Here is a 72089-nt window from a genome sequence, read left to right as displayed (position 1 = left end):
CAAAATAAAAAACCAAAACCAAATGCCTGTGTGTCATGAGCTAGTGTGGGTTGTGCAGCTGGAGGATTCAGGAACATACTGCTCTGGATGGCTGTTTCTGGCAGCAGACAGAAGCTGGACTGTTTACCTTTGCTGACTTTGGGCGAGATGTTAGCAGACAGAATGGCCCATCAATCAGAGGCGCTCTGGGCTCTAAAGCAGAGAAATGAGGCAGAGGAGATGGTGCCAGCAGCCATTTCCACTGCTGCATGATGGGGAAGCTTCTTCTGCCCTCCCAAAAGCCATTTGTGAACACAAAGTGGACCGTCCCCTGAAAAAGTTTCTAAGCAAAAGTGTGGGGCGAGATGTCTCTGCTTTCTCTCTATACAGTGCTTCTGGTTTTACATTGGACTGGAGTAGAGCAGCAGTGGAAAGCTGTTTTGCTGGATCTCCATTTCCACTGCGGCTCCTTCTTTTATATTTCATTTGGACACCATCATGCTTTCATTTTTAAACTTTAAATAGCATTTTTATATGTCATTTTTTATTCATCTACGCTGTTATTGTAAGTTTACACAAGATGTCACAAATACTATGCTTGCAATTTTGTATTTATTGTAACTTTATCTAATTTTATATTTAATATGAATATTTAATAGAGACATTTAGCAATTATGGGTTTGTTTTTATTTGTTTTATTTTTTTTATTTTGTTTTTATTTATTTAGTTGATTTTCTTTTTTGTCATTTTGTTCTTTTTTTTTATTTAAATTTTTTGTTACATATTTGATTTTTAAAATGTTTTTTGTATAATTTAAATACACATTAAAGCTTTAGTTTTATTTTAATATGAATTTACATTAATTGGAAATTTCCATTTCCATTTCCATTTAATTGGAAATATTTTCTTGCCAGGTAAATAATTAAATATATTATATAATTAATCTTTATGTAATTTTAATGAATAAAAAATATTTTAATGTATGATTTTTTATTTTTAATGTTTGACAATAGGCAAAGCAGTGACGCAGTAGGGAGTGCTGTCGCCTCACAGCAAGAAGGTCGCTGGTTCGAGCCTCGGCTGGGTCAGTTGGCATTTCTTTGTGGAGTTTGCATGTTCTCCCTGCCTTAACATGGGTTTCCTCCGGGTGCTCTGGTTTCCCCCACAGTCCAAAGACATACGGTACAGGTGAATTGGGAGGGCTAAATTGTCCATAGTGTATGTGTGTGAGTGTGTGTGGATGTTTCCCAGAGATGGGTTGTGGCTGGAAGGGCATCTGCTGTGTAAAACATGTGCTGGATAAGTTGGCGGTTCATTCTGCTGTGGCCACCTCGGATTAATAAAGGGACTAAGCCGAAAACAAAATGAATGAATGAATGAATGTTTGGCAATATATTAAGCTTTCAAAATACATCTTGGATTCCAAATTTTGCAGTCTTGCTAAATGCATTTTTTTGTATGAATTTTTTTTTAGATAAACAGTTAAAGTCAAATGTATTAGCACTCCGGTGAAATTTAAATTCTTTTAAAAATATTTCTTAAGTGTTGCTTAAAAGGAGAGAAATTTTTTCAATATGTTTTTAAACATAATAGTTTTACTGACTAATTTCTAATTACTCATTTATTTTGTCTTCATTAATTAGGGTAACAAGACACAACGAGTGCGTTTAACTTTGCACTGTTTTTGCATGGCTAATGTGACAGGATACACGTTAATATCCACTGCTGTATGGATATCTGTTATGTTAATGTACAAAATAAACCTGATTCAACATCCACAAACCGGGATTGAAGTGTCTTCTTTTATAATTGTACTGACATGTGGCTGGGGTGATAAAGATTGTAAAATTGCTGTAATTCATTACAAACATGCACTGTTTTTAAAAAACTTGTAAAACACTCTTGATCACATTTGATGATGATTGATAATCACAGCGAGCTCAACAGTCCTGTCTTGTTGATATAAATATACGCATTACTACGGAGACATGTTAAAACCCGGCTGTCAATCAAATTGGTGGGCGGGGAAACCGCGCTCCTAAGTCACGTTGCGGTCGGCCTCAAAATGGGAGGGATTTGGATCCAATTTTAGACTTATTGTGTTTATATCACCACAGTATAACTGTGGACATACTATACCTACAGACAGTTCTGTTCAAACAGCTTCAAAAAGATGAATTTTGGATCATTAAAATTGTTTTAAAAAAATGTGAAAATTTAAAGGCAAATTAAAATAATTAAGACTTTCTCTAGAAGAAAAAAATATATATAGTAACTGCAATAAACATTTCCTTGGTCTGTTAAACATCATTTGTGAAATATATATAAAAAAAAAAAACGTCAACTGTATATATATTTCTACTTCAAGTCTAACATAACTTGAACTTTTTTGTTGCCACAAATAAAAATATTTAAAGTAACAAACATTATTGTAGTTTTATGGTGTCAGATTTGGCTAAATGTAGTTGTGTGTTTTATGTGTATTATGCAGCGCAGCTACTGTATGGTGGTGTTTGTGTGTTGTCTGTTTGCAGTCTGATTATTTAAAATGGTGTTTATATCTGTGTTCTTTTATGGCGTTTGACCGTCGTCTGCTTGTGAAAACGCTGGCTGTCTGCGGCTTTAATTACAGCTGTGTGCTGTGCAGCTGCTCCGAGAGCTCAGCTTTTATTCAGCATTCGGCCAGCTGAGATCAGACTGCTCTGCTCAGTCAACAGCCATGTGTTATGTACAAGTGTGGCCTCTAAAGCTCCTTCCTCATCAGTACAGGCCCTGCTGATGGAGAATTAAGCATCTTTAAAGTCAGCCATGTTGATGAAAAAAAAGACTTATATAAGCATGAATGTTGATGCATCATCATTATAGTGGTGCTTATTAACTTTATTACAACTTTATTAATTAATAATACTACATATTGATGATCATGTACTGTAGATCATGTGGATCATAGATAATACTACATGGACATGGTCTTTTGTACTGGGGTTCTGGCTGATGTTCCCATTAGTCTGGTCAGACTTGCACCAGAACATTTTAATAATATCTAAAACTAAGAACCTGTTTTTTTGGCCATCACAGGAACTTGAAATTATTTTAGTTCTGCAACAACTGTTGAGGGAACAAAATTAGTTCCTACTGCTATTGTAGTTACAACTGCAGTTCCTATTCCTAATTCAAGGTCAATAGATCTTATTGTGTTGCATCAGACACTGCAATTACATTTTTATTTATTTATTTATTTATTTATTTATTTATTTATTTATTTATTTATTTATTTATTTATTTATTTATTTATCAGTTTAATTCAATAATTGCTTAATTGGCATAACAAACGCTACAAATGTATTGCCAAAGCAATTATAAAGTTTAAATATATATTTAAAAAACATAGTAAACACAGTAAATAGTAGTAGTATACTAAAAATATTATTATTATTATTATTATTATTATTATTATTATTATTATTATTAATAATAATAATAATAATAACAATAATAATAATAATAATAATAATAATAATAATAATAATAATAATAATAATAAATAAATTAAAAAACAAATAAAATAAATCAGAATAAACTGTACATTTAACAATCAACATTTATGGATGAAAAAGTAATAATAATAATGAGTATATTTACAATGATCCATTTATAATAAAATGTCTCTCTCTCTCTCTCTCTCTATCTCTGGTCTCTGTGGGTTATGGAAGGATATTACGTCCAGTTTCAACAGTTATTGGTTTTGATTTTGTTTACTCTTATCAATATTACCCGTGGTGAGCAATTATTTTAATGTGATGATTTCATTGTAGAGGCATATATGTTTCTGAAGATGTGGACGATTCATTTTCCTTTGTTTGAGGAACGCATTGCATGATAAAGCAGTACAGATTGCTGAACTGCCTCGCTCCCTTGTCAAGATGAATATGACGGCAATGAGACAGAGAAAACATTGTTTGTTGTGCCACCGAATACAAATGCCCACTGACAGAATGATGCATGGTGAAATTTTTAATAAATGTCTCTTTGGGTTTTTCATGTGAGCTGGAAAACTGCCTTCTATAAAGATTGTAATGCCTCAGAACTTTTGATGTTTAAAGTGACCTTTCCCTGATTAATCACACATTTTTAAAGGCATCTCTTTGGGGGCATCGAAGGGTTCACTTTTTAGGTATTAAATCTTACAGAAACAAAGGTTATTTCCTGCAAAGATTGTAGTTTGTTCGTTATCGTGGCCTTCATGATCCCAAAAAAGGACATGTTTAGCTATTGGCTTGACAAAGCCAGCAAGCTAAAAGTGTATTAATCTTACTTATCTTTGATTTTAGCATACAGTAAGTCCACTCAAAAACTATACGTCCATCCAGTTAGCTATCAGGCAAGCAGCCTCCAGAATGATATGCTAGTAAAAATGCTAATTCATGCTAACAACAGCAACAGGCTAAGCATAGAGGCATGGTGAAAGTAGCATTCAAGATGATTCTAAGTGCCCAAATGAGTCTGGGTTATTAGTTTCAGAGGTTGTTATAGCAGAGAATGACTCACAATAATCAGAATCAAGTATTCAACTGTGTAATAATTTAGGATAGCAAAAATGCTAAACATACTACAAAACATAAGTCCACCCAGTTCAAAAACATCTTACCTTCATCCATTTAGCTTTCATTAGCCAAGCCTACAGAACGACATGCTAGTAAACAAGCTAATTTATTCTAACAACAGGCATAGAAGCATGTTGTTAGAAACAAGTGTTAATGGTAAACATGTTAAATGTGCTAAGTAAGGCATAGTGTACATCTAGGCAGTTACTCTTGCAGAATAAAACCAGATAAGCTGTTTTATAAAACTGAAGGGTTTTATTCTTTGTAAACAACTGCCTAGATCTACATCTACATACAGAACTAAACATTTCGACACAAAACATTGATTTGAGCAATAATTGTGCAATTGAGTAATAATTTCTTAACTATTTGATTAAACATAAAGCTATCATAAAGCTAAGGGTAAAGAACAGCAGCATCAAAGATCAGCATATAAATATGGATATCAGTACATTCACAAACATTTAAGGTGATTCTAAATGAGCCTGTGTTATTAGTTTCAGAGGTTGTTATAGCAGAGAACAACTCTGAATAATCAGAATCAAGTATTCAAAAGAATCATGTAATAATTTAGGATAGCAAAATGCTTAACATCCTTAAAGCATAAGACCACCCAGTTCAAAAACGTCTTACCTTCATCCATTTAGCTATCATTAGCTAAGCCTACAGAACGACATGTTAGTAAGCAAGCTAATTCATGCTAACAATAGGCATAGAAGCATGTTGTTAGAAACAAGTATTAATGGTAAACATGTTAAACGTGCTAAGGCATAGTGTACATCTAGGCAGTTAATCTTGCAGAATAAATCTCTACAGGCTTTCTTTTTAATAAGACTGAAGGGCTTTAATCTATGAAAACAACTGCCTAGATCTACATCTACACGCAAAACTAAACAGTTTGAACATTGATTTGAGCTGTAATCGTTTCTTGACTATTTAATTAAGCGTAAAGTTGACAGAGTCAAGCACAGCAGCATCAAAGAACAGCATATAAATATGGATATCAGTGTATTTGCTAACATTCAAGATGATTCTAAGTACCCAGATGAGCCTGTGTTATTAGTTTCAGAGGTTGTTACCCTCAGAATAATGAGAATCAAGTATTCAAGAGAACTGTGTATTAATTTAAGATAGCAAAATAATAAACAACATAAAAACATGCCTTTTTTAACTTCAATCTTCAAGTTATTTTAAATTCTCAGGCCTGAATTTGTAAAGCCAGCATCAGTTTGTCATCAGTCTGTCTTCAAAGTTTTCTCATTGGTGGTTTATCTTATTTTTTTCTCATAGGTCTACACTAGATATGGGAAATGCTACACTTTCAACGGGAACAAGACAACCTCCAGGAAGACAAAGCAAGGTGGGATGGGAAACGGGCTGGAGATCATGTTGGATATCCAGCAGGATGAATATCTGCCTATCTGGAAGGAGACGAGTGAGTTATAGTGTCACACAGAAATGATTTCTGCTCTGAAAGTTGCAGAGTCATCCCATATTTTCTGCTTCTCAGAAATGTGTCTGCACAATCTGTTAAGATAAACGTGTTTAAATTCAAGCTTTATTTGTGATGTTGTTTTTCCCATTTGTATTGATAGAAGGATATCTGAGGCTTATCTTTGCATTCTCGCTCTCATTCGGCCTGTTCTGCTCTCTTACCCCCGCTCAGTATCGCTCTTTTGTTTTTTGTAGATGAAACATCTTTAGAGGCAGGAATCCGTGTTCAGATCCACAGTCAGGATGAGCCGCCCTACATCCATCAGCTGGGCTTTGGAGTCTCTCCTGGTTTCCAGACCTTTGTATCCTGTCAAGAGCAAAGGGTATAACCCTTCCCTTAATTTCTCAAGCTTCTCAGATGAAACACCACCTACTGTATGATGAAATCAGGCTATACTGTAGCCTACCTGTTGTTCATCTCCATATTTGTTAAATGCTTAATGGTCTAAAACTCTGTCAGTATTTATGCACCATCATATTGTTCCAAACCATATGCTGTTTATTCCTGAAAACAAAAGCAGATTTTTTTAATTGTCACACAGCTCTTGCCAAAAAAACAACATTCCAGAAAGCATGCTGTTTCTTGTTAGATTGAAGTGAAGAAATAAACACAAATAGAGGCAATTAGTGGAGGAGGATTTATTTGCAAGTGTGAAACACACATTTAGAGTTGAGAAAGTGAATGGCAGTTGAAGGGCCAACATGCTTGAGAAAGTTGAAACACAAATGATGCATGAGCTACCAGGGTTGGATTCAAACCCAAAGTGTATGTCAGTTTTTAAAAACGTTGTGCTCATTTAAAATAGAGATATTGATATCTTTGAAATAGGGCTGGGTGATTCATTGACAAACACTATTGAGCAAAGCTATGATTGTCATTCACGTCTTCTTAAGGAAACATGGTCTGATTTTCCTTCGAGGGTGCTCTCACGGAAACCCTGTCCAAATACACTCAAAGAACCCAGAAAATACCCTGAGGAAAGAAGCAGTTGCTGAATAAACATGTGATTTAATTGCCTTCATTGATTCAGCATGACTAATAAACACACCTCTGTGGAATAGTCTCTGAGAAAGGTTTATTTCAAACACTCGACTGGAGTTTTGAGGTGAGGTTGAAGCAAAAATTCATTCATTCATTCATTTTCTCTTTGGCTTAGTCCCTTTATTAATCAGAGGTCGCCACAGCAGAATGAACCGCCAACTTATCCAGCATATGTTTTACGCAGCAGATGCCCTACACACATAAACTATAGCTAATTTAGCTTACCCAATTCACCTATAGCGCATGTCTTTGGACTGTGGGGGAAATCGAAGCACCCAGAGGAAACACGAGGAGAACATGCAAACTCCACACAGAAAAGACAACTAAACCAGCTGGGGCTCGAACCAGTGACCTTCTTGCTGTGAGGCGATTGTGCTACCCACTGAGCCACCTTGTCACTCAATAAATCTAATGAAGTGTGAAACCAATTCTTGCCATATATATTCGTTTTCTATTCTAGATTTCATATATGTCAAAATAGAGAAAATGACAACTGTGATTGGATAAATATGATTGGATAGCTGGACTAACTAACACACCAGTCTCAATCACCATAATCATCTATAATTCTAAAAGTATCTGAGTGAAAGTCCATCATCAAAATCATTTTCTTTAATTACCATTATTGTGTTCCAAACCTCAGGCATCTACTTCAAAACTCAAGATAACACAGCAGTGTTTGTTTTTGCATGACTACTGCCCCTCTCAGGTAGAATGCATTTATTGTTGAGGGAATTGTAGGATCTTTCAATTGTATCATTGATTTTTATGATGAGCACATGAAATAGCTGCTCTTCAACTTAAATGATAGGGGTGAAAGATCATGTCACCTGATGACCTAGTTTTGAGTTTAATGAACATTTCTGAGATCAAAAATTAAATTCAAGTTTAACCCTCTACCGCATGCTTTATGATACATCTATATAAAAAAATTGACTGTTTTTCTTTACTTTAAATGGCTTAACTGGAAGTGCAGTAAAAAAAAAAATAATGGAAAAATATATATTTTTAAGGTACTTTATGATATGTTTCCATATGGCAACAACGTCCAACAGTGGATCTAATTAAGAAATTTAAAATTTAAAAAGTTTCCTTATAATTAATAATTTTGCTGTTTGAAATGATTTAATTGGTGTTGCAGTATTATAAGCTTTAACACAGAACTTTTAAATGACACCTTATACATACAACTCATGTTCAACAGTTTTCATTTATTCCATTTCTTTCTGCTGAATATTATTTAAAACAAACACAATATTGCATTATCATGTATACAACATACAGTAAATATAACTATTTTCTCCAGTAAATACTATAACAAATAAATAACAAGTCTAGTATATCCAGATGCATCAGAATAATGTAGCTACTAGCTAACAATGCTTATGTATATTATACTATATACTTTACTACGCCTGTCTTATCTGCCTCAGAGCTAACTTGCCTAAACTGTCTCTATCAAATGTCCAGTCTGCATCATTCTCATGCTCACTAAAACCCATCTCATCCTCACTTTCACCTGCAGGAAGAGCTAGTTCTGTTCTTTTCTTGTTTCACTTACCATAGAACATGGTGGAGCTCGCTAATACACTGTTCTCTGTATTCATATCTATTCAAAAGTAGTATCGCCATTAAAACTAGATTTCATCCATAATGCAATTTCCATTTACATACAAGTAATCAACATTATATTACTAGCATCCATGTTGTTATTGTTACAATTTAAAAGTTCACAGCTGACCTTGCTAGCTAGCGAACCCATTGCAATATTACATGTTCCACTATTGTACAGTGTTGTCATTTGGTAACACACACATTTGATCGATTTACAAAAAAAATAATTTGATGGGAAAAAAAATTGAGTTGTGAATATGTCATCATAACTTACTGGAGGTGATGTTTCAGATTTTTTTGTGGATCTGACATAATTTGATTTACATTTGCATTCAGCAACTACTCACAATAAATGCCAGTTTTTCAGAAATCGTGCCACAGAAAAACACTGCAGGTCATGTGACTTAACCAAAGCACATCATTGGCTACACTACAGTAAGGTCTTCTCTTTCCAACAACAAAAAAATAATGTTGGTCTTGAAGAAACAGTGGTAGGGAAAATGAACATAAATATCATGTTGCCATATGGCAACACCATGCGGTAGAGGGTTAAATATTTTACAATAACATGAAGGCCATGCATTGAGAAAACAGAAAAGGTAAAGTTCATGTACACAACAAATTTGAAACATGGAAAAATCATGAAACAAACCTGTCTAGAAGCAGCTAGAACTCTGTCAAACTGCTTACACGATGAATCTAATGCTTAAAATGAATGCTGAATGCACTATTTATTTCAGAGGCTCACCACTCATTAAGCTTGCCTTCTACAAATCAAGCCATGTACAAATAAGATCTTGTTCTTTTGTCAATCACTTCATAGTTTATGGGAATTCTACTTGAGAATTCAGCTTATTTGCATACCTGTTTTGCATTTATCTTGTCTGTCTCTCTTGTTCTTACAATCTGTCTCCCTCTCGCTTTCTCTCTCTTTCATGGCTCTTCCTTTCCGTGTGTAGTTGACCTACCTGCCCCAGCCTTGGGGGAACTGCCGCTCCACCAGTGAGCAGATGATCCCAGGTTACGATACCTACAGTATCAGCGCCTGCCGTCTGCGCTGCGAGACTCTGGAGGTTCTGCGTGAGTGCAAATGCAGGATGGTGCACATGCCGGGTAACGCTACACCGCTGCTTTCATTTCCCACTCAACCTAATCAGCGTGCTAATGTATTCTGCTAATTGCTAAAATACTAAATGAATAAACTCTTCTCATCTAATTTGCTCCAAGCAGTGGAGCCGAAAGCTTAATGCAAGTCTCCAAATTAACTTACTGTCTAGTCACACAATACAACGACTTTGGTAGTTCATTTGATGATTGGAGAAAAAAAATATCTAGATTTTAGCAATGATAATAAAAGACTTGCTGATTTTTTTTGTTCTGTTGAATGCAGTGGAGATAAAAATAGAGATCAAGTTATGAAGACATAAGAAATAATGTAATCATCATATAAAATTGGCAATTTTAGTAGAACTGTGTAAAATAACCAAGACCAAGACAAAAGCCCATTATTTTATGATCAAACTTAGAAAACAGAAATGGTTGTATTACAACAAACGACAACTCTTCCTCAATATCTTCCACAGTTTGGTGACTGTAGTGGGTTTTTTCAGCCAATTCGACTGTTATCACTCAATTGAATGGGCGTGTTCAGTGCACTGTTAGACCTTACCAGGTTTTTTTACAGTAGAGTACTGTTGCCAGCTACTCACTGTAATGGTTTGGTTACAGTGAGTAACTGGCAACAGTGTTGCTAGTTAATTACTGTAACCGAACCATTACAGTGAGTAGCTGGCAACAGTGTTGTTAGTTAATTACTGTAATAGAGCAGTAGTGGTAACTAACTGGAAACTGCTTACAGTTAATTACTGTACTGTAGTGTTACTCCCAGCATTATACTGCATACACATTAATGGTATGCCATTTATAGTTATTGTAGTGTTACTAAAATTAATCAGTTTTCTTAAGTGTTATATAAATGTGTTATATAAATTCTTCAGACAAATGTATCTTATTGTTTAGGCAGCAAACAAATATACAACAGAAAATGTACAACAAAAAAGTGAGAAGGTTTGCGAATCTGTGATGATTCCTGTGCACGTTAGCTACCTAACTGAGGAGATTGGAATTTAATGGTTCTAATTTAATGGTTCCAATGTGTATAAAATCAGCTTATTTGCCAAAAAGACACATTACACCGTTAGCATCTGTACATTATGGAAATAGGCAATATCCAATGCATAAATATACTTAAATGAAAGTAATGTAAGAAGTTATATGAGGAGAGGCTAACTAGCTAACAATGACAACAACAATATAACTTAATACACAGACTTACAAACCCTCAAAAACATTTGAACACATTTTACTTACTCACTGTAGATTCTTATTTAAGGCTTAAAACATCAGACTCTGCATCTGAATTGCTAAACAGAGAATGGAGCACTCAGAAGTAAACAAATCAAACACCTGGTTCCCTTAAGGTGCCAACATAAAACTTTTTTCACAATTTTGTGTTTAGAATAAGATAGACAGCCTGTGTATGTGTGTGTCAATGTCTAAATAATTGTTTTCTGCATTAGGATATTCATTTAGCACAATAAAAGCATTGGAGTAGTTGAGACAGTAGTAGTTGAACGGTAATTTACCATTTATTATCACAGTTACAATCTGTAATGGCTACACAAAGTTAATTACTGTGATTTATTATTTGCACTTCAAAATTTCATACAAATCCTGCTCGTTTTACAGTTAAATACGATTCCATTTTTATTACTGTAAAACACTGGCTATTTTACAGTTATTTACTGCATAATCTAGAGTAAGGGTTAACAGTGTGGTTATCAGCTGATAAATAAGGGCAATTAGGGCCTTCTGTGTCTACTGATAGGCTCAGAAGGCTGTTATCATCCATCCACATGGACAGCGTCCAGAAGTTAACGAGAACTATTTATATTATTTATGAAATTTCCCATGAATTGTTTTTGATTAACCCCTACCCCAACTCTAAATCCAACCAACACAGTAATGTAAAAACAGTTCTGGATCCGAAGTCTTCTCTATTAGTATAGCTGATTAACCATGTGGATGTAGGTGCAGAGTATGTAGGTGCAGAAGGCCCCTATTGGCCCATATCTATCAGCTGATAACCACTGATAGCCCATTCAATCGAGAGATTACATTCGAAACGGGTGATTTCTTAGCCATAAATGTATGAACTTGTTATTTATGGATCTTCCAGAGATTTTCAGTAGGGTTTACATCAGGACTCTGGGCTGGTCATTTCATCATTTATTTATGTTTAGTTTCAAGGAACTGCTTTATCCGATTTGCTTTTATATTTACGTATCTTCTAGAAAAATTCAATCGGGTTTACATCTGTGCTTGGCTGGCCATTTCATTATTTATTTTTTCAGTTTCAAGTACCTTTTTATCCATTATTTTGTGTATCAAGGGGCAAAATTGTAGTCTGATTGAACAATTAACCAAGAAATGTGTTTAAATCATTGATTTTAGAATGGCCGGCTTCTCTATTGCTTCACTAAGGCTGAAAAGGGTCGTTCAGTTGACCTTCTGTCTGGACCTTTTAGTCACTTTAGAATTTTGCAAAGTCAGTGAAAACTAAAAGTTAGACTCCAAGTTAAATAAGGGAAGTCAGATAGCTACTGAGTTTGCACCAGGTGCAAGATTAAGAGAGGAATCTGAAAGTGTTCTCTAATTTTTCTGTGTTCTTTTTCAAATATCTCATTTAAGTTTCAAATGCTTTAGAAGAGGGGTTCAAGAAACTTATAGCATTTTAAAGACATAGCATCTTGTCCACGGTTACACTTTGCATTTTGTAAATGGCAGATGAAACTTTTAGCAGCATGAAGAACAAACGTATTAAAATTGTAAAGCAAAAAGCACTCCAATATCAATGAAATGAGCTGTCACCACATAAGCGAGGTCACAGAGTTTACGCTCCTGTTACAATAATGAAAGCTGGCTGATCTCCGCTGTGATCCTCATACTAACATTGTATGATTTAATTTTTTTTTTAAAGGCAGCAGCTTTGTACAGTCCCTGAGTAAAACTCAATATTTATTCATTCATTCATTTTCATTCATTTTCATCCGGGGTCGTCACAGTGGAATGAACCGCCAACTTATCCAGCACATGTATTACGCAGCGGATGCCCAACACAATATTTAAAGAAAACTTAATGAATCAATTTATGCAATAGCTACTATAGGTCTAATGAATGATTAAATATTTAAAAATATGGCCTATATTTAATGGTGCTCAATGCATCTGCTCAGAGTTTAATAATCTTTCAAGTAGATTATAAGTGCATTTTTTCAAGGTTAATCCACATTTTTTACATTTATTTAAATGATCATGTTCAGTAATATATATATATATATTAAATGAAACACGAATACACCAGACTTGGTAATAAACAGCATTTTAAATTCAGTAAAACTGTAGAAATTATCTTAAACTAAGCAATATTGTGCAAATGATTTCATGTGGTTTAAATGTGGCCTTGCTCAAATGTACTGTGAGTACCCCTGCTATAAAACATACCGTATATAACTCAGAATTAGGCCCACACTGAATCTGCATGCACAGAAATCCGCAGATTTTTAGCCCATCATTAAGTCTACATTTACTTGTGTAAATGTGTGTAAATTGATATTTACTCAGTTTTAAAATTAATTTCACTATTATTATTGTGATGTAATAATAGTAATATCAAAACGTTCAAATAATTTTTTTAAACTACAGTTTGTAAAGTACTATTTTCTGTCTTTTAGTAGATGTATTATATGAGAGACTTGCTTTGTTTACCAAGTAAGGGGATCTAATTGGATTTGCATTGTAAACATTAAATAAAAGTTAAAAATGTATAATTTTTTATTTTATATATTAAGTTTTTACTAAATTCTCTGCAGAAATAGCAGAAAATTTCTGCAGATTCTGTGTGGCCCTACTCATGATATATGCTTTAAATAAACACAAGATAAGTTTAAATATGCTAGGCAGTGACCTTGAAATTAAAGATGTACTGTAGGTTGTTCTCTAATTTTGATCTCCACTGCTTAAGCAAATACACTTGTTTGCTCTTTTGAAAACCAGTGATGTATGGACCGGAGGACTTTCTTCTGTCCCTGAGAAACCTCTTTTCTAATTAACTCCACCACACCTGAGTTGTTATCAGTGTGGCAATTCAGAGAGCGTTTGACTGTTGGTGGCCTGGCTCTAATGGAAGCTCTGCTTTTCAACTTTAATGTACTCAAATCAATCTCCTATAATGCAAATTGAAAACAGAGACTGTTCCAAAAGCATTAACTCAAAGGCCATTTTCTTTTAGCTGCCATACATATTTACTCCGACCGATGGATGCATGGCAAGTTGGACCTCCTGCGGTATTGTGTGTCGATGGAGATTGGGTTTTAAAGACTTTATAAATATGCCTTTGGCAAGGGATTTGAATCAGTGTATTTTGGGTGCAATTAGGTGTAGACTGATGGTCATGAGGGAGGCGTGGTGAAAACCAACCCATCTTCCTCAGTCACACGCTGTCTTCCATCATTTTAGGATGAATAACAAAGCAGAGGCACGCTGTCTCTTTCTTAACTGCTCGTGCTTTTTCTTCCTTGGCTGGCGGTGAAATAACTGCGATCATTTTGCTTGTGATTGATCAGAGTCATTATGTATTTTGTTTCTCAGGAGATGCCAATATCTGTACTCCCAGCGATATCAAATGTGTGGACAAAGCACTTGGTAAGCAAGCATTTCTCTTTTTTTTGCTAGCGCCCTGGAGTGTAATATCTCTGGAGGTAGTGTGCACAATAATTAAATCCCAGATAAACAGACGTGGTGCGCGTGGTCCGTGGTGGGATACACAGGATTTACTCAGTCAGTCCATGAAGGAGAATGTTCTCCAGTGCTTTAATGTCCTTTACAGGGCCGTGTTAAATTGGAGATCCCTGCAGTGCGTTAGCCTCTGATACCCCCGTGGCTTTATCGCACGCTGTAGGTGTCTTGTTCCACTGATTTTATGACACTCGTAAATGGAGCGGCTCATGAAAAGTTGATGATGAGAGATGTATCGGTACAATTATGATAGTCCTTATCTAATAAGCCAGAAATTTAATTATCTCCGCAGTCAAAAGGAAACCCGACCCCATTTAACGGTTAGTTGAACTAAATCCTGATACATTTGTTCTCTCATTCACTGGATTGACCTATTCAGATATTCTGCTTGAAATCTCTACTTTGATTTGAATACGTTTTTGTTTGGTTTTCTCATCCAGAAATGTATTTATTAATTTATTTTATGTATTTATTATTTGATTTATTAACCCCTTCGGACCCTGTGTCCATTACAATGGACAGCACATGTCAGCCCATTCTTTGTGGTTCCTGAGCATTTCATCTAATTTATATCCTCCAGTTCATGAGAGTGGACGATTGTCATCCAATCATATGGCGGTGAGGCTCAGCATGTTGTAATTTGAAAATAATCTGTGCAGATAAGTGAAAGTAAATAATGAGGAGGCTCAAAAAGCTCTTTTAAACTGTTTTCTTGCAAGTGAAATGCTCAGTTTTTCAACTTACAAGTCCGTCATGTAATTAGCAAATGCGCTGTGGCGCGACGCAACTGACTCTTAAAGGAAATGGGAGATGAGACTCTGATTGGTTTATTCTCAAAACACACCTATAACTCATTAAGAAAATAAGCTCAACCCTTTTAGACCATGCACCACGGCGCAAAGCGCATTTTTCAGTCCTTATATTAGCAAAAGTGGACTCTGACATGCACTTAATGCTTTTGCGCCCTGCGCTTTGCACTTTGCGCATGGATCGTCAAAATAGAGCCCATTATCTTTGTGATTTTGAAAATAAACTTCAAGATTATACCAGCAATCATCTGTGTTTTTTTTTTTTTTTGGTATTTTATGTTGGTTTAATGTTGAGGAAGTAGAACTGTTCTGACCTGATGTCCATTGAATGGACAAAAATATGCTTAAAGGGTGTTTTTTTGTATTAATTTGTAATTTGTATTAATTTAATTTTTATCTAAAACTTGGAACATAACTAGATTTAAACTATTGCGATAAAGGTGAAAAATATAGTTTTATTGTTTTTAATGCAAATAACAACTCTCACTGCAAAAATGTTGGGTTCCACACAATTCTTCATACTGTCCCAACACAAATCGATTAGGTTACCTTGTTTTTTTTTTACAAATGTAAGTGGATTGAACATAAAACAGTTAAGTTGTCCCCAAAAAAACTCTACAATTGTGTTGATTTAGCTCATTTTAAATATGTAGTTTGAACATTAAATTTTGAGTTACGTAAATAGTTGTACTATGTGAAATATCACACTAGACTGTAAAAAAAATCTGTTCTTTAAAAAAAAAGTAAAATAACAACTGTTAAATTACAAACATTTACCATAAAATAACGACTGTTAAATTACAGACATTTACCGTAAAATAACGACTGTTAAATTACAGACATTTACCATAAAATAACCAATGTTAAATTACAGACATTTACCATAAAATAACCAATGTTAAATTACAGACATTTACCGTAAAATAACGACTGTTAAATTACAGACATTTACCATAAAATAACCAATGTTAAATTACAGACAATTACTGTAAAAAAATTATGTTAAATTACAGACATTTACCGTAAAATATTGGTTGTTAAATTACAGACATTTACCGTAAAATAACCAATATTAAATTACAGACAATTACTGTAAAAAAATTATGTTAAACTACAGACATTTACCGTAAAAAATCTGATGTTAAATTAGACATTTACTGTAAAATAATGGTTGTTAAATTACAGACATTTACCGTAAAATAACGACTGTTAAATTACAGACATTTACCGTAAAATAACTAATGTTAAATTACAGACGATTACAGTAAAAAAAATTATGTTAAATTACAGACATTTACTGTAAAATATTGGTTGTTAAATTACAGACAATTACCATAAAATAACCAATATTAAATTACAGACAATTACTGTAAAAAAATTATGTTAAATTACAGACATTTACCGTAAAATAACCAATGTTAAATTACAGACAATTACTGTAAAAAAATTATGTTAAATAACAGACATTTACCATAAAATATTGGTTGTTAAATTACAGACATTTACCGTAAAATAATCAATGTTAAATTACACACATTTACTGTAAAATAATCGCTGATAAATTAGACATTTACCGTTCAATATTGGTGGTCAAATTAGACATTTACCGTAAAATAACCGATGTCAAATTACAGACATTTACTGTAAAATAACGACTGTTAAATTACAGACATTTACCGTAAAATAACCAATGTTAATTTACAGACATTTACCGTAAAATAACCAATGTTAAATTACAGACAATTACTGTAAAAAAATTATGTTAAATTACAGACATTTACTGTAAAATAACCAATGTTAAATTACAGACATTTACCGTAAAATAACCAATGTTAAATTACAAACATTTACCGTAAAATATTGGTTGTTAAATTACAGACATTTACAGTAAAATAACCAATATTAAATTACAGACAATTACTGTAAAAAAATTATGTTAAATTACAGACATTTACCGTAAAATAACCAATGTTAAATTACAGACATTTACCGTAAAATAACCAATGTTAAATTACAGACATTTACCATAAAATATTGGTTGTTAAATTACAGACATTTACCGTAAAATAATCAATGTTAAATTACACACATTTACTGTAAAATAATCGCTGATAAATTAGACATTTACCGTACAATATTGGTTGTTAAATTAGACATTTACCGTAAAATAACCGATGTCAAATTACAGACATTTACTGTAAAATAACGACTGTTAAATTACAGACATTTACCGTAAAATAACCAATGTTAATTTACAGACATTTACCGTAAAATAACCAATGTTAAATTACAGACAATTACTGTAAAAAAATTATGTTAAATTACAGACATTTACTGTAAAATATTGGTTGTTAAATTACAGACATTTACAGTAAAATAACCAATATTAAATTACAGACAATTACTGTAAAAAAATTATGTTAAATTACAGACATTTACCGTAAAATAACCAATGTTAAATTACAGACATTTACCGTAAAATAACCAATGTTAAATTACAAACATTTACCGTAAAATATTGGTTGTTAAATTACAGACATTTACAGTAAAATAACCAATATTAAATTACAGACAATTGCTGTAAAAAAATTATGTTAAATTACAGACATTTACCGTAAAATAACCAATGTTAAATTACAGACATTTACCATAAAATAACCAATGTTAAATTACAGACATTTACCATAAAATATTGGTTGTTAAATTACAGACATTTACCGTAAAATAATCAATGTTAAATTACACACATTTACTGTAAAATAATCGCTGATAAATTAGACATTTACCATACAATATTGGTTGTTAAATTAGACATTTACCGTAAAATAACCGATGTCAAATTACAGACATTTACTGTAAAATAACGACTGTTAAATTACAGACATTTACCGTAAAATAACCAATGTTAATTTACAGACATTTACCGTAAAATAACCAATGTTAAATTACAGACAATTACTGTAAAAAAATTATGTTAAATTACAGACATTTACCGTAAAATATTGGTTGTTAAATTACAGACATTTACAGTAAAATAACCAATATTAAATTACAGACAATTACTGTAAAAAAATTATGTTAAATTACAGACATTTACCGTAAAATAACCAATGTTAAATTAAAGACATTTACCGTAAAATAACCAATGTTAAATTACAGACATTTACCGTAAAATATTGGTTGTTAAATTACAGACATTTACCGTAAAATAATCAATGTTAAATTACACACATTTACTGTAAAATAATCGCTGATAAATTTGACATTTACCGTACAATATTGGTTGTTAAATTAGACATTTACCGTAAAATAACCGATGTCAAATTACAGACATTTACTGTAAAATAACGACTGTTAAATTACAGACATTTACCGTAAAATAACCAATGTTAATTTACAGACATTTACCATAAAAAATAACCAATGTTAATTTACAGACATTTACCATAAAATAATGGTGGTTAAATTTCAGACATTTATTGTAAAATAACAGTCGTTAAATTACAGACATTTACCATAAAATAACAAATGTTAAATTACAGACATTTACCATAAAATAACAAATGTTAAATTACAGACATTTACCATAAAATAACAAATGTTAAATTACAGACATTTACCATAAAATAACAAATGTTAAATTACAGACATTTACCATAAAATAACAGACGTTAAATTGCAGAAATTTCCTTAAATTTCAATTTCTGGCAAATTTCTGTAATTTACCATCTGTTATTGTACAGTAAATGTCTGTAATTTAACGGCTGTTATTTTACGTTTTTTTTTCGGAACCATAGCTGCTGGAAAAAGACTTAAAAGCTAGCCTGTAGCTTAGCTGGGGATTTATTTATTTATTTATTTATTTATTTATTTTCTAAGACAGCTTGACTGTAGTTCAGGTACTATTAATTATAGAAAATTGTACGTTTTTAAGAAGCTTCCCCAGCTCTGTAACATCCGCGCATAATAATATAAATCAAATAGGCGGTCAAAGCATGCTACTAAATTTTATTCTAAAAGGAAAGCACTGATTACCAAAATTTTTTAAGCATGACATTCACAATGCTTCCTCTCAAGGAGGTCGAGTGTGTGTGAGTGTGCGATGTTCTGGATGCCCTTCAGAAACCCAATTAAATCTGAACAACATGCTGAGTGTGTTTCAAGCATCTCATGGATGATTATTTAGCGCTGGTGTTATCTCTCCACATTAGTTTGATGAATGAAGCAAGTGTGTGTTTGTGTGTGTTTGTGTGTGTGTGTGTGTGCGTGTGTGCGTGCGTGCGTGCGTGCGTGCGTGCGTGCGTGTGTGTGTGTGTGTGTGTGTGTGTGTGTGCAGGTGTGGAATGGAGCAGCTGCTCACTCTCTCTCTCTCACACACACACACGCACACACCTGTCTCCTGCTCCAAACTGACATGTGTGTGTTATTTGCAGCACTGTTGCAGAAAAGTTCAGGTGACACATGTTTCTGTGAGACTCCCTGTAACCTGACACGATATGGTAAAGAGCTGTCCATGGTTAAAATCCCCAGCAAGGGCTCGGCTCGCTACCTATCTAGAAAATACGACAAGTCCGAAGATTACATCAGGTGTGGTTACCGATCTGCTTTTGAAAGTTTTAATGTAAATTGGACCACAAAAACTGTCTTACTGTATGTTGCACAGGCATATTTTTGAAAATACCCCAAAAACACATTGCATGGGTCATAATTATTTATTTTTTATTTGTGCCAAAACTCTGAGCTTTATTTGGACAACTTCATAGGCCATTTTCTCAGCATTTTGATTTATTTTTTACTCTCAGAGTGACGATTTTCAAATAGTTATTTCGATTAAATATCTCAACCAAATATCACCAAAACCATACACCAACTGGAAGCTTAATTGTTCTGCTTTCGGTGTATAAACCTCTATTTCAACAACAACAACAAAATTGACACTGTGTCAAACAACAAAGTTTTGTGGTCCAGGGTGGTCCTCATTTATTACTGTACTGATTCTGAGAGCATGATAAATATATGTCATTTACACTTAAATGAAATCTAATTGTCCTTTTGTTTCAGAGACAACTTCCTTGTTTTGGACATTTTCTTTGAAGCACTTAACTATGAAACAATAGAACAGAAAAAAGCATATGATGTGGCAGGATTATTAGGTGAGTCTCTTTATTGTTCACTTTAGAAACTGCAAAGCTGAAATTAAATTAACTGTATTTACTTTTTAAAGGATTAATTCATCATAAAATGAAAACTCTATTATTAATTATTCACATGGTAAGACTTTTGTTTATATTTAGATCTCAAATTAAGTTGTTTTGAATCAAAACAATCATAAAGAGATAACAAAAAAGATCAAGGGGGATTGTAATCTTTGTAAAAATGAACTGATTTAATTTGAGCTGCTTTCACACTAGCACATTGGTTCACACATGGGTTCGTTTGACGTCAAAGTACAGTACGTTTAGCTAGTGTGAAGACTGTCTTCTGAGCTCGGGTGCACACTCATGAACTGTACCCGAGACTGCCTAAAAGAGGTGGTCTGGGGTGCAGTTCGTACGAACTCTGGTACGCCAACTGCACCACAAACGTTAGTTTTTATAATTCATATAGTTCATTCATGTGTGTTTGTCTGTATATCACCTACCTTGGTGACAAGCAGGACTGACCCAGTGCAAGCAGTGATAATGTCTGCTTGTCTCCACAAAAAACGACTTCTGCAGACACCATGTGATGTTCTGAACGTTTTTTAATGTTTTATTGTTTTTTTTTGTACAAAAGATTCAGTAAAAGCAGAATGACCGTGATATGTGGACGTCTCCATTTTGGCTCTCTGCTTTTGTGTCCGTCACCTAGCAACAGCTGTACACAAAGGGGTTCAGAAGGAAAAAAAGACAGTGTGAACACAAACCAGCCAAGGGGGGGGACAATCGAACTTGGGTTCAGACTAGGCATTCGAACCAAGTGTGAAAGCACCCTTAAAGTTCGTACACACTGGGACGATTTTCGTTACATGTTTTTTTCACATTCAAGCTCAAGCAATTTTCAGTGGCATAGAGAAAAAGAGTATGCAAAATCACTCCTTGATGTTAGATGACGCTTAAGCTTCTAACACCCGCTTGGAACAAAAGAAGAAGAGAGAAAGTTGACACATTTTTTATTTTTTTAATTAACCATAAGTTCAAGTACAAACCATTATGGCATATTCAGTAATCTAATACATATAGTTGGATGGCCTGCTCTACGTTCTTATTGCCTTTGGGCATCTTCTTCAATGTGCGGTCGCATTGACAGTTTTGTGCTTGAGTGCCTCCAAGTGGTGTGTACTGTAACTCCAGAAGCTCCGTGCACGTGAACAAAAGTGCCAATCCGATTGGTGAATAAAAATGAGCATCTTTAAAAATGACACTTTTAGGCCTGGCGTTTTGCGCATTGGTGTGCAAAATCACATTTGCGCCCTTTATATAGTCACGAGGCATTAAACATCTATGAAAAATGCGAGCAAAAAGCGGTGTGAACGGGCCTTTAGGCTTTTGTTAAAGGCATTCAGATTTGATCAGAGAAACTCTTAGGGTGTATTCACACTTGGTTTAATTGCCTGGTTCAAACCCCATTGCCACCTTCTCCGCTGGTTTGTGTTCACACCATCTTTTTTTCCTTCTGAACCCCGGTGCGCTTACGTCATCAAGCTGCTGTTGAGTGTACAGCTGTTGCTAGGCAACAGCCACGGAAGCCAAGGTGCCGAAATGGAAAGACGTATACACATTACAGTCGACAGGTTTTACTTAATCTTTTGGCTTTGGTAACGTACAGAGAGCGACTTGTGCCTGTCTGCCGCAAAACGATCTAAAATGTAAAATATCAGAACATAACGTGATGTCTGCAGTCTTTTTGGAAGTTTTTTTTGAAGGAGACAAGCAAACATTATCACTGTTTTTGCACTGGGTCAGTCCCACTTGTTGCCAAGGTAACATAAGGTGATACCAAAGTCCCTTTAAGGCAAGTCATTTTACTCAGCGGCCATCGTTGAAACACCTCTCGGGAAGTATGTTCAGGCATTCTGTCTGAATGGGGAAACATCAAATTCTCCAAAATTGCTTGCCAAGCTCACCGTTGAATTTCATATTAGGAATCACCAATAAAGTTAAACAACAACTGTCTCTTTAGTTTCATTTGTAACCATCCAAATCACACAAAATCTGCAGAAACTCATGTCTGGTCCGAGCCCCTCCCCCAGAGTATCGTCAGTCTATAGCGATCGATGATTGGTTCCTGTACTAGTAGGCAGGGCTTTATTCACCATAATGACCGTTACACTTTTCCCCATTCAAACAGATATGAGTGGCACGTCTTGTGTATTCTATCGTATTTGGTGATACACAGACATTCACACATGAATGAACATTATGAAAACTAAAGTTTGGTGTACAGTTGGCGGTTCACTTCCGTTATTTGGTACGTTTGCATATATCAGAAGTGAACCATACCAGAGTTCGCAGGAACCATACCCCAGACCATCCCAGGTATATACCCCAAAGTCAGGCGGACAGTTCGTGGATGCGCATCCGACTTCAGAAGACAGCATTCACACTAACTAAACATATACTGTACTTTGATGTCAAACAAACCCAGGTGCTGACCAAAATAGTGTCAAAGCACCCTAACATGCTTGCTTGATGTGCAAGTACCAATAAAGTTCATTCTTGCATGTCATGCATCACTTTTGAGCTTCTGCAAGAACCAATGAGATTTTAATTTATGTGTCAAGCAAGTATTACTGGGCTTCTGTTTTTGTTCAGTCAATGTTTATACATGAAAAATATTCATACTAATCTGTTGATCATATGAAGTGATTGTACCTAGTCTGAAGATTCAGAATAAACTGCTTGATTCATATGTTTTTCAGCTTCTACTCTCTCTCTCTCTCTCTCTCTCTCTCTCACTCTTTCTTTCTTTGAACATTTTGAAGCGTAAGAGACAGACATTTCTCAGACTTGATTAAAAGTTCCTTCATTTGTTTTCTGAAGATTAGGAAAATCATTTCAGCCTGATGAATGTTCCTGGTCTTAATTTAGCAATTCATTGGTGCACATTGTACATTGTACCTAAGAAGAAGAATTTGTCTTCATTTTGTATCTGATAATTATAATAACTCACTCTTTATTAGACTGTTTTTTTCACTGAAATCATCACATATGCTGTTGCTGTTTTTACCCTAGTTAAATAACTTGCTTTTGTCCAATTTATTTTAGTGTAATTTACATAAAATTGAATTTTTATTTGTTTTCATTTTAGTAACTTTTTTATGTTTGTTATTTTGATTATTTATGACTATTTCTGTTTAATATAATTTGTTTTATTCATTTTATCTTTCGCAAACTTCACCTAATTAAACTTGTTTACATTTAATTTATTGCTTTTTCTTTTCTGATTTAATAACAAAAATCATTTTATTCAGTCAATTTCATTTATAAACAATTACACTGTCTGACAAAAGTCTTGCCGTCGATCCCAGTTGTAAGAGCAACAAATAATAACTTGACTTCTAGTTAATCATTTGGAAAAGTGTCAGAAGGTTGATTTTTCTGATAAAACATCTGTTGATCTGCATCCCAATCATCACAAATACTGCAAAAGACCTATGGGAACCCGCATGGACCCAAGATTCTCACAGAAATCAGTCAAGTTTGGTGAAGGAAAAATCATGAGTTGGGGTTACATTCAGTTTAGGGGCGTATAAAAGATCTGCTGAGTAGATGGCAACATCAACAGCCTGAGGTATCAAGACTTTTGTAATGCCCATTACATTACAAACCCATTAGAGGGAAAAGTCTTCAGCAGGATAGTCCTACTACTCATACTTCAGCCTCCACATCAAAGTTCCTGAAAGCAAAGAAGGTCAAGGTGCTCGAGCATTGGCCAGCCCAGTCACCAGAAATTATCATTATTGAGCATGTCTAGAGTAAGATAAAGGAGGAGGCATTGAAGATGAATCCAAAGAATCTTGATAAACTCTGGGATTCCTGTAAGGACGTTTTCTTTGCCATTCCAGATGACTTTATTATTAAGTTATTTGAATCATTGCAGAGATGTATGGATGCAGTTCTCCATGCTCATGGGAGTCATACACAATATTAATTCTTTTTCCACTGCACCATAACTTTATATTCTATACTGTACATTATTTCTAAGTGACGAGACTTTTGTCTTAGCAAAGTCAGACCTTACTGTTCTAATGAAATAATTAAAAATCAATGCATGGTCAGTTTGTTTTGGTAAAATAAGCATAATCTAGAGTTCTTTGCCTTTCATTTAAGCCACTTCTGATACCAAATGATCAACTTGAAGTCAAGTTATTATTTGTTGTTCCAAAAATTGGATAGGCAATAAGACTTTTGTCAGGTAGTGTACAACAATTTTTTTAGAAATATGTAAAACTGACAGTTTACCTATGCAGATCGTCTTTGTCCATCTTTTATTTTTCAGGCGACATTGGTGGGCAAATGGGTCTTTTTATAGGAGCTAGCGTCCTCACCATCTTGGAAATTCTGGATTATGTATATGAGGTAGGCGTTCATTGTTTTGGCCCTCTGCCTGTTCCACATCCATTCATTTTCGAGCCATAGCTGTTCTCCTGCAGTGTTTTCTACACGGTGAGCAGTATTTCCCATAAGAGCAGATAAGACTGGACCTCTGAGCTGAGCAGCAGAAACGCTGGTGCTGCAAAACTATGTTTATAGCCCTCATTTGTCCTACTTTCCCTGTTGCCCTCTTCACCCTCACTCCCCCTCGCTTTCCTAGGTGATCAAACACAGGTTGGAGCGTTTGCTGAGGCCACAAAGAGATGACAAAAAGCAAACCCAGCAGCAGCAACAGGCCAGCACAGTCGCCACAGTAAACCTGGAGGAAATGAAAGCTAAGGTGAGCCACATGCTAATCTTTGAGCGCTAGTGTTAGGATGCAGCACAGATCAACTCTGTGAATAGGAACAAAGCCCGGAGGGAAATACGACATCGGCAGCAGGATATTGAGCTGTGATTGGGATGCCAGGCAGTCTGCTTAGACCAGGATTGAATCAAATCTCCCTGGTTCTCATTGCAATCCGATCTTCTGTTCTTGGAAGAGGAACACAGATGTTGGCACACTATATTCATGAGAAGCGCAGTATGACTGAAGCTAATTCAGATCAACATGAGGCCAGTAGGTCCTGACCTAACATCATTATATAAACTGATAATTCTGCTTCTAAATCTGAACCCGTGACCTTTATACTGTATGTATTGGCACCATTGGTAAAGCCAAAGAAGGCTGTAAATATTCTTTATTGTTTAACCTTTTCATCTTATGATCAAAAAATTAATATTAAAACAACTCTCATTGAGAACAAGCAATTACAATCACAGCACTAAAGTTTTTACAATTACCTTTGATTAATGTACAGTTGAAGTCAAAAATATTAAAGGAAATTTTCACAGTATGTCTGATAATATTTTTTCTTCTGGAGAAAGTCTTATTTGTTTTATTTTGGCTAGAATAAAAGCAGTTGTAATTTTTTATTAACCATTTTAAGGTCAAAATTATTAACCCCTTTTAGCTATTTATTTTTTTGATAGTCTACAGAATAAACCATTGTTATACAATAACTTGCCTAATTACTCTAACCTGAATAGTTAACCTAATTAACCTAGTTGAGCCTTTAAATGTCACTTTAAGCTGTATAGAAGTGTCTTGAAAAATATCTAGTCAAATATTATTTACTGTCATCATGACAAAGATAAAATAAATCAGTTATTAGAAAAGAGTTATTACAACTATTATGTTTAGAAATGTGTTGAAAAAATCTTCTCTCCGTTAAACAGAATTTGGGGAAAAAAAAATAAACAAGGAGGCTAATAATTCAGGGTGGCTAATAATTCTGAATTCAACTGTATATATAAACCAACATAAACCAAATAAGTTTCACAATCACTTTACTAAGGGTAGAGTTTGATCTGGAAACATTAGGAACAATCAGGTAAACAAAAACACTTAAAATAAAGTTTCTTCTTTTCTGTCTTACAGATTTTTTTGGCCATGTTTCTGCATACTAAAATTGTCTTACATTTTTGGAGAAGAAAACCAGCATGTAGACTCTGCATGTTCTCAGAGATGTGTATTGACTTGTAACTACCTTGCCTGATGTGCTGAAAGGTCTTGCAGAGGGTGTGTTAGCGGCAGGCACACAAAGACACTTTTGTGAAAAATCACTCATTAATCATGAACCACTGCAACATGTATGTTGTGATATAAATATCTGTGATATTTCAGTAGTTTTATCATATTGCACAGTCTTTCTTCATCCGCTTGGTACATTATGTTGCTGTTTGAGCATGAAAAATATTTGCAAAGTTACAAAGCCCAGCGCATACATTACTCTAAAAAGTAAAGGTGAGTTCAGATGAGAGATAAACCAAGGGCCCGATCATTAAACTTCTATGACATCATTAACATTAATAATAATAATAATAATAATAATAATAATAATAAAACATTAATAAACATTTTAATAAAACATTAAAATGTTGCATTGAGAATTGTGGCTATGATTTTATGGTCACTGAAAATAAATCTGAATTCTTGATGTCATCATCTTAATGTTTGTTTGCTTAAATATGTACAGGTATACTACATATAAATCAGTAGACAAACTTTTTTACAAACTGAACTAATTTGGTAAATAAAAATTCATTTGTATCAGTTAAAACCCCATTTTATTTCAGTAGATGCCCTATAAATGATGTCAGTAAAGTGCAGTACACAACCACAAAGTAATACTGTACATGAATGCAATATACAGTAAAATATGAACTAAATATAGATTCCCTGTCCACAGTTTTAAAGGAAAACATTCCTTTAAAATACACTATTCCATTCCATACACTATGAATTATAGATAAAGAAAAACATACGCTCAATCGAAAAGGCCAAATATAATGTTCTTACTGTCTTACATTTTTATTTAAGGCTAATGACGGATATACATCATATATGTTTGAGCAGACTATCTTTAGCTATTTTATTATTTTCATTTGTTTACTTAATTTAACTTAATAAAATTTTGTGGAATGTCACAATTGCTATCTGTCAGATAGATCAGTTCTTTGTGTCTGCTTAAACTGGGCAGGGAAGCAAGCCATGCTTTTATAGCCAACCGAAATTGACACCTAATGTGACCTGTTTTGCAAATTTGGATTGGCTGATGAGTGGGTTTTAAAACCTCCATATATGCCAACAAATATTCTATAATGCAGTGTAACACCAAAAACCACTTACTGAAATTGGAGTTTACCATAAACAGCTTTTAGATACATATATGTAAGACTCCAGATTATAAAATATATTGTACTGTGCTTTTTTAACAGTGTTTTAAATCAATGTTCTATCTATCTATATAGTTTGTTCAGTAACACTTTACTTGAAGAGAGTGTTCATAAGACTGTCATGACACATTTAAAATCATGAAGTGACACATCATGAATAAGGAGATTTTATGCATGCTTATGACAATGCCATTAAGTGTCATTCACTCAGTTATGTCATATAGTTAGGCCATTATAATTCTCATTTTCTTAGTCAAAGTATCAATACTCTGAAATTATTTCATAACTTATTTATATATAGTGGTCCCTTGTTAATCGCATGGGGATACATTCTAAAAATAGGCCGCAATAGGTGAAATCTGTGAAGTAGTACACTTGATTTTTTACAGTTATTATGGAAGTTTTAAGGCTGTAAAACCCCTCACACTATTTTCTCAGATAGGTATTAACGTTATCACACTTTTCTCTCTTGTTTACACACTCGCGTAACTTCTATCTTCCTTTAGCATGTCCAGAAGTCCAACTTTATGTGCGATGGTTAGCATCTTCCTCTGCTTATTGGGTGCTATTGCAGGTGCCTTTGATGGTGCAGAATGTTTCGTCAACATTGTGGGGAGAAAACTGGCAAACATACAGTACAGCACTTCAGAGTCACACTGCTGGGGATCAAAGATTCGTGTAAATTTGGCAAGCTGAACGCATTCTGTATGGTGCAGGTGACATGGTATGGAGGAGATTGATTGACAATAGTCCACAGCCAATTAAGATGCAGAATACAATGTGCTAAGCAGAACGCAGAAAGCAATCTCTGTAAAAAAAAAAGCATGTTAAATTGCGCACAATAAAATCAGTGAAACTGTGAGACCGTGAAAGGTTATAGCTAGGGAACACTGTATGTATATTTTATAACAGAATCATTAATATTAAATATCATTTAATAACTAATTTGATTTGTACAACTGTAGTCGAGGTCAAGAAATATATTATTGACACATAAAATTTATGACACAATTATGATGATCTCATGTCAGTTATGTTTATGACAGATTTATGACAAGTTATGTTGTCTTGATAATGTCAAGTTGTCATGACAAAGACTTATCAGACAATATCTACATTTCCATCCACCAATATACCAAGATGCGCATGCATTTTGAAAATACGCATTAAAAAACCCATATGCGCATAACTGTGTAGAATAAACTTTTTATCCAATAAGAAAATATGCGCATAAACTATGAAGGAAACACTTTTACCAAACAAATTCCAGTATGCGGACTTAAAAAAGTCATGTGATTTTATTATGAGATCATGTGATGATAAAAATGTATGTGAATGGACAAAGCAGCTGGCTGAGCACATTGTAAAACATCTGAAAATGTTGTTTTGATCATTCTAAAACGTCATAACCATTTTAGTATTAGTGTTATTATATTATTAGTTACCTCCATAACTGTCAAGAGCGTCTGTGCTCTGCGTCTCATGCCTTTAAACACCACCACGCAGACATTGCGTGTTGGCATACTGTCTTCTGAGGCGCAAGTCATTTATTAAATAAACAAAAGATTGAGGCAGCTTCTCCTACCGCAGTAAATTCCATTTTTACTGTTGATATTTGGCGCTAATTAGTGAGGAAGTGACGATTTTGTTCTCTTTGACTTATTTGATTTATTTGCTAGTCTTTTAAGCATTATTCCAGTTTTGCACATACATTTAATTCACATCTTTGGATGGAAACATAGCTAATGTCACCTTTGCATTTGAAATGGCAAATGCCGCTTAATGACAAATGTATAAATTCTCCTTTATATTCATAACGTGTAATGTCAACACAATCTCACGGCAATTCGTAACTTTTTGATTTAGTGGCTAATTCGTATGAATTTGTATGATCTAATTCGTACAATTAAGTATGATTTGCTCATCCCCCAATGACTGTTGGGTTTAGGGGTGGGGTTAGGTGCCACACCACGATTTACTACTGAACTTGTACGAATTCGTACGAATTAGCCACTAAACTGACAAAACGTAAAATATGTACGTTTTCTCGTGAGATCAGGCTGGTAATGTCTTGATGATAACAAAAGTCTTATGAACACTTCCTTCAAGTAAAGTGTTACCAGATGTTCTATAAGTATTGATGACTTCTATAAAGAAGCCACAAATCAGTGAGTTTACCATAGTTAAAGAGTTTTAACATTGATAAACCACTGTAATGCTCTGCCTCAAGTGGCTTTTTGCTTTATCACACAACAGATTAAGCAATGAATCACAGCTTTAACCCTGGCAGTTTATTCACAATGGAATAAACATGGGTGTTAAAGTATCTTCCCCGAATCTAAAATGACATTCTCTCTTCCACTCAGGATTCTAGCGAGATGAGCCGGAGCCACTCAGAAGGAGCTTACGCCAACACCGTCCTCCCAAATCACCATCATCACCACCGTACCCACCACCGAGTGTTCGAAGACTTCGCCTGCTAGGAAGGTCTTGCCGCTGTTGACGTCTGCAGAAGGAGCGCTGAAAGTGGGCTCAATGAAAGACCCTCAGATCTCAGCGCTAATCTCTCTCTCGCTGTCACCAGATAAAGCTACAGCCAAAGTCGAACTCTTAAACCCTCGCTTCTAACCGAACGGACATACACGGATCGGATGCTGCGGTCCAGCAGGAGACCCTACGAAATCCTGCCCCTTTCCCAACTCCTTTCGCAGGACTCTACGATTTCTACACCGGGGACCTTGGTGTTACATCAAGGCATAGACTGCATGACATCTAGAGCCACTTTATACTCCAGGTCATTGCGTTCTTACTTTCTATTTTGTCAGCTGTTAGAGTTTTATTCGGTGAGTTCTCATCTTGTGAAATATATAAATTCTACCAATGTAAATGATGTATTTGAATCATGGCTATCAACCCCAGTAGGATCCAGACTCTGGAATTTCGCCGAAATCATGGGGACGGTGTAGAATAGTTTAGGTGTTTCAGAAAAGTAACATGTATCCATCTCTATTGGATCTGTCTGGTAAATGTTTCCTTTATCTCCAATGGTTTATGATTCATTTAACTTAAAGTATATCGAATAATCCACCAATTTTTTCGTAATGTTATTTATAGAGATGTATCGTGTGAGTGGTAATGGGTGTCATTAGCAGTAACAACATGATCTTCTTGTGAGGTTATTTCCCAATGGAGAACCGAATGATGTGTGTACAGTGAAGCCCAAGAAGAAGCCGCTGCGGTAGCCATATGGAAAAGGTTTGTTTCATCCATCCATCAGCTGATGGATCCACTCTCTCCCAAACCTCCCAAAAGTGTTTAATAAAACAGACCTTATGTTGCTAGTTTCGCTTTTGAATGAGACGGAGTGCATCGGTTCCATGGAGAATGATAAAGCGGGTTTGCTCAGCACATTCACACAACTATGAGTAATCTGGTGCACCGCAGCATACGGCTGGGTGTTTAAAAGTGGTTCGATGAGTTTTTCTCAGGCTTCCAAGATGTGAAATGTCTAGCGCTCTCTTTTGACAAAAGGCCAGATGTGCAAAGCATTTCAATCAGAATCCACCGACTCTTCTTTGGGGAAAATTTAGCAAGTACTGACATACAATGGCGATTCAAAGAGTACAAATGTTTCTCTTTTTTACCGTCCGAATATTATATATGCAGGTATTGATTTCCTGCATGGTGGTTACAAAATTGCTAATAATATTACTGTGTCAACCATGTAGCTCCCTAAATTATTCTTTAAAATAATAACTAATAATCATTATTATTTAATTGCTTTTTACATGTAATACTTTGTAATATTTTAAAGGTATTCAAATTTTATTTTGGGTAATGAATGTTCTTATAACATATAACTTTAGTATAATGTTTTAATTTACAATATTGTGTGAAAAATGTTATTTGTAATACCCATATGGGTCCTTTTATTTTTTTTTTTTGGAGCAAATCAAATAATAAGCATCATGCCTTTACCAAGATTTACAAAACCCACCCAACACAATGTCAGTCAGTGTAACAATAGTTTATATACCAAATAAAACTCTTGTGAGACTATTTAAAACAACTATTTGTTTTTTGATTGTTAATGAAATTACATTTTTTAAAGGTCACACTGCATCCCCAAAATTGTACATCTATATAATTTGCTTTTCTCCTTCAATTCACTATATCTTATATCCATTTGTATTAGTGTGCAGTGATTGGATGGAACCAGCTCTTTCTCATTAATGTGCAAAAACACTGAAAACCCGATGATGTCGCTTTGTATTTGTGGCCATTCACCACCCAGAATTTGCACATTTACCTCATGGCTATGACGTCGCTTTGAAGCTTGTTTTTAAACCTGAAGAACTAATTTGCTGTAAACAATGTGAAAAATAAGTAATTTTCACTCATTACTGAAATGTAGCTGTTCTAATAGAGTTTTTATTTTTTATCAATGTGTCGCACACACACACACACACACATATATAACACTCACAGGCCACTTTATTAGGTACACCTGTCGAACTGCTCGTTAACACAAATTTCTAATCAGTCAATCACATGGCAGTAACTGGTCAAGACGATCTGCTGCAGTTCAAACCGAGCATCAGAATGGGGAAGAAAGGTGATTTTAGTGACTTTGAATGTGGCATGGTTGTTGGTGCCAGAAGGGCTGGTCTGAGTATTTCATAAACTGCTGATCTGCTGGGATTTCACACACAACCCTCTCTGGGGTTTACAGAGAATGGTCCGGAAAAGAGAAAATATCCAGTGAGCGGCAGTTCTGTGGGCACAAATGCCTTGTTGATGCCAGAGGTCAGAGGAGAATGGCCAGACTGGTTCCAGCTGATAAAAAGGCAACAGTAACTCAAATAACCACTCATTACAACCGAGGTATGCAGAAGGAGAAGAGCATAGCGGGTGCCCCTCCTGTCAGCTAAGAACAGGAAACTGAGGCTACAATTCACACAGGCTCACCAAACTTGGACAATCGAAGATTGGAAAAACATTGACTGATCTGATGAGGTAGGATCAACATGAAAGCATGGATCCATCCTGCCTTGTATTAACAGTTCAGGCTGGTGGTGGTGGTTTTATGGTGTGGGGGATGTTTTTGGCACATTTTGGGCCCATTAGTACCAATTAAGCATCATATCAACACCTCAGCCTACCTGATTATTTTTGCTGACCATGTACATCCCTTTATGACCACAATGTACCCATCTTATGATGGCTACTTCCAGCACGATAACACGCCATGTCATTCATTTTCTTTTTGGCTTAGTCCCTTTATTAATCCGGTGTCGCCACAGTGGTTTGAACCGTCAACTTATCCAACACGTTTTACGCAGCGGATGCCCTTCCAGCTGCAACCCATCTTTGGGAAACATCCATACACTCATTCACACTCATAACACTACGGACAATTTAGCTTACCCAATTCATCTGTACCGCATGTCTTTGGACTGTGGGGGAAACCGGAGCACCCGGAGGAAACCCACACGAACGCAGGGAGAACATGCAAACTCCACAAACGCCAACTGACCCAGCCGAAGCTCGAGTCAGCAACCTTCTTGCTGTGAGGCGACAGCACTACATACTGCGCCACTGCGCCGCCACACACCATGTCATAAAACACAAATCATCTTAGACTAGTCTTTTGAACATGACAATGAGCTCACTGTACACAAATCATCACCTTCGAATTATAAGGTTCTATCTGACATTTTTGTCAAAATTGAGTTATTGACATATTCTTATTAAATGGCAACTTATTCACATTATACGATGTTTTTTTATAAGTTGTTTACTTTTTAAGAGCTTTATAAAAACAATGTTACACACATACTGTTTGCTATATGGAATGCAAAAACTTTCAAGCTCAATATCTCAAAATCATTCAGAACGCAGATAGAACCTTATAATTCTAAGGTGACGAAATGGCCTCCACAGTCACCAGATTTCAATCCAATAGAGCAACTTTGGGATGTGGAGGAAAGGGATGAAAAGAAATCTGCAGCAACTGCATGATGCTATCATGTCAATATGGACAAAAATCACTGAGGAATATTTCCAGTATCTTGTTGAATCTATGCCACAGAGGATTAAGGCAGCTCTGATGGCAAAAAGGGGGTCCAACCCAGCACTAGTAAGGTGTACCTAATAAAGTGGCCAGTGAGTGTATATGTCAATATAAAAAAAATATGTTTTAGAATTTCATGACATTTAACATTTAAATTTAGTAACATTTAGTTTGTAGGACAGTTTGTTGCTTATTTTTTACACACATATAGAGATGTATACATCATGTTAGTCTGAATGATGACAAATTTAATTCTACATTTTATTTTCACAAATATATTTAGAAAATTAAACTACATTCTCTTACCATTAATATGCTTTCCATGTATAAAATCCATTTGATTTAAACAGCAGAATGTAACGCCTCATGTTTGACCTATAAATATACAGTATATTTCTATGACCCTTAAGGATATTTTAGAAATGTATCTCATATTTGGCTGCCATATCGAAAATACGAAGCAAATAGTCCATGCACAGAAAAGTAATCATGGCTAATATGGGCTTTTAATATTCATAAAACTGTATCACAGTGGCATTTTAAAGGTTCCCACTCAGAGTCTTGATGGCACACTGAGCCGGTTATGCATAATAATACAGTTTACTGTCATAAATAACTGTGCTGTCAGCATTGAAAGCAGAAGAGCTGACATACCATGGAGCGCATGTCCAAGAACTGCAGTGGAACAAATCACTCAGATTTGATTTGGCATTATCTGTCAACCTCATGCACTTGTACAGCTGTATATTTCGGCATTTGTGGCCTATCTTACCTGTGCAGAAGGAATTGCTCCAAAATGTTGAAATGCAATTGCGCGCATGACTCACGGGTCTTTATAAAAAAGCTAATCTTTCATGGTCCGTGTTATTAGTGTGGAAACTTTTTTCAATAGAGCGTTTTCAGCAGATCTGCATCAGAAGGAGGATGTCGATATACTTGAACACAAATTAGACATTTCTTTCAACTGAGGTCAATGTTACGGCAGGTAACGCAGCTATTATTTCTGAACCAGATTGAAGCTGTTCGTGATTTCATACAAATTACATCATTTTCTGGAAACAGTACAGGGGAAAGAGATGATGGAGGAGAAATAGGAGAGGACGTAGGAAGAGGAGAGGGAAAAGAAACTAATAGCGGAGGCACAGCAGGAACAACCGGACCAACTTGTGGTTTGGGACAATGTCCAATTCCTCCATGTAGCGTCGGTGCGTGAGTGGACTGAAAATCACCCACATTTTGTTATAGTGTTTCTTGTGGACAATTCTCCTTTACTAAATTAACTTGTGAAGTACTTTGTCAGAAGTTGTGGTTAAACACTATTCATCCTCAGACTAAGTAACTGGACCTAAATGCAATGTAAAAAGCAGTTAGTTGGCTTTACTTTTTATAAAAGTGAAGTTAACCTGTAGCTTTTAAAGTGATTAGTTGACTTTACTTAAACAAATGAGTAAACTCGTTACAATGAAATTAATAAGTAAATGAACTATGCGCATATATGAAAAAATAACTTAAGTCGACTTGACAGTTTTCAAAGTCCCTTCAAGGCAAGTCATTTCACTCGCCAGCTATCTTTGAAGCGTCTCTCGGGCAATATGCTTGGGCATTCTGTTTGAATGGGGAAACATCAAACTCCTCAAAACTGTTTGCCAAGCTTAAGATAACATTACATATATGGAATCATCAATAAAATTAAACAACAACTGTCTTATAAGTTTTGTTTCTAAACGTTCAAAGCCAAGCTAATGCTTATGCGCACTCGATAGGAACAAGATCACGACACCAACCTTATTTATGGTCGTTCTACACATAATCCTCCTTTGAATAATCATCGTCTGATCGTGCTGGTCTTCTGAATACATTTAAAACTTGGTCTTGATGGTGAATCTCCTCCAGAAATGACAGCTACTCTTTGTTTACAAGTTTGTGGGCATTTGAGTTGTTTCCGTTATGTTATGTGCGTTTGACAGGACAGATTGTACCTTGATTTCATTTCATATAAATTGCAGAACCAAAAAACTTTTGTTTTCAAGTGTAGTTGCTTCATTTAAAAGTACAGATTTCACACTTTATTTGCATATATGTCTTATGTCTGTGAAGCAAGTATTCGCTGAGATTTCAGTGCATTTGTAGACCACAAAAACTGTCGTAAAAGCACAAGTCTGGTCCGAGCTTCTCCCCCGGAGGAACATCAGTCTATAACGATCTGTAAGAGACGGGGCTTCATTCACTATACTGACTGTTACACTTTTCCCCATTCAAAACTATATGAGTGACATGTCTTGTGAAGTCTTTGGCAGTTCAAAGCTACAATGGGTTTACACACTTTTTTACATAAAGTCAAAATTTTCAGCATTGAATTATGCTGTGTTAAAATCCATAGTAATGATTTAGTATATTCTGATTCTACTTACTGCATGCTGTAATCACTTTTTGTCCAACCATAGTCTGCTATTTATTTTGAATGGTTCATCCCTACACTGTAAAAAAATTGAGTAAACTCATTTCCTTAAAGGCAACAAGTTGACTTATTTACTTAAAAAAAGAGTAAACTTATTGTAACTAGGAACTGTTAAGTTGACTTGACTTAACTTTTATAGTTATGCACATAGTTCATTTCCTTAATTTCAAAGAAACTATTTTAATATAAAAAGTCAATTGCTTTTTACAGAATAATTTATATGAATTTTTCATCCTCAAGAGTGAGCACTCGGAAGGAAGGAAGCAAATGGATAACAAATCATTTAAAATACAAATAAGCGATAACTTAAACGTTTTTAATTCTATTTTATAGCAGAGATTAAGATAAGTTTCTGAAAAAAATCAATCCTTACCAAGTGAGTAACCAGTTGGCTTAAACTCAAAAAAAAAATGTTTGTTGCTTGTTCAAACTTCTTTAAACAACACAATTCTTAAGATTTTTATGTTCAATTCACTTAAATTTGTAAAAATGATTAAGTTAACTTAATTCCTTCATGTTTTCCCAACACAAATCAATAGTTTTTTTAAAGCATTTTTTACAAAGTAGAAACAACATGTTAAAAAACGACAGTTTAAACTACTTTAAAATGAGCTAAAATAACACAAGTCTTGAGTTTTTTGGGGACAACTTAATTGTTTTATGTTCACTTAATTAGTAAAAACTAGTAAGTTTGAATAATTTGTGGAACCCAGCATTTTTTACAATGTAGACTGCTTAAAAAAAGAGAGAAACCCTATTGTAACTTTGAACTGTTAAGCTGACAACTTAATTTTTATAAGTAAGCACATACTGTAGTTAATTTACTTCATTATTTTAAGGCAATGGGTTTACTGACTTTTTTAGGTACAGTCAACTAACCGCTTTTCATATTTGCCAACAATTTTTACTTTTATCTCCAACTTATGTAATGTACACTGTAAAAAAATGCTGGGTTCCATTCAATTCTTTCATGTTGTCCCAACATAAATCGATTAATTTAACTTAATGTTTTTTTTTTTTTTACAAATGTAAGTGAATTGAATATAAAACAATTAAGTTGTCCTCCCAAAAACTACATTTTGTTGATTGTTGATTTTAAATAAGTAGTTTAAACAAGCAGCTACAATACTTTTTTGACTGTATGTAGCTTTTATTTATTAATCATGTCACAAGATTCATCCCATGAACATATTTAGTGTTAGGTAAAGTTACTTTTAAAAGTACTATATCACAATCTTAATCTTTAATTAAATAAATAGCATAACATACTTTCACATTACTATCCTTGAAAAAGTAAAACATTTTTAAGTGACTTAAAATTGTAATATATTTCTTTTTTCAAAGCTTTACCCAACTCATATTTCAAAAGGACAATGCCAAAAGTGATAAGGCTCAGACTGAACCACATTGAACGTCTTTGGGATGTTCTGGATTAGACTTTACAGAGTGGATCATCATTGGAAATTAAACACATCAGTGTGTTCAGATCCTCTGGATTATTTTATTTTTTCTTTGCAATTTGCTATACGACAGCACAGTGGTCTCATCTACTATCATTAAATCAGATGCATTTTTTTTTTTTTTTTTTTTGCAACTTTCTCTCTTTTTTTACTTTTAATTTCTGCTTTGGAATTGCATTACCTTGGTCTGTCTACAACAACTTGGAGGTTGAAAAGTTAAACAATGGGACTTTTATTAACAACAAGTAATGAGCTTTATTTTAATGAGCTTTATCGACATCAAAAATGGTAATGAGCTGACTTTTTTCTGTTTTTTTTTTGTTGTTTTTTTGGCCTAATTTTTTTATAAAATGCACTAAAAAGTCAATTTTAGTCACACAAATTTTTGAACTGTTCAATTGTCAACATCAAAACTTGTTGGAGCAGAAAATCACAAAATATGTTAACTGTTAATTAACATTTACCCCATGAATTAAACTCTGCTTTTGTTAATAATTAATATGTGGCTGTAAACATGCATTAGCAGCCCAAATGACTGTCCACTACAGCAGTTCAAACCAACATAGAAAAAAAAGCTGGATTTTGAGCTTAGTTCGAAGAAATACGCAACACTTATCTGGAAAACTTCATCTGACAGGATTTCATCCCTATACGTCAGGCTGATTGAGGCCGTGTGTATTTTTAAATCTGCGCTACGCCACTTTAACTTTGACATGCTGTTCTCTTCCACTCGCTTTTGCCAGCCTGACCACCATTTAGCTCTGAGAGAGGGCCATAAAACGAGGCACTGAAGCAGCATATATAGCGCAAACAGACTGTTGAGATTTCCACACGATTAAAGGCATCAAGACTAATCAGGCTAATTACCCATTACAATTCACAACCTAATGGACTATACCAGACGACAGAGAACACACAATACAGTTTGTATAGAGGTCTGCTGTTATGACTGTGGTTTCTGTTAGAACACATTTATTACTGTAATAATGGTATGTACTGCAGTCCAGTAATAAAATCTTGAGAAATTAATTGCTCTGCTTCTGTTCGCTGAAAAATAAGTGTGCTTTTTGATGCTGTCGATTACCATAATGTTGACTTGTCTATAGTCTATAAAAACATGCAAAAATTACTTATGGAACGACTAGACTAAAAAATGCTTTAGAAACATTTTCAGCTCAAATATCAGATATTTATGGTATTTGCAATCCATTTTTATGAAAATTTATTTTTTTTAAGTCGATTTCATGTAGATGTATTCATACAGAAATGTATGATTTTTAGAGAAATTTACACTTCATTTAGAGCTTTTCTTTTTTAAGAAAAAATCCATTAGAGTAGTAATCATTAGAGTATTAATAGACTGTCAGTTTAATATCCACTTACACTATTGTGATGGTGTCTCAAACAAAAAAAAATGTTCTTATTTGGTACAAATCAACCAACCCACCTAACTATTTCTAGTAATCTAATATGTAATTACAGTAGCAAACATGGTCAACCGAAAGTCTAAATGGGACCAATCAAAATAAAGCAGGATCCAGCCCTAAACCCAACATTTAGTGAGGTTAAAGGGATTTTTTTTTTAATTCATCATTTTACTCACACTCAAGTGGATCTAAAACTTATTTATTTCATCAGTTAAATACAAAACAACATTTTCTGGGGAATTCTGAAAATCAGCAGTCCTTGACATCTATAGCAGTGATAAAAATTACTATAGAATCTTCCAGTATACTTCAGAATTATATAAATTACTAGAATTTTCATTTCTGGCTGAACTGTGCATTTAAACAGATTGTATGAAAAAAAAAAAAAAAAAAAAAAGAAAGAAAATACTCTTCAATTAAATGATTTAGCCACAACTTCACCAAAACGTAAAATAGTTTTAAAATTGTGTTAGTTAAGCAACACATGAGAATGTTGAGTAAACAAACTAACTTAAAAAATGCCTGAAAAAGTACAAACTTCACTGTCCACAATGTTATACTCACATTACCGATGTAAGAAAATTAGTCACACTTTTTGTTTTCACAAACTGAGATGTAAACACTGTCAATGAAGCCAGATGATGAAACCACATCTAAATACTGATGAAAAACAAAAGGTACATATTTCTATTTTTGATGGAAGATTCTTACAATGGCTGTATTATATTAATAATGTATCAATTACACAAGTCCAAAATAGAAATTTTAAGCATTAGTTAAAGGAATAGTTGACCTAAAATGATGTAAAATGATAGTTGACCTTCTCTGTAGGACTTTTATTTTGAAGAATGTCGAAAAAGAGCAGTTCTGACAAAAAAAAAAAAAATAAAAATAAAAACAAGACATGTCTTAAATTATCATATTTCAGGTTTCACAGAAGAAAGTTTTGTATATTTAAAAAAAAAACGAGATTTGTTTCTGTGAACTGCACCTTTATCCCATGTGCACAGTTCAAATTTACTACCCCTTTACTACTAAAGTTTACAACACTTTAGAGTGATTTTTTAAACTTAATTTGTCCAATACGTTTTGTGTTTCAGCTAGCAGAATCATTTTTGGTGACAAATCTTATTTTGACATATTTTGAGAAAATTCTTTGAATTAAAAAAATAAAACTCAGCAATACACTCTGGGCAAATTGACTACCATTTTGTTATGTTCTGGATAAAAACATCCACTAAATTAAACTGCTGCAAAAATCCATCAGATAAATATTTTTTTCCACTTTTTTTGCATAAATCTGTCAATCAACCTGAGTCCTGACCAAAATTACTAAATTGTTTAGAAAATTACAGGATTTTAACTCTTTAATTGACAAATACATAAATGATGTCACAGATTTGGTAAAAAACAAACAAACAAACAAACAAACACACACACACACACACACACACACACACACACACACACACACACACACACACACACACACACACACACACACACACACACACACACACACACACACACACACACACACACACACACACACACACACACACACACACACACACACACAATATGATGTATTTTGAATATAAAAGTAATTGTGAACTGGAATTTTTTACCTTTTATCACAGTCTTTGACGTGAACTATTAGTAACAACATTGACTTTGGTGCGTTGTTAGATTTTCATTTTTTTCTCCCTAATTTACTGTTAATGGCTGTTTTTGCCCCATTATAACCACACTTGGTGCATAAACACAGTCTTTGTTTTTGTTTACTCCATGTGGTTCTGAGAGCTGAGATGCATATTTTGATTTTCACATCAAGGTAAATGCGCAAAGGTCACTCTCACATACACACACTTTAATTTGCTGTTATACTCCATATAACATCTAGAAATTAAGCTGTTTCGAACAGATCTAAAGGGTTAATGGTGCCAACTGATGATCAACAGTAAAAATTACAAATTTTACCTCCCAACAGAGAAAACCACCAACAATCAAAAATGCATGATTATATGGTGTCATGGCTTTGTAATCAATAAAATGTGGTTATAAAGAAAGTCAATGCGGCAATCACAGCCATCAAGTCATTTTTTTTTTTCACCAAATTAGTGACATCATTTATGAACTTGTCAATTAAAAAGTTAAAATCCAGTAGTTTTCTAAGCAATCTAGTAGTTTTGATTAGCACTGAGATTGATTAAAAGATTTATGCAAAACAATTTGAAAAAATATTTATCTGATGCATTTTTACAGCAGTTTAATTCAGATGTTTTCATCACGAACGTAACAAAGGGGTAGAACATTTGCCCAGAGTGTATTGTTGAGTTTTTTTATTTTATTTTTTTTTTATTCAAAGTATTTTTTTTTTCAAAATATGTGTCAAAATAAAATATGTCACCAAAAATCATTCTGCTAGCTGAAACACAGAAAATGTTATGGCCAAATTAAGACCCAAAATCACCACAGGATGAAAACATCCCCAACAGTACATAAGGGTTAATAAACATTTGGGTTTTATTTAATAGGTCAGTCACTCAATTTATCATCTGATCAACGTTATTTTATCTAAGGTGCAAAACAAATGCAAATCAATAATAGATGTTTGATATTACACAATATTTACTGCCACAGTAACTTGCCATGGTACAGATTGTTAATATAATATAATATAATATAATATAATATAATATAGGGCAGCATGGTGGCGCAGTGGGTAGCGCTCTCACCTCACAGCAAGAAGGTCGCTGGATTGAGCCTCGGCTAGGTCAGTTGCCATTTCTGTGTGGAGTTTGCATGTTTCCACCAGGTGCTCCGGTTTCCCCCACAAGTCCAAAGACGTGGTATAGGTGAATTGATTAAGCTAAAATTGTCCATGCTGTATGTGTTTGAATGGAAGTGTATGAGTGTTTCCCAGCAATGGGTTGCAGCTGGAAGGGCATCCGCTGGGTAAAACATATGCTGGGTAAGTTGGCGGGTCATTCCGCTGTGGCGACCCCACATTAATAAAGGGACTAAGCCGACAAGAAAATGAATGAATAATATAATGTAATGTAATGTAATATAATATATCAATGGGTTGCAGCAAGAATGTAAAAATGACCAAGTTGTATAAATAGAGAAGTTTTAAAAACATTTTTAATTTAAAATATTTAACTGTATACGAATGTAAAAAGTACACCTTTTATTTTAATATATTAAAGAAGCCAAATAATTAATAAAACAATTATTGTTCGATAATTAATTGTCAGCATGTAATTAATAATCAGTATAGAATATGTATGAATATCAATAATATCATCATCAGCAGTAATTAGAAAACCCTTTTAGCAAACATGAAAACAGGCATCCCACTCATTCATCAGAAAGTCTGTAATGACCAAACTCCAACTCCAGAAGAACATTGACCTTGATATATAAAACTGATGTATGAAAGAAATTATAGGATAGAAAGTCCAGGATTAAATGAGTCCTGTTTATAATTAGATACTGCTGACTTCAGCTGCCCACTGCTTATATGGGTTCACTGTGTGCCCAAAGCCAATGTGTGTGGTTAAGGGCTCGGGGGAAAAAAAAGAGAGGGCATATAAATAGATGTGAAGATTTTACAGCATCTCATTAAAACATATCTTCCAGGTCTTAGTTTGTAACCTTTGGTTTATATGCTATGGTAATAGTCACAGAAAAAATTACCTCAACTTAATTATCTTATAGGTTGTTGGTATGAGAAAATGACCTGCGAAGAAAATCAAATGCAATATAAACCGGTTCATAAAAACAGAGACAAACACTAATATTTATCTGAGCCCTAAAATAAAGGATTTATTAAACACTTTGTACAGTAATATTTAAAACAATATACAATGGATTTATAGAGAATATTTATAGTAAAAAGGTTAAGAAACAGTCTGGTGAAAGAATGGAAATCCGAGAGCAGCTGTAATCCCACAACCCTCTGCTGACCCCTAAAGGCCAACAGCGGCTTCAGTCTGCGCTCATTCTGTGCTGCGTCCATTCATGTTGCGCGTGTGTCATTTACAAAACTGACTTCACCACAGTGTCAGTGTAATGCATTTACATTTATGATGTCTTAAATAAAAAATGATCTTAAACACAACACTTATACAGTAAACACAGGTACCGGGAAACAGTTATGAAGGACAAAAAGGGACCCACAAAAACAAACAAATCTAAATGATCTTATTTAACCCACAGAAACACACTATGATTTGTGAACGCTTTTGAATGGAGGCTCTCTATGGTGTGTTTAACTCATCTGGAATGTTTCCATCAGCAGGCTGAATTGTATTGCACTAGTATTGCACTCCAGAAACGAACTAACGTACCCTATAATCTTTCTCGAACAGAATGAAATGCTTTGACAGGCGTATTGTGCAGCTGATATACAAGGCAGAGTTTCATTGATTTATTAGTGCAAAAACCTTAAAGTGTTTACTTCTTTCATCTGAAAAATCTCTTCAGAGGCAGTTTCAATGGTACAAATATTTAAATGCCTTTAAATCCAGGTGTCGATAATAACAGCAACTGTGTTCTGCTGTTCAAAGTTCAAGAATAAATTACTGGTTGAAATGCTTTGGAGGAAATAGTGATGGAAACTTCTTAAAGGGATAGTTCAACAAAAAACAAAACAAACAAAAAAAACATTTATTCACCCTTAACTGCTTCCAAACCTTTATGAATTTCTTTTTTCTGTTGAACACACACAAACAATAAATAAATAAAATATGAAATTAAAAAATATAAATATTATAGAATGCTGGAAACCGGTAGCCATTGACATTAATGTTAGGAGGGGGGAAAAGAAGAAGAAATAAACTCATATTAGTTTGGAATAAGTAAAGGCTGAGTAAATGATGACAGGATTTGTATTTCTGGATGAACTATCCCTTGATGTGTTATTTGGCACTAATAGTAAAACAACAACAACAAAAAGATTTCAGCCAAATGTTTAAGTAAATTTAAGCGTGGACTGATTGACAAAATGAAAAACATTTCAACATTAATACCCCCACTGGGTAACACTTTATAATAACTACACACTATGAATCATTTATTAAGCATTAGCAAATAGTGAATTCGTTATCTGTTAAGTATCAACTCTTCATTAACAGATGCAAGTAAGCGGTTTATAACTGCAGATACAAATGCTTTATTCTTGACTTATAAGTACATGTATAATGTGCTTAATGATTGTATTTTCATACTTTGTTAATTTTTTTTTTCATTACTAAATTACATATTGCATCATTTACAAACCAGTTATTGGAGAGTGGTTAGTGGTATTTACAAATCATTTAGAATGCACAAGTAATTGATTGATAAACAATTTAACATTTATATATATCTTATTATTCAGGCATTATAGTTAATTTTTATGCTAATACATGCTTTATTAACTTAACTTCATCCGGTTTTGCGACCTAATCTAAAGTAAGGACTATGCATGCTTTATAAATCCCTTATGAATAACAATTAAAGACTCAGTTCTATTTTAAACAGGACAAAAGAAAAAAAAAGACTTTATTTCTATTTATTTGAAGATACACAAATGAAACTGTATCAAATCAAAAACAAACCTTTGCAAGTTACACTGCTGTGCATTTTAAACTTCGCTAAATAACATTGAAATGTTGTATCATAATACAGGGTGATTCAAAAAGAATACCACGACTTTGAAAATCGAGAACTCTGCAAAGAAGAAAAGGAGAGCTGAGCTCTGTCTGTCGCCGATTTAAGGAAGCTCTGAGGTTTCACATTGAGGAACTAAAAAAAGGAATAACTGCAGCTATCCAAACTGAGAATGTGGAACGAGTTCGAGTATGTGGTTGATGTCACTCAAGTGTCTGGATGAAGTCATATTGAACATCTATGAACTTGTTTTCTACTGGGAACAAAATAAATTAATTTTAAGTACTCTTCACATTGATTATTTACCCAAGGTTCCATCATGTTTCTTCGATTAAATACAGATTTCATCCTCTATATTGTTAAATTATTATATTGTTTTTGTTTTATCCAATTCTATGTCAATGTTGACACTCCTGTTATTCAGCAGTGTTTAGTCTTTACAGTAGTTTTACCTTTTAAATAAGATTTCAAAGATGTATTGTTTATGTTATACTGAGCCTTTAATTGTCATTTATTCGGGATTTCTAAAGCATAAACAGTCCTCACTAGATTAGGTTACAAAACTGGATGAAGTTGAGTTAGTAAAGCATTCAATAACATACAAATGAACTATTAGTATATGCCTGAATAATAAAATATGTTGATTTGAATAGTTTATTAATTATTTACTAACTTTTTCTGAATGATCCTAAAAAAAATCCAGCTACTTTTAAATACAAAGGAGTTGTAAATAAGGCAATATTTAATTTAGTCCTGAAAAATAAATGAGTAGCAAGGCATGAAAGTAGGGCTGGGTGAATAATTGAAAAGTAATCGAAATCGACATTCAGAACCTATAATCGATCAAATTTTACGAAGATTTTTTCAATTATTTTCCTTATGTGTCATGTGGCCCCGCTCTGTTAAATGCTGTGGCTGATTTCTACTTCTGCAGCCAAATCTGATCTCAGGTCAGTTAGGACGATGGAATCATTCTTGAGCCTTACTTTGCACTACATTGACGATGATTGGAAGCTGCGCCAGAAATGCCTTTAGACGACATATAAAACTTCTCAGTGAACTATGAGGGCAAAATAAATAAAATATTCGCTCATTAATCATAATAAAGTTAAAATGTGCCATTAATAGAGATTTTAATTTTAGGCCAAATCACTCAGCCTTATATAAAAGTACAGCTATTAAGCACAATTTAAATAAGCTTATAAATCAAAAATAAAGCATTTGTAAAACTTGTAAACTGCTTATTAACGTCTATTAATGTAAAGTTTATGCTTAACAAATAATGAATTCACTATTTGCCAATGCTTAATAGATGATTCGCAGTGTGCAGTTATTATAAAGTGTTACCACTTACTGCTAAAACACAGAATCTGGATAAAGTTCCTTCATACAAAAAAAATATTACGTTAAACACGTTAAAACTCTTTAAAACAAATCGGCTTGAGCAAAAGTGTCTGTGATGACAAAAGTATTGTGAAAGGACAGCATATTTTTGAAGGCACATTGATTCAGATATGTTACGGTAGTGATCGTTTCAACAGCTAACAGCTGCTTTGTTTAAGAGCCAACATAGACCAATCTGCTGAAACAAGAAAGACAGTAAATTACAAATCCTCAGTTGTCACAAAAATCTGCCATCTATAAATAGATTTCTAATGTTTTTAGTCTTCTTTTTTTTGGTACCAACAGCATTTTTGATTCGTTCAGCATTGCGACTTCAATGGTTAAAGCGTTTATCACCTTTTGGTCATCTCTCAATCTTCAGGGTTTGGTTTTAAGTACTGTTGCCCTGTTCCTGTTCAAACAGCAGCATGGCGAGCTGAGAGCGTGATCCAAGGCTATCCAGGGTGCTTTGTACACACCTCTGGTAAATTTCTTCACTAAGGCGAGGATTACACGCCTGGTAGCTGTATTTCTGATGCAGGGCCGGCTCCACTGCTCTGAAAACATGGAGGCCGGAGTATTTGACGAACATGTCATATATATCCAGGTTCTCCAGGATCTCCTCGTTCTCCAGCACATCTGATGACATTCGGGTCCGGGTCGCCATGTAGTCTGAGTTGTAAAAACAAGCTTCGGTGAAGGAACTGCGATCGAAAAGACCAGCCTCTTTGACCAAATCCAAAGCACTTGGTAGAGGCTGGTTGTGATAAGCGATGTCAGGATTATAGTACTGGAAGTGGATTGGAAAGAACACCTGCCAATTGTTGATGGAGTTCATCCGACAGCGATTGAGGAACTCAGAACTGATGCTGGTTTTCACAGTCGCGACGAAGAACAACGTGTCAACTGGGTGCTTCTTGGAGATGATGTCCATGAATTTGATTTGAGACGGACTTTCACTTTTAACACTAATCCAGGGGATTTTGACTGCAGGATATCGACGTTCATAAGTGTTGATTTGTGCTTTGATACTGGAAAAGATGTCATTCTGGCTGACTTGTTGAGCCTCTATTGGATCGTAGATGAAGAGGAACGTCAAGATTGCATTCTCGCTGGTTTCGAACGCATTTGTGGCGTACACTTCTAAAAATTGGTGGATGTAATCTCGATCTTGAAGAGTAACGGGTAAGATGATATGAACTCTAGTTGCTTCTGTAACGTAAGGCATTGGAATGATCTCGATGCGACTGAGAGGTCTTACTAAGTGGACCCTTTTGGTGATTGAGCGACTGTGTCCTTTTTGGTTAACCACCTCCAATTGTAGGTCCAGGGTGTACTCCATCCCTCTAGTGGGGTCAAAGCGTCTATATCCATTGATTAGCTGCTGCTTCTTGAGGTATAACACTGGCTTGTACTTTTTATTCAGTTCACCCATTGCCGTCTCAATGACATCGGCTACGTCTAGCTTGTCAACTCCACGGAGCTCACATTTCGGAGAGCCATCGATGCAAGAGTACACCTGATCCTCAGTGAAGTAATCCCACCGCAGGACCTCGAATCGTGTTTTGGGCTCAAAGGGTGGATTGATTCCAACTGGCCACAAGGCACTACGGTTGCCCTCAAAAGCCACTACACTTACATTTCTAATTTCCGCCTGTTAAAAAAGGGAGAGGACAAGGTGTGAGAAATCATTAAACATTTTAAGAGAGATTTGATGAGTAGGTTATTACCTCCATTTGAAAAAAAAAATGTTAATGCTGCACATTACCAGAACACTTCTTTGAAAATGAAGGAAAGAAAGTGCTAGCAATTTTACACACCCTTTCAAAAAGCATGCAATGAATCATCGCATTCAAAAGGTCAACAGAAAGCACCATTTTGTCTCAACTTGGCATTGCTACGAGACAGCACAGGTTTAGCATGAGGGTACCTGCAGTTTTTCGATCTCCTCGTATGTCTTCCGCAGCTCAATCTCTGTGAAGTGTTTGTGGAGTCTGTACATCTGCTCAGGATCAGACACTGGGTGGACGGTCAGTGCATTCTTGAACTGCATGTTGTCTTCTTTACTGGGGTCAGAATTTTTGCCCATTTCATAATAGTAATACCTCTGTCCCTAAAAACAATCCAAAAAAAATTATTAGTGAGGGTTACTTCAGTCATCATTCAGTGTGTGCGTTTTTTTTCTATTATTTAATTGTGCATGTTAATTGCTCATTGTTTGCATTACATCTGTAATCATCTAAGGTTCACTTTAAAGGAAAGTTCACCCAAAAATGTATTCTATCATCATTTACTCACTCTTTACTCTTTCTAAACCTTATTTGAGTTTCCCCTTTTGTTCATACTGAAGAACTTAAAGGGTCATGAAAACACATTGTTTGATATGCAGACACTCATATGTGTCCCACGCTGCTAAAAACGCTAATAGGACACGTATATTTCACTAAAAAGTGAAAATTGGTTGTTTTTGTGCTAGTTCGAGCAAAATCGTACTTCCGGTTTGAAAAGAAATTTAGAAGCAATGTCACGGCGATTAGATTCTTGTGTAAATTCCAGCGTAGAGACTGGATGTCTGTACTGGCGGGTACAACATGACGTCTTTGTGTTTTTGTCTTTAATTCAAGAGAAAGACTTGGTTAGAACCAATCCGTGTGCTCTATTGTGTATGAGGTGCAACTTCTTTAAAATGCATGATAGCTTCGAAGACTATCTGTTATAATGTTCAGACAGCAGAGAGACGCCACGTTGTGTTGCCAACCGTAATTAAAACAAGTGGAAGTAGTAGAATTGTTTGGAGACATGGGTCGTCAGTGTTGCGTTTATAAATGTGCTGCAACAAAGGTTTTCTTTCCATTTTCCCGCTACGAGCGCGCAGCTGGACTCATGTGTGGATTGCAGTGATCTGCTAACATGCGACAAAAATATGTTTGTAAGGAACATTTTTTACTCGAGAGCTTTTCACATCTGGAAATGGTGAAATCTGGATTTGCAGTTCATCTTCTTCAAAAAAAATAAATAACGTGGTTCCAGTTCATGTTGATTGTCCCATCTCTACAGATTTGGTAAGTGTGTGATCAGTGATCAGATAAGTCTGTTAGTATCGTCAGCAGTGCTCTTTCAGTTTTGTCAAGTTTACAGTGCGTTAATATCACTTCAATATTATGGGGTGAATTTTCCGCTTTAAATGCTGCTCTCTGAATGTAAACACCTTAATCAAACTATTACAATCGTGTAGGATTTTCGCTGCATTTTTGACAGGATTGTCTATACTCACATGGCTGTGTGATGCTATCGGCTTGTTAAGTCGTGACATATCGGTGACGTATGGAATACTGTTTCCGGATCCAAGCCGCTACTCATTTGAATTGAGAAAATATTCGTCTATGGCCACTTTTTAGTCCTATCACATATTAAAGTGAATTTTATATAAAATCATAGTGTCCACAAAAGTCTCTGGACTTGCTGCATAACCAGGGCCGGCATGTCCATAGAGTGAGGATGGCAAACCAAATTTCTCTGCAATTTCTCAAAACCTGTCTGCGAGGCAAAATCGGGGCTAAAATCATGCACTCTGAACTCAGCATGCGCTGCACTCACCAGCTGACCTCCGCTACACACTACAGTACAATACGCAGTGGCCCTTTAAAAAAAAAAGTTGTAAATAATACACTAGTACACTTTAGTATGGTTCAAAAACTTTTTACTATAAATTACTATTCTATTTTAGTTGAACAACTGGTGCGTGGGACCAGTGAAATGCTTTGAAACAGCAGAAATGTATGTAATCGATGCCTAATCTCTCACTTTACAGTTTACTAACCCACAACAGGTGTTTAAAACTTTAAATCAAAATTCGAAGCAGTCACGTGGGTATATGCGAAAATGAAGCTTCGGACATCACTGATCAGGTGATTATTGCAAACGAGTCAAGCTCCAGATACTCTGCTTCACTGCGAGATGTATCTTTTTTAGCTATATGCTTCGAAGCCTCGATGCACAATGTCACTTGATTGTCATGTGATTGGAAATCGAGCCAGATCACACGGTTTCAGACTTGATCAGAATCAGACGTTACCTCCCAATCAGGACTATTCATTATTTTTTTTAACACATAGTTATGCTGTGGCACAGAGTTAGACCTCTTTCTTGATTTCACACAGAAACAGCAACGTGTGTGGCATGACATTACTTTGTTGCAGAGACGCTATTGGTTAAATGCTGGCAAAGTAGAACACTGAAGCAGCTTGAAGCTGAAAGCGCGAGTATGTCTGCGGTCTGGAGGTATTAGAAAGTTGATGACGACAACATTGCCATAGCAAACAGTGAGATATATAAATTGTATTATAAGTTGAGGTGCTATTTGTTTTTAAATATATATTTTTTTCTATATTTACTGTTGCATTAAAGTTTAAAAGTGTAGAATTATTGTTATTAATTATTTAATTGTTGAACGTTAAAATAAGGTGAATTTTTTTTTTATTCTGTTGAACTCAAAGGAAGATATACTGAAGAATGTTGGAAAAAAACAGCCATTGACTTCCACAGTATTTGTTTTTCCTACAATCAATGTCAGTGGAATATCGTCCTCTGTGTTCAACAGATGAAATAAGTCATACAAGTTTAGAGCCACTTGAGTGTGAGTAAAGGATGGGCAAACTTTAATTCGTGAGTGAACTATTGCTTTAACCTAAACACAACAGTCTTATCTGTATATTTAAATATTAGTCAATTTCTTTGGAAATCGTTGTTCAATGTAGGTACTTGATTCCTCTTGAACATTGACTCCAGGTTGCAACACATAGCGTTTAAGCAAAGTAAACGCTTCTTCTTTTGGCCCTGAAGGAGCATTGCTCCATAAAAGGTTGTAGGAGGCATTACGATGATGTGTTGAGAGACAGGAGGTGCTTTGACGGTAACAGTGGAGGTGGATTTATAACTGGACAAAATGCCAAAATGGAGACAGTACATCATGTTTAGCGTGTCTGATTCACTGACTCTTCCTCCCCAGTAGCTCCACACTGACATCCAGACATCCAATGCTCCCCTGATGGATTAATAGAGGTCTCTGTACCGGTTTCAAGAACAGATTAACCGGAGGACCAAAGATCCCTCCAAACAAAAGAATGACATATGGTTCAGTCTCTAAAGGTGAGTTTCAATTTTAAGCTGTGATTCGGTCTGGTCTAAAGGTGCTCAATAGGATGGTGAAAAATAATCTCTCTTTTTTTATTTGTAACTTAAATACTAACGGCTGTTTGAGATAAGTAAAAAAACGTTGTCCTTGGTATGAGTTTGAAATTTTATCAGGTGTTTATACAAGCTAAATAAAAGACCATTGCAGAATTACAGAGAAAGGAAAATTACAGGGTATTTTTTAGAACTACACGAACCACAAAAAAGAGAAAGTGTGAGGTTTATGAAAGGCTGGCATTACAGACATTTAGTCCATTTCTAGGTAACTTGTTTTATATCTGGATCTGTAATTTACCCATTTCATGCAGAAGTAGGGTGACTAGACATTCCACTTTCCTTGGACAGTACCTTACTTCAGCTTTATTTTCAGTGGCATTAAAGTTATTAATTTCATCTTTCCTAAAATTTCTTCATTGCTAAATGCTACAATTTTTATTCATTAATTTTTCTTCAGCTTAGTCCCTTTATTCATTAGGGGTCGCCACAGCGGAATGAACCACCAACTTTTCCAGCAAATTATGTTTTACACAGCCGATGCCCTTCCAGCTGCAACCCAGTACTAGGAAACATCCATACACACATGTACACTATGGCCAACGCCAACACAAGGAGAACTCAACACAGAAATGCCAATTGACCCAGCCGGGGCTCAAACCAGTGACCTTCTTGCTTTGAGGCGACAGTGCTAACCACAGAGCCACTGTGTCAGTCGCTACAAGTTTCAATGATTGCTAAATGCTTAGTTTTCTGTCAAGTGAAAACAGCCTGCTCAAAGATAGCCAATTATTTTTTTGACAAAGAATATTAACATCTCATCGCATTTCCATATCGATCAACTAAGATAGTGAAGGTGGGATCCAGCCAACCTGGTGCCAATGTCATTGAAAGCAAGTAGGAGATCAAGTTGAATGCAAAAGTGATTTACAATAGTTGTAGCAAGACATGAATTTGCTTCAATCTGACATATTTAGACTATAAAAATTGCTAGATGTACACATTTAAAATATAATATTGCCTAGGGCTGGGGAATTAATCGAAAAGTAATCAAAATTGACATTCATAACCTATAATCGATCCAAATTTTCCAGATTTTTTAAATTTATGTTCCTACGGGTCACATGAGGCCGCTCTGTTAAAGGCTGTGGCTGATTTTTACTTCTGCGACCACTTTGCAGCCACATCTGATCTCTGGTCAAGTAGGACGATGGACCCATTCTTGAGCCTTACTTTGCACTACATTGACAATCAATGGAAGTTGCACTAGAGATGCCTTGAAACGGCATATTATCCATTACATTAAAAATTTTATTTACATGAAAATATTTGTTTAGAGAAGATTCAAGAAGTACAGTTTAATAAAATATTATTTACAGGATGCAAGAGTTATTTTATTAAGAAGAGATACTGCTAATTTTCTACTTTTAATATGAAAAACACTGAAAATAACTTTGTTTCCAAAAGTGCAGGTTATTTATTTTCCCTTTTTCTTTTAAGAAAGAATTGCTCATTTTAGGCAATGTGTTTTAATTTCAGTTGTTCAACAGTGATGTTCAATGAATTTTCATAGACAGTACATAGTGTTTCCTTCAATTATTTTAAGATCAAGTAATGCTCCCTACATTCAGAAATCTCTCACTTGTAAAATGTGAGCATATTTACTGTACAAAACCTGTCAGTAACTGAGGACAAAAAAATAAATAAACTAATCATTCATTAATCGTAATCGTAAATGTTCAATTAATCGAGATTGATTTCATGCCAAATCACCTAGCCCTAATATTGCCAATAAAAGTAAAGCAACTTAGACTTCTGCATCATGCTTTACACAGAGATTTAACCTCAGTAAATTAAACAAAACAAAGTGCAAAACAATGCTGAACACAATCTAGTTGCGCAGTGTCCAGTGGGGTACAGACATTAAGCACCTGAGCCGATTACAACACTCTCAGAGAAAAGTGAATCTAATCTGATCAAGCTATTAAAAGAACAAGAGAACACACTAAGCCACAATTTGCACTGATCTAAATGTAACGCAAGCACCCAAACCAAGTCAACTCTGTTATGTGTAAATCACAGTGGATTAAAATTCCAGCATGATCAAGGCTTTCCAGCACCCATAAGCACCCCTTTATTGACCATGGTTTCAGCTAAAAAATATTTATGTTTTCCTGCTGAAAAAAATATCACCTACATCTTGGAATAGCTAAGGTAGATTACAGGAAATGGTACTTTATGGGTGAACTATGCCTTAATTTTCTCTTCTGACTGGAGAAATTCATTTACACACAAGACGTCTAGACAATTCTACTAGAAAACAACTGATAATGACAACAGATGAAAAACACGCATGGCAAAAGACAAGCCTTTGAGAATGTGTCATGCTTTGGAACTTCTTTATCAATGTTATTTTTATAAAAGCTTGTTTACATTTCAGACAAGAAATCTCGTTCTCTCTTTGAGAGCTTTGCCGAATTCCCAGACAGTCTCAGGGCAAACAATGATCAGTGGATACAAAACTAAAGCCACTGACTGACTTACATTGCTCAAACCCAGAGAGAAAGACAAGAGAACTGAAAGAGTTGCTTAAAGATTCTACATTTACGGAAGTAAATAAAAGACAACCTTTAAAGTGTAATGGTTATTTCAGGTGAGAAAAGCCACAGTGACGCATTGTCTTCCAGTTAAACTTTGTATTTTACTTGAAGATGGTGGAAAGAGCAACTAGGGAGGGGTCTGTTTACACGACAATGTTTTCAGCCAAAAATGTGAAATTTTAATGCATTGTGCCTGTTCGTTTACAAGACAATGGCATTCTTGGAATGAAACAGGTATTTGAAAGTGGTGTCATTGTTGTGTCTGTGTAAACACCCGAAAAATGAGCATCTTTGAAAACGGTGATGTTAGGGCTGCACAATATAACGTTTCAGCATCAATATCGCAATGTGCACAATAGTCACTTCGCAAAGATATGCAATGTTGAGTCTGAATTACATTTGACCAGAAGCTACAGAAAAGCATTTAATCACTGTATTTAGATGGAATTTATAGAGATTAAAGTATATAATTGGAATAGAATTTAAGTAATTTCTTACTTAATTTTTTTTGTCTTGTTTCTAGACCAAATGTCTACATTTCAAAGCAAAAACAAGATTATTTCAAGATTTTTATAAGGGAAAAACTCTTAATTTTCACTTGTATCTTCTATAGGTAAAAACTAAATAAGATTTTTTACTTGGCCTAAGAATTTTATGATATTTGGACTAGAAACGAGACATCGATTATTCAATTTTCATAGCTGAATACTGTTAGACCCCCAGAAACTGTCAAATAGAGCTACTCAAACAATCTTTTTGATTGCAGAAAAATTAAATAATCACAATATCAGACTTTTCCAATATGGCGCAGCACTAGATGATGTCATGTGCATGGATGGTGCATGTTTAGAGGAGTGCAGATCAATGGCAATCACTAACAAACACACAAAAATGGAGCACATGGTGGTGTTGTTGTTGCTAAAATGTTTTCTAACAATCCATCAGCAAAGTGTGGATTTACTTCACATTCACACATGCCTAATTGTACATATACACCAGTGCCAAGCGGTCGACAGGATGTCATCACTTCCTTACGTGTACTGTTTACTAACAAAGTGACAGTGCCAATTACTGGCCTGCCATATAATACAGATTTTTTACATATATAAAATTCCTGTCGTGTAATTGTGATTTTTTTTTTAATCAAAAGGGGATAACTTTTAAATTTTTGGTTATTGTTGTCATGTAAAAGTAGCCTAGAATGTCTCTAGCCTAGAATTTAATTCCAGCAGTTACTGGCAGTGAGTGTAAAATCCTGAAGAGAGGTGAAATCTCAGTTGTTACACTGCCTGACAGACTAAAGCTGCAGACTGGAGACCTTCTCTTCTGCTGAGAACAGCAGCATATTTCAAAGGAGAAATCTGAATCTTGTCTTTTGTTGTAGCATACGTTTGCTGGAGAGTTGAAAGGGCGTGATATTTAGTTTCATCAAGAATAAGGCCCCGTTGGGTCCTTCTCCCGAGAAACACTACTAGAATAAAGATTTCTGTCATCAAACACTGCAGGTTTACCACAGAGAGTCTAACTCTATTTCAATCAAGGTTACAGAGATGATAATTACAGATGCTGAAAGCTCATTCAAATAATGTGGGCTTGAAAATTTGCCAAGTGTTTCTTTTTTCTACACACAAGCAGTTCAAGTAATGCCAAGGTCTGGTATCTCCACAGGCATTTTTCTACCAAACATAATTATGTGTGGAACTAAAAAAATGATAATACTTATTATAGAATTAGATTCATCTGTGGCTTGTGGATTCCCACACTATAATTTTACGATTGGCAAATGCGGATTAAGAAATGTGTACAAAATTGATGCCATATATCCTTAAATCTGAGTTAAATCATACCAGCTTTTTGTGAAGTCTGACTAACAGTGCAGTATAATGCGATTGTAAGCTTGACTTCATCTAGCATGTAAACACATTAACTAACCTCAGCGTTGTGTGCGTGCTCTGAAAATCAGAGGTGACGTGCACAGTGTATTTAATCCTGTTAATTTATTTGATTACGCTAAGTGTCATGTATTTTTGGACAGAGACAGGAAGGCTGAAGCTCAATAGTTGTAGCTTGTTTATAGGTGAACATGTAAACGTATTCAATGTAGAATTTAGAAAGCTTTGTTATTAGCAACCCTGGAGTGCGTTAAGAGAACTGCAGCCAACAAACTTTTGCTTGTCTTGCAATCATACACATGTAATGCATAAGAAACTGAATATGACTTAAATACACTAATTTAAAAGTTCTTATATATAGATAGTGTGTGTGTTGTGTTTGAGATTGCAAAGCTTGTTTCTTTTACATGCATTTCTCAAAAATGCATTCAACACAAACACCCAAATATGCACGGAAAGGCTGAAATGTCAACCACTGAGGAGGCGTCCAAAATCAAGTAGTCAAGTAGGTACTACATTTGAATATAATACACGACAGTAAAGAAAGTATGTTGTATATAGTATGATTGTGAGTAGTATGAATGGAGCTTCACTCTCTAGTGTCGTGGATGTGCATTTCATACTTTCGCTGAAAACTAGTAGGTCATTGGGTACTTCTTGGCTACTGTTTTTCGAATACTTTGAATTCGGACATAGTAGCTTTGATGCTATATTTTAGGGATGTATGTGATTTTGGATGCAGTCTGAGTTAGGGCTGGGCGATTAATCGAAATCGACATTCAAAACCTATAATCGATCTTTTTTTAGGTCAAAATCTTCAGTTGTTTTCCTTACCGCGTGTGGGGTCACGTGACCCCGCTCTGTTAAGGCTGATTTAAACTTCTGCTTCGAATGCACGGGTGTGGTCCAGCGCAGCCTTTTCATGGTCGCATCCCCATGCACCTCTCAAACAATTTAACTACACGTTGAATGTTTGCACTACATTGAAGATGATTGGAAGCTGCACCAGAGATGCCTTGAGACGGCATATTTTCTATTACAATAAAATTATTATTTACATTAAAATATTTGTTTACGGAAGATTCAATCGTTTCCTTCAATTATTTTAAAATCAAGTAATGCACCCTTCATTCAAACATCTCTCACTTGTAATATGTGAGCGTATTTAATTGTCAGTAAACTATGAGGGCAAAAAAATTAATAAATAAATTTAAAAAAATAATAATAATAATAAATGTTCATTAATTGTAATTGAGTCAAAATGTTCAATTAATCGAGATTTTAATTTTAGGCCAATTCAACCAACCCTAGAGTGTGTGTTGTGTTTGAGATTTGCAAAGCTTGTTCCTTTTACATGCATTTCTCAAAAACGCATTTAACAAACACCCAAGTATGTGCAGAAAGGTTGATGCGTCAATCACTGAGGAGTCATTCAAAATCAAGCAGTCAAGTAGGTACTACATTTGAATTTGACTGTACTATAGGATCGTTAAATAAAGTGTGTTGTATAATTGAGTAGTTTGAATGGAATTACACTACATCCACTTCACTCCAATTAATAAATTCTCTAGCGTCGAGTCATGGGATAATGTAGCATCCATTGCATGCACACATCAAAATCTCGCAATAAGTAGTAGGTCATCTGGGTACTTCTTGCCTACTGTTTTTCGAATACTACGAATCTGGACATACTAGGTTAGATACTATATTTTAGGGATGTATGATTTTGGATGATTTTCATGAGTGATGATAAGTGTAACCCATCTCTCTTTTGGATTCAAACGTAACTGTGATGACCTCTAGCTCAAGCATCACATGCTTTAGATTTTTTTCTATGAAAAACATCCCAAGACTTTTGAATAAAATACTAAAATAATTCTACAGGGTTTCATAGACAAGGAAAGTCTTAAAATAAATAAATAAATAAATAAAAATAATGAAGATAATATATATATAGTAGAGCTGTACGATTAATCGAAAAAAGATCGCGATCTCGGTTCGACCCTACACGCGATCTTAATTCAGCTTTTCTATGATTCATAGCAACATGGACACCTCCAAATGGCGTTAAAAGTGTCACATACTGTACTTATAAGGTATAATTCACCCAAAAATGTAATTTCTGTCTTAATGTAATGATGCGAAATGAAAAATGTGTTTGCTTACTACTGAGAGGACGCGCGAGGGCCCGCCATTGAGGTCTACTATAGTGAACAGAACCTGCATGGGCTGTGAATAACAGGTAATAAATTTGTAAATAATGTTCAGTTTGGCGAACAGAGCGATCGTTTGGGAGCCGCATGGGAAGTATGATTTGTATGTGTGTTTTTTTCCCAAAGTGAAGCCAATAATGAGCCACACTCAGCAGTGCAAGCCGGCGCGCATATCATTTAAATGATCATATCGCGTTTTAGAGTTATGATTATGACAAGCACTTGATGTTTTTTCTTTCATAACGAACACAAAGTGTTGCGCAAGAAAATAAATGTTTACTTGATCAGTATAACTACTCTAGCCTATATAATGTTGAATATAATGCAAGAGGGAATCTGATAATGACAAATGTTTCATTTTATCAGTAAAAAAATTGTCTAATAATGTTGTCATAAACAAATGACAAGCACATGTCTCAAACATAATAAATCAACTTCAGAATTATGAATAGTTGTATTTTGATGTCATCACTTTACTATGCAATAACAAACAGGACACCACTCAAAGTCTACAAAATGTAGCATTTTAACCAACAGTAGACCTACACATAGGTCTAATATTATTGTTGTTTTACCATATGTTTGAAAAATAACAATAATAATAGCCTACTCATTTATCCTTTTTTAATCTATAGAATCGTGAGAAAATTGTGATCTTGATTTTAAGCAAAAATAAATAAATTATGATTCTCATTTTGGCCAGAATTATGCAGCTCTAATATATAGCCTATATTAATTTGAAAGTTATGACAAAACGGGAACCGACAAAAGAACAGGATCGGACATGATGCAAGATGGACTTGAACTTACATCGCCCACATGAGCTTAACGTGTTGAAGCATGTTAACCGCCTCTTAACACACATCGTCTTGACACACACAGTGTCATGATTTATGCAAGTTCAAATGTCTAAAATTACACTAACACCCAAAATTATAGCTAGAATGGATTTAGGATTAGTTGCATACAATTATGAATATTACTATAGTAAGTTATAAGGACACCATAAACCAAGGGTCACCAATCACGGTCCTGGAGGGCCGGTGTCCCTGCAGGGTTTAGCTCCAACTTGCCCCAACACACCTGCCTGATTGTTTCAAGAATACCTAGTAAGACCTTGATTAGCTTGTTCAGGTGTGTTTGATTAGGGTTGGAGCTAAAATCTGCAGGACACCGGCCCTCCAGGAACAAGTTTGGTGACCACTGCCATACGGTTAGCACAGAATTTAGGAATTGCCAACATGTTTTTTTTCCCCAGAAGCAGAGGTAAACTATTTACATATCTGTAAAGTTTCAAATCTCACCTCCAATTCTTCCACGCAGTTGGTATTAGCATAGTCGATGATGCATCGGCCAAGCCACTCGTCATGTCTGGCACTGAGAATATCGTTCCTGCAGTTCTCCAGGAAGGGCTGGAGCTTCAACAGAAGACTGCGGGACAGCAGGTATCCAAACCCCCCATAGCAATACCGTCCCTGCATCTCACCTCCAATGAACTCCTCCGGACTGCCCATATACAGCACCCGGTCCATGCTCAAGTGCCCTACCAGAGCCTTGATACGGTCTGCCTGTGTGTATGTGTCGTCCTGGGCGAGGTAGAACCAGTCGTACTCTGTGATGTAATGTTCTAGAATGTACTTGATGGTCTGGAACATGTTCCAGATAAGCCGTTCATCGCCATGTGTGACCACATTCATCCCATGGGGTATCTTGCGGTTTCGTGTGCCAGTGAAGAACACGACATTGTCCAGATGATGGCCAATTGTGCGGTTGACAGCTACACCAAGGGTGTTGATGGTGTTTTTGGAGGTGATTATTCCCACAAAAAGACGCTCTCGGATTCCCAGCTCTGTGCTAATGTATTTCGCTCTGTGGAAACAGTGAAATCATTTTTATTTGTTACTCATCATGAAGATACTCATGCAATACATTGTTTAACCACAGAATTACATGAAAGTGTTTCCACATCAGAGAAGGAACTGGTAATGAAAAAGAAGGAACTTATAAGTTTTGCATATATAGTTTAAAACAAGGAATTTGGCCATTTTTTGAGATTTAAATTTTCAAGATGCAATGAAAATTCCCTCAAAATGACAAAAAAAAATTACATTATTAAAAAAATGTTCACCAAAATGGTCTAAAGCTTGTGATTCACAGGTGTGCGTCCATTTATTTATACTTTAAAATAGCAATTTGACCCTGATATCTGCTCTGGCAACTGGTTTCAGCAATAAATAATTTGACGATAAATTTAACTAAGTTTAAAAGTGACTTTAACTGACTATTTTGTGGTTTACATGGTATTATTTTACCAATTTATTTTGTACAGTTCAGTTTTTTGTTGTTGTTGTTTTTTAGCAATCTTTTATACTTAGCAAACCCCAAACTTTTCAATATAGTCAAAACTGTGAGCTACTAAACAGTCCAGAAACTGTAGTCAGAAAATGACATGTCTGGGTGTGAGTAAGAAAACAGGAGTTTGGGATAATTTTAGCAGTAAATTATCAGGTTGCTTTTTGTAAACCAGTGAAGGCAGAGGTTAGCGTAAGGTCAACGTGTCATGAACCTAACTTGATAACCAAAAACAACTGATCCTTTCATGTTATGGGATTATTTAACAACAGCTCTGTCTTTAACCCTCCTAATTTACCTCAGAGTATAGTAAGTGCTAACAGAAAAGAGGAAATGAGCACTATGGGAGACTCTCTTAAGGATTACAGTCCTCCCAGTAGGACGTATCAATAGGAGGAGACTGTGGGGGGTGGGGGAATACAGTTATCAGTATAAACCCACCAGGCCTGTTTTTATCCAACTCCCATGAGACAATATTTAAACACCTCTCAGTGTTTGTGAAATGCCACCGAGTCATTGAGAGCCCTGTCGTATAATTCTTTCAAGTGCAAAAGTAAATATTTGACTTAACAGAAGAGTAGATGTCTGAGACACTGGGAGTACAAAGCAAACTCAAAGCACAGCACAGTAACAAAGAGTAGTAGTACATTCTGTATTTTCTCTGTAATGAAATCGAAATAAACTTCAGGTTTAAGCTTGACTTTGTTGTACTCTGGATTATGTATTATGCATTTATCAATTTGGTTGCAATTTTTTTTAACAGTAAGTTGCAGCAGACTTTTATTTGTTTTCACTGAAATGGAATTTTGTGTAGGGGAGGGGATTTATTTTGGCTCATCTTTCATTTACAGCAAACTAACGGTTGAAGGCGTGTGACTAAGCATATTTCGAACAAACCATACTGACATCAGAGATTCCATTCCAGAGCAAAAGAAAATTGTTCGATATGATTAAAGATTATCTAAACAAAGAGGTTTTTGCTTGTGCATGAACTTTTGTTTGCTTGGATCACTTTATGACTAACAATGTATACCAGTAAGAGTTTAATTTGATGCAGACTTTAACTTACTAGAATCAAAACCATAAGCATTACTGAATTAAACATGACTAACCCAAGATTAACTTTGAAATTTAGTTTTACCATAAGTAAATAACACAACTGGATGTTGCATGGATTTTTATGTTTTCAGTCAAAGACTGGAAAAAATTCTCTTACAGGCAGAGAACGAAAAGCTTGAATAACATGACTATTTTCACTTCACCTTTTCACAGCTACCCCAGATAATAAAAATAAATACTCGAATCATACAATGTGGGCTATTTAAGATTATATCCATAGTTTTTTGTGTGTGTGTTTGTCTTATTTCTGTAACAGTATGCAAGTTAAAGATATGTTGGCATTTTATTGTTTTTAAAAATTCTTTTAAATAAAATGATCCAGTGTTTTGTTATACACTAAATGATGATTGGAAGGGCATCCGCTGTGTAAAACATATGCTGGATAAGTTGGCAGTTCATTCCACTGTGGCAACCCCTGATTAATAAAGGCACTAAGCTGAAAAGAAAATTAATGAATGAAACTTTATTCGTTAGTGTACTTAAAAAGGATTTAACAAAAAAAAAAAAAAAAAAAAAAAAAAAACTTTAAATGATCATACTAACATTTATTATTTTAAATTAACAAAAACTTATTGCTGACAAATTAGTAAAACTTTAGATTGAGGTAAAGTTGGTTTTATATTCACACATTCGTTCATTGTTAAACAGTAAAAACTTGTGAGATGCTGCTTTGAATGTTTTTGTCTGAAATCGCATGCAAGTATGACTTCAAGACAACATTAGCATTATTTAATTGACTGTGAACAATGTTGTACTTTGATAGTCATTGGCTGTTAATGTGACCACCCTATTTAGAATTTTCAAAAAAAAAAAACTTTTCTGAAATTACATTAAGAAGGTGAAAGTCCAAATGTGCAAATATAAAACCAACTTTACCTCAATAAACTTTAGTATTGTTTTGAACAACAGTGGCAAAGTATTAAGATTACAAAAAAAATTTATTCCTATTATAAAAATGACTATTTTGTGACTGCAAGGTGAACCTTAAATACAATATTTTAATATATAATCATCAAATAATACATGAGCAATTCCATGCAAATGTCAACCAAGCCATGAACAAAAATATGTTTCACCAAAATAGCGAAACCCTTTCTAGGTTGTTTGTGTCGGCTTGTATTTTACAGTCCTGTAAAAATACTCAAAAATGTCTCAGTCAAGGTTTTCAAACAATTATATTTGATTTACCAAAGTCACACAAGTGGAATATTAATATCTGTCACACCCATAACGGTGAGGTGTCACATCCATACCAAAGCTTTTCCCTCATTAATGCCAAAAAAGTTAAATAAAATAAAATCAATCGTTTTTTTTTTTTTTTCTACAGAGAGCCAACGGATATCTTTTTGATTAGTATCGTTTTTTTTGGGGTTGTGTGGATTAAATCACAGAATTTCTACAATGTTGTATACTGCAAACTCACAGAATTTTTTGGTCACATCCATAACGCATGTTTATTCTACTAATTTAAAATATTAAAAAAAACAGTTTACAGGTTGATATTTTTCTGATCCCATAATTCGGTGGTTAGTTCTTTTGGAAAATACAAACAGATGTTTCAATGTAATGTTAACATCTACTTTCTCTGTGTATTTATGTTTTAAGTTTCCCATGTTGTTAATATGCCCCAAAGGAATTTAATTATTTATTTATGGTACATAAACTACTGCCATGACATTTCGGCATACATTTTGCTTAGAACAAGATACACTCTTATTTCTAAAGTTTGAAATAGCTGTATATTACACTATTGTTGTTTTGATAACCCCTCCTCATCTTCGACCACTGCACGTACACAACAGAGTTTAAAACTAAACATCAAGCACGACTTAAACGGTTACATCAACGGAATATAGTCGTTCCTTGGGTTTTAATATACTCTACCTGAAAAGTTTCTTGGGCTGAGTCTGTTTGACTGGTTTATACGGGATTATTCTCGGCTGGAAATCCTCCTTCTCCTCCTCCTCACCATCATTCCCAGTGGAAATAGAGTTTGGTCTCCGGGCTCCTTTCAGGCTTCCATCCTGGGTTAAAGCGATTCCTTCGTCTCCTACGGCATTAACATCACAGCTCTGTTCAACCCAGCTCACACTCAGCAAACTCAGAGTAAATCCCAGCGAAATCCCGATAATAACCGGGCCGATCGGCCTTAACAGACTGATCAACATAGAGAACCTCATTGTACTCCTACTGCTGGTGCGACGCACACCTCCTTTAAGCGCGACCTTCTCGGCAGAGTAGCGAACATCAAGAAAGCGGTTCAAAAACTAGCGGAAACGCATTGGTTGTTATCCTTTCCTGAAACTGTACCACCTTCCTGCAAATTATTGAGGCATTCGTACGTGTCAGTGGCTGCTGTCGCTCCTCCCACAGAAAACAGAACGCCCCGCCCATAACTTCAAACGTCATTACAAAGAGCCTAGGCATCCCCGTTGTAGGCGGGGCTTGTTTGCTGTATGGACGGTGTCATGAGAAGAGCCACCCAGTGAAATGTACAGCTACGGTCTCTTTGTTATGACGTTTGATACTGGAGGATAAAGCGGTCCCTTTGAGCAATCCATGATGTGCCGTAAACAGAAAGTAGGTAACAATGACTCTTCATCATCATTACCATAACGTTTTTTGTTATGAGCAAGGATTTGATACCTTTGTACTTTACAGATTATTACAATATAATATTTTTCCACCAGATGGCGATGTGGACTCATTACTGTATAACCTGATATCAGTAAATATACAGCTACAGTAAAAGTGAGCACTTGAAAATCCTTCCTTTCGCTGGATTCACTTGGTAAAAAAAAAGAAGCTACAATGGAGGTACAGTTTGTACCTAAAAAAATTTACACTTAATGATCCACAATAGATGCCTTGGACACAAATATCCACCCAAAATGAGTCTATGGTTTAAATCGTAGGTCTCAGACTCAACTCCTGGAGGCCCGCAGCTTAGTCAAACACAGCCGATCCAAATAATCAAGGTGTTCAAAAGAGTCGTTTACAACATGATTAGCTGCATAAGCTGTGTTTGATTAGGGTTGGAGCAAAACTGTAGAGCTGCGGCCCTCCGGGAATTGGGTTTGAGACCTATGGTTTAAATCAGGGGTGCCCCAACATTTTGTTATGAAGGGCCAAAAACCAAACTTGACTGTGGGCTGAGGGCCTAAGGTAAATATACCAAACTCTATTACATAAAAATTCAATGAGTAAATTCCTAATTTATTTCCTACAAAACCTGGGCTTATATTATATTAATGCAGTATATATATATATATATATATATATATATATATATATATATATATATATATATATATATATATATATATATATATATATATATATATATATATATATATATATATATATATATATATACAGTTGAAGTCAGAATTATTAGCCCCACTGAATTATTAGCCCCCCCTGTTAATTTTTCCCCCCAAATTCTGTTTAAAGAGAGATGATTTTATTCAACACATTTCTAAACATAATAGTTTTAATAACTCATTTCTAATAACTGATTTATTTTATCTTTGCCATGATGAAAGTTAATAATATTTGACTATATATTTTTCAAGACACTTCTATACAGCTTAAAGTGACATTTAAAGGCTTAACTAGGTTAATTAGGTTAACTAGGCAGGTTAGGGTAATTAGGCAAGTTATTACTAAAAAAATTACTTAAAGGGGCTAATAATTTTGACCTTAAAATGGATTTTAAAAAATTAAAAACTGCATTTATTCTAGCCGAAATAAAACAAATAAGACTTTCCCCGCAGGAAAAAAAAACATCATCAGGCATACTGTGAAAATTTCTTTGTGCTGTTAAACATTGTTTGGAAAATATTTTAAAAAGAAAAAAAAAATCCAAGGGGGGCTAATAATTCTGACTTCAACTGTGAATATAATGAATTATTATGAATTTAAATAAAACTACACTCTTTTAAAAAAAACTCGAATTTTATATTTATAATAGTTATAGAAAGATTATATGTGATTAAGTTTCTTGGTGTTGCAATAGATCATAAAATTATTTGGAAACTGCAAATAAATAATATGATAATATGATATACAGTAAAAACTGTAGCAACAATGTATAAAGCAAGATTTATCTTGGACAATAAATCAATGTATGTAATATAGAACATGCTTATGTTGCCATATATGAGTTATTGTGTTGAAATTTGGGGGAATACAAATAAATCTAACTTACGATCCTTTTGTACAATGCAGAAAAAGTAATTAGGCTGATAGAAAATGTGGGGTATTCTAATGCAAAGCTGATATGTCTCATGTAAAAAGAAGAGATAAGAAAAGAAGAAATAAGTTGAAGTAATAGACGAATGATGTGTGTGGTAATGGTGGTGGGAAAATAATAAGCTTGTTATTCATCCTGCTCAATTTCGACCATGTTGAAATGTATTTATTGTATAGAAAATGTGGGGTATTAGGAAAATCCAAATCCTTTATTTTTTAAATTGAAAATGCTTAAGTTCAATGATTTGGTTCCATTTAAAACAGCACAATTTATGTTTAAAGCTAGGAATAAGTTACTTCCGAAATGCAAACAAAAGTTTTTGAAGAAAGACAAGGGGGATATAATCTGAGAGAAGAGCAAAATCTTAGGAGGTTGAAAACAAGGACAACTTTAAAAGATTTGTGTATGTCTGGATGTGGTGTGAAATTATGGAATAGTCTGGAACAGATTCTTAAACAATGTCAGGATAGTAATCAATTTAAAATGTTGTATAATGATGAATAGAGGTGAGTGAAAAAGAATAAAATGAGAACGGTATGATGAAATTTCAATTAATGGCTGTTTGCAATGCTATGTAATTTTTGTATGTCTTTTGTCTATGTTTTAAAACGTAAATGTACAAATGGAATCAAACATATAATATGTCAAAGATGCCAAAAGGATCAAATCTGTCTCATGTAAAGCTCATATGTCTCATGTAAAAAGAAGAGAATTAAGAAGAAATAAGTTGAAGCAATAAATGAATGATGCGTGTGGTAATGGGGTGGGAAAATAATAAGATTGTGCTTCATCCTGCTCCATTCCGTTGAAATGTATTTTTTGTTAAAGATTTGTCATGTATGAAATTTCAGTTTGAAATCAATCAAATCAAAATTAAAATTACAGTTAAAAACCTCAACAATTATATTAATAACACAATGGAGTTCAATGCTGAATACATTAAACTGCAACCCCCATTTTCCTCTATCTGTCTATTAGATTCATTTACAAAACAAAAGAAATTGCAAAACAAGCAAAAGGTTACATTAAATTCGAAATGACAATCTCTGTCATATTCGCCCCATCATTCTCCCTCTTATCTCAGACTGGATGGTTAATTCAAACCAAAGGTTAGCATGGGGCAACGCTGGCCCGCAGGCCCTACTTTGGGCATCTCTGGTTTAAAAAAATAAACAGTGTCGACCATTTGAACTACCTTAAAAATGTTCTCTTTGACTAAATTGTTAATATGTGCTTAATTTTCTAAAGGTCTGAAACATTTCTTCCTAAATTTAAATAAAACTACACTCTTTTTTAATAGGAAAATGACCGCTGGTCAGAATAACAAATGTTTTCATGAACGATTGACAATGAGAGATGTTTTACCAAATGCTGATTTCTTAACTCTGAGTGTAAAACATTGTTATTGTGATGTCTAAAATAAATATAACATATGAAAACAGGCCACGTTTTTATTTTATGCAAAGCAAAAATGCTCTAAATTAGAAAAAAAAGATGTTCTTTTAAATTTAGAAGAAATGTCATCAGTTGTTTATGGAATAAAGAAATTATTTTTTTAGAAAAATTATTTGTTTATGTTAAACAATTTAAAATAATAATAATAATAATAATAATAATAATAATAATAATAATAATAACAATAATAATAATAATGATAATAATGATAATAATAACCATAATATTAATAATACATTTTATTTATGATGCACTTTTCTTAAACTCAAAGCACTACAAGATATACAATAACAAATAAAAATGCAGAGAATTACAAGCTTGCGTAAAATCCCAGTAACAAACCAGAAGTCACACCGCAATAATAAAACAATAAAAAACAATAAATAAGCAAAATGTTACAAACTGCAGTCCCACTTTATATTAAGTGGCCTTTACTTACGCTGAAATTAATAATTTGTTACAATATGCGTATTGTGTAAATACACGTTTTTACATTGTACTTATGCTTAATTAAATAGCTGCATGTAATTATATCTGTATACACAATTAATTATATTATAATAAATTTTGTAATTACATTTATAATTACACTGCTGACCATGCCTTACATTTTAACCCACCCTTAAACTTGCCCATACCACCAAACCCTGCACTTATCCCACCTCACCAAGCACCAGAAGTGTTCTGCCTAACCCTAACCCAACACTTTAAGTATATATTGTCTTTATATTTTGATGTAAGTACATATATGTACTACTATAGTAGTTCAGGTCACTTAATATAAAGTGGGACCCAAGTTGCATAAAAATGAAATTATATGCTTTGCTGAAGAGATGTGTCCTAAGAAGCTTCTTAAAACAGTCCATAGAAACGGAATTCCTAAAAATTGTGGGTAATGTATTCCATAATTTAGGCGCACAGTAAGACAAAGCCCTACCTCCCATGGTTTTCAATCTACAGTGCAGCTGATACAAAGTGAGTCCACATGCAGATCGAAGACAGCAAGTAGGAGTAGAAAAAGTCACTAGATCAAAAATGCAATCTGGAGATCCAAAAAAATTAAATTAAATTAAATTAAATTAAATTAAATTAAATTAAATTAAATTAAATTAAATTAAATTAAATTAAATTAAATTACATTACATTTTACATTGCATTTTATACATAATTATTTTACATTTACAAATAATTATAAATCAATAAATCCAAAGAAACTATTAAATGTCTCATATTTTCCCATGCCTGTGTAATAAAATTAAAAGTATAACTAAATAAAATAGTCAAAGAATTAAAGAGAGAAATAAGAATATTGATGAGGTATAATAATACCATTTTTAAAAAAGGAATATCATGTTTAATTATAATAATTTGTGGTGCTCATCTAAACCCTGTAATATCTTGATGATATTTAAAGGCAATTACCGGAGCCTTTCAAGCAATATGAAATATAATTGCTGAGCAACACGTTATAATGCTTATAATTTCCATAAATACAATGACATTTAAAGTTGTTAATAGGCACTTCATTACTTTCAAGAAAAGTTGTGCATTTTGACTAAGCAGGGCTTCAACTCTAGGCATCCCTGTAATAATTTAACCTCTGTAACATTTAATAAATAATCCAAGAATGAGCATACAGTATGTTTAATGGAGACATTAAAATGCTTCATAACATGAATGACCATATAGTCTTTGCTTATGCAGTTCCATTTTTTTTTCATATAAAAATCACTTTGGTTATTGTTTATGTCTGAACTATTTACATTTATATAAGGCTGGAAATGTTTACTCATTCATGACCAGTATTGTTCATTTTGTTTGTTTGTTTATCATCTTTGCAAATGCATCTCCATTTAGTTTCTATTTATTGTGAAGATCTTATTTATTGTCATCATATCATTGTACTTTATGCTGACGTTTTTAGATAGCCAAAATTAATTATTATAAAATGTATTTATTTAAATTCTATAATAATTTCTAGTATATATTGCAGGAAAAACTGATTTATTGGTTTATTGTCGTCACAACAATATTTTATATATTTTTAAAAATCCTTTTATGTACATTACGTTTGTTTGTTTGTTTGTTTGTTTCCTCCTACATAATCTTATGCATTTTCCAGGTTTTTTATTGTGAAGAGCTTACTTGATTATGTTGTATGTTATTTGTTTGCATTTTGCTAATGCCTTTACATTTTATTCTTTTTTATAAAAACAACTGTCAATATCTCATTCATGTATTTATTGTCTGCATATCACTGTCCTTTATGTTCACAGTTATAGAGAACACATTTCTTTATTAATGAACTCATATGATATTTATACTTATTTATTTTAAACACTAAAAACTGAACTACATTGTTCCAATTTACTATAACCTTTTATGTGAAGCTGCTTTGACACAATCTACATTGTATAAGCGCTATACAAATAAAGGTGAATTGAATTGTATATTTGGCATAGTTGCATCTTCATTTCCAAAATGTTTATAATAGTTAAATGATTTATAATATTTATTTGTTTATAATAATTTATAATATATATTTATAATAGGTTTATTTGCTTTATATATTTGTATGCATTTTCCCTTTTTATCTTATTGTGAAGCTCACTTGTTCATTTACTGTTTATTAGTTCATTTATTTCCTGTGAACTATATCTTAACGTTCATTTATAACTAGACTTCATTCATTCATTCATTCATTCTTTCTTTCTTTCTTTTTTTCTTTCTTTCTTTCTTTCTTTCTTTCTTTCTTTTATAGTATTTTGGGCACAAAAAATATTTATTTATTTATTTGCTTGTTTGTTTATTCAAAGCACTCATTTCTATCAATCATTCACCTTCACATGATTTCAGTTTTGATCCCCACAAGAACATAACACGAGTGAAAACATCCAACACCCACACAAATCACACAAACCAACCAACACAAAAACACACGCACACGCGCGCGCGCACACACACACACACACACACACACACACACACTGGAAACAATTCCTTTACAGGCCACAAAATACCGGGGGAGGGGGGGGGGGGCATTTCCCTCAGCGAGCCTTTGTTCTAACAGATTGAGTCTCCGTGTTAGATGTTATCAAGCTAATTTGCATGTTTACCTAAAAAGATGACACACAAGTGAAGCTGGAAATCACAGCCCTTCACCTCATCCTGCCGATCCCAGAGGGAAACATGATCATGCCCACAATCCCAGATTAAACCTATCAAGTCTCTGTCGGGACACGTTGGGGTTTATACTCTCGGGTTTTCTGTGGAACTTGGAAAGAGCTTGTTAAAGTGAATTTGCTTGATGTGCGTATTGTGTTGGAGAGATTTTTATCATTACAGAGACGGGAAGCCAATGATTTTTGTTGCAGAAGCCATGATCTGACAGTCACGATCTGTCATCAGGCATATTCTCGTCAAGCTTTCAGGATAAAGGCATGTGTGTGAGAGTTGACATTTTCTTTCAACAAGTGTTTCTTGGCTAAATTTGATTGTTAATGCTCCTGGAAGTGTTTAGCAGATGGCACACAATGGCTGTGTGATTAAAATAAATCCATTCATATTGATGGTGTCATGTCAGAATCATCTAGCTGAATTGAATTATAATAAAGTAACACAATTTGGTTTGTTGTTGTTTTGCTATACTTAGCTGTAGCCAGGTAAAATGTGCTACTAAAAAATAGGTACCAAAACACATAAGGTAAGAAGCTACAGGCAAAATGTTGACTGGCTTTTAGTGTAAAGGAAAGAAAACATCCAAAACAAACTTTTTACTGTTTCTTTACTTTATATTTAAACAATTTGTGTCTGTAGATTTGATACTTTTTTTGTACTGTGTGATTTATATGTTCATACAAGAATACAAGATTTATATATATATATATATATATATATATATATATATATATATATATATATATATATATATATATATATATATATATATATATATGGTCTGTCTGGTTCTTGAATCTGATTGGCTGATAGCTGTGCAATATTTTGCAAATAACAGCACTAGTACAGCCCTTTAACTCTTGTGTATTACTCCGCCCACATACAGCAACAAGCAGAGGACACTCTACAGTTTGACAAATATTGCTGCTGTTGGACAACATAATGTGCTTTTGAGGCTTTTTTAGACGAGAATGTAGTTTATTTATAAGGAAAGTGCCTATTTTAAAATATTTAGAATTTCGGAGCCTCGAATTCAGTGCATCGGCCGCCATCAGCCTGTCTGAGCAGACTGTTTCAGATTGTGTTGGAGCAGACCAAAGAAAGTGACGGTTAACGTTTTGTGAGCAAAATGTGAGCAAAAATGACCTGTTTTGTCACGTCACTTTAGACATTACGCTAGAAAATCAATCAAATACTACCTCTAAAAGCTGCATTTACACTGCAGATCTTGATGGTCAATTCCGATTTTGTGACTGTATCTGATTTGTTTGATGACCTGCTTACATCATCTTTTAAAACTGACTCGTGTTCGATCATCTGCATTTACACAGCATACGGCAAAGGCGCAATGACCAGGAAAAAAGTTTTTTTTTTGAAAAATATTTTTTTTTATTAAAAAATATGTGTAAAAGTATAAAGGTAAATATGCATAAAGTAGACACTTACCCCCCTCTGTAAAAAAAAAAAAAAAAAAAAAAAACTTTATCTGCAGTATATGTCAATAATAAAAATAGAAAATAAAATATGCCAAAAAAAAAACATTTTTATCATATTTAATCAAGTTGTCTCTGTAGATGATTTTTTCTCATACATGGTTTTATAATGCAAAATTATATATATATATATATA

The 72089-nt window shown here is 34.4% G+C and overlaps 2 protein-coding genes across 2 annotated transcripts in view; one reads left to right on the top strand and one right to left on the bottom strand.

Moving 5' to 3' along the window:
• The window catches only part of asic4a (acid-sensing (proton-gated) ion channel family member 4a), a 181240-nt gene extending 149762 nt beyond the window's left edge, over positions 1–31478 (top strand). Inside the window, 9 exon segments of the mRNA XM_056465347.1 lie at positions 5874–6018; positions 6273–6400; positions 9693–9846; positions 14443–14496; positions 19832–19985; positions 20460–20551; positions 24879–24958; positions 25194–25313; positions 30118–31478. Coding sequence (XP_056321322.1) covers positions 5874–6018; positions 6273–6400; positions 9693–9846; positions 14443–14496; positions 19832–19985; positions 20460–20551; positions 24879–24958; positions 25194–25313; positions 30118–30234 — 1044 coding nt within the window. The 3' untranslated portion in view covers positions 30235–31478.
• Positions 31479–42598: 11120 nt separating this feature from the next.
• On the bottom strand, positions 42599–63933 carry chpfa (chondroitin polymerizing factor a). The gene is made up of 4 exons (XM_056465191.1): positions 63458–63933; positions 59407–59971; positions 48141–48323; positions 42599–47864 (listed from the first exon to the last, which is right to left on the bottom strand). The coding sequence occupies exons 1-4, from the start codon at positions 63751–63753 to the stop codon at positions 46602–46604; spliced, it is 2307 nt and encodes a 768-aa protein (XP_056321166.1). The 5' UTR covers positions 63754–63933; the 3' UTR covers positions 42599–46601.
• Between the last annotated feature and the right edge of the window lie 8156 nt (positions 63934–72089).

Source organism: Danio aesculapii, chromosome 9 (genome assembly GCF_903798145.1).
Source record: "Danio aesculapii chromosome 9, fDanAes4.1, whole genome shotgun sequence".
Lineage (NCBI taxonomy): Eukaryota > Metazoa > Chordata > Actinopteri > Cypriniformes > Danionidae > Danio > Danio aesculapii.
This window is presented reverse-complemented; position numbering and strand designations above follow the sequence as displayed.

Excerpts from the sequence above, each read along its gene's own strand:
- chpfa (XM_056465191.1), bottom strand. The coding sequence starts at position 63,753 with ATGAGGTTCTCTATGTTGATCAGTCTGTTAAGGCCGATCGGCCCGGTT. Across the intron at positions 59,972-63,457 it reads CAGCCCAAGAAACTTTTCAG|AGCGAAATACATTAGCACAG; the intron begins GTAGAGTATATT and ends CTGTTTCCACAG. Across the intron at positions 47,865-48,140 it reads AGGAGATCGAAAAACTGCAG|GCGGAAATTAGAAATGTAAG; the intron begins GTACCCTCATGC and ends CTTTTTTAACAG.